Source organism: Hyalella azteca, unplaced genomic scaffold (assembly GCF_000764305.2).
Source record: "Hyalella azteca isolate HAZT.00-mixed unplaced genomic scaffold, Hazt_2.0.2 contig13798, whole genome shotgun sequence".
Taxonomy (NCBI): domain Eukaryota; kingdom Metazoa; phylum Arthropoda; class Malacostraca; order Amphipoda; family Hyalellidae; genus Hyalella; species Hyalella azteca.
The window spans coordinates 35,490-107,578 of NW_025943705.1; the positions used below are offsets into that span (position 1 = coordinate 35,490).

At 39.0% G+C, this 72,089-nt stretch overlaps 4 protein-coding genes across 4 annotated transcripts; all 4 read right to left on the reverse strand.

Moving 5' to 3' along the window:
- Positions 1-123: 123 nt before the first annotated feature.
- Positions 124-564, reverse strand: LOC108674107 (small proline-rich protein 3-like). The gene has a single exon (XM_018162011.1). The coding sequence runs from the start codon at positions 562-564 to the stop codon at positions 124-126; it is 441 nt and encodes a 146-aa protein (XP_018017500.1).
- Positions 565-8,190: 7,626 nt separating this feature from the next.
- On the reverse strand, positions 8,191-36,150 carry LOC108674117. Its single transcript, XM_018162022.2, has 14 exons — positions 36,036-36,150; positions 33,506-34,013; positions 32,287-32,479; positions 30,294-30,382; positions 29,651-29,733; positions 20,129-20,343; positions 19,202-19,822; positions 17,912-18,769; positions 16,639-17,708; positions 16,028-16,259; positions 14,538-15,142; positions 14,279-14,368; positions 13,628-13,864; positions 8,191-13,285 (listed from the first exon to the last, which is right to left on the reverse strand). The coding sequence occupies exons 2-14, from the start codon at positions 33,842-33,844 to the stop codon at positions 12,833-12,835; spliced, it is 5,085 nt and encodes a 1,694-aa protein (XP_018017511.1). The 5' UTR covers positions 33,845-34,013; positions 36,036-36,150; the 3' UTR covers positions 8,191-12,832.
- A 4,556-nt stretch (positions 36,151-40,706) lies between these two features.
- Positions 40,707-53,901, reverse strand: LOC108674121. The gene is made up of 11 exons (XM_018162028.2): positions 52,105-53,901; positions 51,240-51,388; positions 50,182-50,333; positions 49,363-49,464; positions 47,198-47,686; positions 46,062-46,213; positions 44,595-44,745; positions 43,775-43,898; positions 42,555-42,668; positions 41,325-41,439; positions 40,707-41,147 (listed from the first exon to the last, which is right to left on the reverse strand). Exons 1-11 carry the CDS (start codon positions 53,757-53,759, stop codon positions 40,907-40,909), a joined length of 3,444 nt encoding a protein of 1,147 aa, XP_018017517.1. The 5' UTR covers positions 53,760-53,901; the 3' UTR covers positions 40,707-40,906.
- Positions 53,902-55,943: 2,042 nt separating this feature from the next.
- On the reverse strand, positions 55,944-63,833 carry LOC108674120 (mitochondrial thiamine pyrophosphate carrier). The gene is made up of 6 exons (XM_018162027.2): positions 63,411-63,833; positions 62,885-63,037; positions 62,157-62,456; positions 61,438-61,606; positions 60,350-60,483; positions 55,944-58,773 (listed from the first exon to the last, which is right to left on the reverse strand). The coding sequence occupies exons 1-6, from the start codon at positions 63,543-63,545 to the stop codon at positions 58,549-58,551; spliced, it is 1,116 nt and encodes a 371-aa protein (XP_018017516.1). The 5' UTR covers positions 63,546-63,833; the 3' UTR covers positions 55,944-58,548.
- Positions 63,834-72,089: the final 8,256 nt, after the last annotated feature.

Genomic DNA, 72,089 nt, shown 5'->3' on the forward strand with positions numbered 1-72,089 from the left:
GCTATAAAAGGCAGCCGCAGAGACAACTGCACAAGACAGCTATATGAAAGGCATATTAGAACGACATGCTAATTCTTGCTTGCGCGAATAGCGTGAATTGATAGGCTCACGTGAAGGAAAGTGTCAGAATATTGCTTTAGTGAATACTACCACACGCGCCCTGAGAGCGTCGGGCACGCGCGCCCTGAGAGCGTCGGGCACACGCGCCCTGAGAGCGTCGGGCACACGCGCCCTGAGAGCGTCGGGCACACGAGCCCTGAGAGCGTCGGGCACACGCGCCCTGAGAGCGTCGGGCACACGCGCCCTGAGAGCGTCGAGCACGCGTGACCTGCGAGCGTCGGGCACGCGTGCCCTGAGAGCGTCGGGCACGCGCGCCCTGAGAGCGTCGGGCACGCGTGCCCTGAGAGCGTCGGGCACGCGCGCCCTGAGAGCGTCGGGCACGCGTGCCCTGAGAGCGTCGGGCACGCGCGCCCTGAGAGCGTCGGGCACGCGTGCCCTGAGAGCGTCGGGCACGCGTGCCCTGAGAGCGTCGGGCACACGTGCCCTAAGACCGTCGGGCAACATGCGATTAACGAGATTGGTGATTACAGTTTATTGGTAAATTGATTCGTAGCTTAATTTAACAATATATTTGCTTTTGCAATGTTGTGCGACTTAATATGAAAAATTATTGTTTACTACATACATTACACAATTACTCAATCTCAGCGTGATAATCGTCAATGTAATTAATCGATATAATCATTTATAATTAATCAAAATAATCATTTCGGCAAAAAAAGTCCCTAATCCCACATGCATCCCGCATGCAGTAGTACGAAAAGAACAGGCACCACGAGGCCGATATTGCAGCCAATCACAAATCATCTTAATAAGTGCAGCAGCCAATCACAAATCATTTTACTAAGTGCAGCAGCCAATCACAAATCATCTTAATAAGTGCAGCAGCCAATCACAAATCATCTTACTAATTAAGTGCAGCAGCCAATCACAAATCATCTTACTAATTAAGTGCAGCAGCCAATCACAAATCATCTTACTACGTGCAGCAGCCAATCACAAATCATTTTACTAAGTGCAGCAGTCAATCACAAATCGTTTTACTACGTGCAACAGCCAATCAGAAATCATTTTACTAAGTGCAGCAGCCAATATCAATGTCTGTCACAATAGCACAGCCGATTCTAATTCAGTAGGTCAAATGTAGTAGCTAATTTCCAATTCAGCCCGCTAATTGAAACAGCCAATCACAGTTCATGCCCGTAAATTACGCAGCCAGTCACAGTGAAGTCCGCTAAATGCAGCAGTGACTCAGAATTCGGTTCTATAAGAGCAGGCAATCACATATTAGTTCAATGAACATAGCAGATAATCACACTTAATGATGCTAAATTTATTAGCTTAATATAATTCAAGGAAAAAAATAGCCTGATCAAGCATAATGTTCAGTAACCATAATTCAAAACGCGCCTTTTGAAATGAGCAATTGTCAAATTCAACCTAATTATTTATCAAAATTCAATATCTTAATACCACTTTGTTTGATAAATGGCCCAGCACTACCATTACATTAGCGTTGTTATCGTGGAACAAAGGTAGCCTATGGAATAATTTTGCCTGCTTGATATTCATAACGTAAAGTTGGGGTGAAATTTCCCTAAATATTTCACTCATTGGAAAACTAGATTCATATATTTAGCCACCTCATCTGGATTTCAGAAACTAATATATTAGTTTAAAACAAAGTTTTAGACAAACTGCTGGGTTATTTGTCCATCTCATCTGGATTCCGGGACAAATTTAGACAAAATGGAGTCATATTTAGCCATCCTATTACTGGATTTCAGTACATGTTTAGATAAACTGGAGTTATATTTAGCCATATCATCCGGTTTTACAAACAAGTTTAGACAAACTGGAGCCGAAGTTGCATGAAACAAAGGATCCTGGATGCACAAACTGGATACACTAGAGGCTGGATTGAACCCAACCCCACCAACCGAACCAAAACGGAAAAATGAGTGGTGACCTACAACGCTGAACCGATGCTTGACGTCGTCCCAGAATTGGTTCGTCTATAATCTTTTGACTCGGCTACATGTCGTCAGTTGACTCATATCATGAGGTTAGGTTAGGTTAAGTAAGAAATAAACAAAATGTTTCGATTATATAATCGAAACCATGAGTTAACGCAAGTTTACCCGCAGTGATAAGGAATTCTTTTCTGGCTCTTCATCATCGTGCGAATTATCAATGCTGGCTTACAATTTTTTACGACATGAGCAAGTTCTGAGCAGAAGCGTTCAAGCAACTAAGTTTAACCGCACGATGACTACACATTTTCGATTCACCTTATCTATACGCTTACCGAAGCTTTCATATTACCAATAATAACGTAAAATATATTAAATTAAACAATTTTTAACCTTAAAACGTAATACAAGAAAGAAAAACACACGGAAATTCTTGCAAGTTGAACGCGTGGGCACAGCCTGGGGGCACGACTTGATCGGCTACACGAGAGCAACAACCACCAAGCAGCAGCACGTCTCTCTGTCACTGCACTTAGAATTCCACAACAATTTTCTGCCATTTCAACTTAAATACTTAAGCTTAATAACCTCATAACACAGTTACCAGCTTTTATTTTCTCAATTTTAGTATTAAACAACCGGAACTATCGAGACAAACACGGAGGTAAGTTCAGACTATCTTCACTAGCGGCGAGTGAGAGCAACTATATGGACGGCGGCCCGGACTGGCGGAGTCTGGAGTGTGCGTGCAATGGGGTGTGCGTGCAGTGGAGTGTGCGTGCAATGAAGTGTGCGTGCAGTGAAGTGTGCGTGCAGTGGAGTGTGCGTGCAGTGGAGTGTGCGTGCAGTGGACTGTGCGTGCAGTGAAGTGTGCGTGCAGTGGACTGTGCGTGCAGTGGACTGTGCGTGCAGTGGAGTGTGCGTGCAGTGAAGTGTGCGTGCAGTGGAGAGTGCGTGCAGTGGAGTGTGCGTGCAGTGAAGTGTGCGTGCAGTGGAGTGTGCGTACAGTGGACTGTGCGTGCAGTGAAGTGTGTCTGCAGTGAAGTGTGCGTGCAGTGGACTGTGCGTGCAGTGAAGTGTGCGTGCAGTGAAGTGTGCGTGCAGTGGAGTGTGCGTGCAGTGGAGTGTGCGTGCAGTGGTAAACTCTCTTCAAAAACCATCAGTATTTTAATCTAAAACAAGGGTTTGCTCGTCTTGTATATCAAAAGCATCCAATGACACGTAAATATTTTGTATAGTACTCATCCAACATTATGTGTACGCCTAAAATATTTGCCGCGTTCGATATAGATATAAAAATGTAATAATTTAACAATCAATGGTTGTATATTTCTTAATGTATACGCAAAAATAATGGAATATGATCAGAAAGACGGAAGCCATTTAGTGTTAATCATAACATCGGATAAGTCAAATAGATCTGCAGCAAAAGACGAATTAAATGTATCGTAGGACACTTGCTTGCTGCAATCTCCCTTACATTCCTAAGGCGTCATTAAAGTTTAACGATAATGAGAATTTATCGCTACGGGAGACTGAAGCAAAGGTATCTAAATTTAGCACATTTCTCATATCCATGAGAATGTCAAGATAAAATTTAGTGAATTTAAGAGTTCCACTACAAAGAACTCTTCCAGTACGTAGGTATTTGAATCCATCGATGCAGTGAATTGTATATATTATTCGTAATAAAGAAGATACTTTTTATTACAACACTTCTCTTTAACTTCACTTCTTGTCTGTTTCTCTGTTTGTCTGTCTGTCTGTCTGTCTGCTACAAATCTTGTAATCGAAATTTAATACACTTCTACTTATCCTATCGATCTGAAATTTTGCACACTTTTGTAAAGTTGGAGACAATGCATGATTCAAATGTCAAAATAAATTATTTTAAAAATTATTTTTTTTTTCAAAATTAAAAAAATTGAGAAAATAATTTTGTCAGCTCCAAATCTTATAACTGATATTTGACACACTTTTACCTGTCTAATTGATCTGAAATTTTGCACACTTGCGTGAAGTCAGAGGCAATGCATGAATCAATTAACAGAATAAATAATTTTGAAAAAATTATATATTAAAAAAATTATATATATTAAAAAAATTGAAAACTTAATTTTTTAAATTTTTGAAAATTAGATGAAAAATTCATTGCACATCTGTTGTACAATGAATTTTAGATGAGAAATTCATTGTACATGTGTAACATCCAAGACACTGGATTGTTCAGAAGTGTTGTCTTTAAAAAGTAATTTAACGCATATTATTTTAGACGTAGTCATTAGTTGCTTGCTGACATGTTCAACGTCTTCGACTCATCTAGTGGAGGATACTTCAACTCATCTAATTAAAATGACTCATTTGTGTCGATGTTACACAAACGACGTGTATTGAAGAAAATTAAAATTTAGAAATCATGTAAATTTGTCAAGCTTTTGGTATAGATATGCTTCTAAACTTAACAATGTAATGTAACGATAATATTTAAATTTCTGCGGCCAACCCTCCACATAAAACGTTTATTTGGAGACTTCAATGCGCAGAATAAAACGATCCATAGTTTCGTTTACTTGGCCCTTACACGTACTGGTCCAATTTCACGAAATAATTTTTATTCCCGACAAATATCACTTAACAATAATTTGTTAAGTGATATAGATGATCAATTAAATATCCATCTTCGAATGGCTTTTCATAAAAATTCGATAACAAATCTCATGAGTTAGTTTGCCTTCATGCCTTAGCTTCCAAGTATTTGTTGCCAACGACGTGTGCATGGCCACCTTATCGAAGTATACAAGTGTGCTCATGTTCTGTACAAGATTCCAGAAAGTTTATAAGTTATATGTTCAGTCTTGTAGTGCCTAGCCTATATAGCACCTTATATATACGGGCCAGGATTAAGTCCAGCGGCTATCTCAATCTATCGTCAGTTATGGAAAGATCGGGTTCCATAGGCCGGATCCCTTGTGAATCAAGTCACGAAAAGTTCAAAAATCGGCAACAGGCCATGGGCCTATTTCTTCCGTTCCGACACTTCTATTCTATTCTTATATGAAACGAGAAGCAACACCAGGGGCACCGACAACGTGAGGAGCAAACTCCCTGCTCCGGGTATAAATGCGATCAAGAACAGACTTGATGAAGCTATATGGAGATGTTTATGATTCGATTAAAAGCGCCTGACACCTTATATATTGGTGGATGTTCATTAGCTACTTAGCTTCAACGTCAGTTTTAGATAGATCTGCATGGTCACGAGTCTCCAGATCTGCATGGCCAGTTTCCAGATCTCCAGGAGACAAGTCAAGAGCATTATAAGGATCGGCGACCGGCTATGTCGCCCATATGTTACCATGTTTTGTTATTTTATGCAAGGGCCCTCAATCAATATGAATTCATTATTTCGGCCTAAACAAAACATCATTGATAATTTGCAGTAATTACTGAGGCATCGATGGCAAGTAACGTAGCACAAATACTGGTTAGATTTCTATATAAGGTATTTATTTTAGCTACCGATACTTAAATGAGGCAATAATTAAGTTTTGTATCTGTTTCAAATTCTGATTTATAACCTTGACGTTAAATTCCTCATTGTCTCTTGAACAACTAGGTTTATGAGGATAGGGTTTTATAGTAGCTATTTCTTTCAGGCTGAGAGGTGCTCAAGTAACAAAAAGACTTAATCAATCTCAATTAAAAAATATCTGTTTAGAACTTAACCTGTCTGACTGCATAGGAAAATCTGTACATGTGCGAGTTATAATTGTAAACTACTAAAATTATGCACCCTGGCGAAGATCGAGCTGGATTAGAACTCGCTCATTGGTCAATTGTCATTCGTTTACTTAAGTTTGGCGCTCATTCAGAGACTTTCTGACTGAAGCTTTTTTAAGTTAATTAATTTGCGACCTCACACGAAATCAAAACTGTCAATGATTTTAGTAAAACTTGAACAGATTAACTAAATTCGCTATTTCGAGCGCCCCTCGTACGTTTCGAGGAAGTTTTCTGCTGGAGCATCGTTCGTTTCTATTATTTTTTCATACCGCCTGATTAAAACTTAAGCAAATTTATATCTTTATTCTTAAAAACACCTTAGCATTACATGGTATTAATTTCGTCTTATCCGTTTGAGCAAGTTGCATGAAATCTTCTAAAGGAAAAACAACAGATCTCAACCACTTCGAAAGCTTGATAACCAATTTTCAGCCTCATCCGATTTAATATTCCTAGAAACCTAGCTGACGCTACTGGTGGTCTCTAGTTATTCAGTTGCAAGAATTTGCCCTACTTCATATTTCATGCGAGACGAGAAGGCCCTAAAAGCTCTACCCAAATTCATTTGGGAATCGAGAATATTCCTGCTTTCAGTGGAAATTCGGAGTGATACCGAGACCCGGATGTCCCGGAATGAACACGAGACTCCCTGAATTTACATCTTTTTACCGGAGCATAACGAGACATCGAAATTAATTCTCCGTACGATTACTCCATACACTAATTTTAAACATATTTGAAGAACCATTTTGCTAGCTTCCAACATTTCATGTATCTTAGTGTGTAAATTATATCGCTTATTTCCAATTTGAAAATGAAAGTAAATTTGAAGGGCCACAGATAGGCCGCCCTCGATCAGTGTTCTATGCGGCCAACTCAGTACGAGGTGCGTTTACACGGGTCCAGTTGTGGCAGCCACTTCTTACTGGCCGATACTGACCGCCACAAATTACCAGCATACAGTATAAGGATATAGTCAAAATTATTGAAATAGTTTTGCGTTAAATTAAAATAAATGTATCACGTCCACAATCTTGAACCCATTTAAGCAATCTGATGCATATAGCACAAATAATATGCGCAAAAATAATGCAGTCTTTACTGGGATGGCTGGTGGACAAAATAACGACGAAAGTGACGGAAATTCTCTCCAAGCCCATCGGTCTACGGTCTCTAAGGACGCTCACTGACAAACAAACTTAAAAAATTATGGAATCCATTAATGGCCTCGTGTATAGGCTTACTGGCCGATAAAACTTTTGACGGCCAATTGTGACCGAAAGTACTGGCTGCCACATGCAAGCACCTCAAGACGCAACGTCACCAACCCGCGTTGTCATTGCGAGATTTGAAACGCGTACAGGAGTCATACGGTCAGCATTAGGCGTAATTATTTGATGTGTAGCAAAGATAGTACGTTAGGAGAGAAAAGCTTGACAGTTTTCTTCAAGCCATATATAGCCAAGTCAGCATATTAACTGACAAATTGTGGTGGCCAGCCAAGTGAAAAAACTGAGGAATTAATAACGTTTTTTTTCGGGTTGGTCCAAAACTGTAATGACGAACTTCGTTCACTTGCCCAGTCTTACAAATAGACAATCAAGTCCCGTCGTTCAGTGCTCAGGCAGCAAAGATAATTTCAAGTTTTTCAATCTTCAAATTCATCAAACTTAAAGTCTTTTTTGAAATGTTTATAGCATCATTAAGTTATTAAACTGTCACCTGCTACCTTTTTATTTTTTTTTCTGAGAACTCTCATCACAGGTTTGAACCTTAGTCTGACTCTTTACGATTCTCCAAGTCTCCACCTAGGGAAGTGACCTGAGTTGAGTGGGGTACAGTGTGACACACCATTTATTTCATATACTAAAGTATCCAACATCTCCCCCTGCCACGTCAATCAGTGAACTGACTTGTTTCATGGCTAGTACTACTCCAAAATATTGCTAAATATTACCAATAATGTATAAAATAATCGACGTGTCACACACTTTCCATTATTCCTACCCATGGAGAAGTGTATTTTGATCTCATGTATATGGCAGACAAGTCACAGCTATGACTAACTCATTCTTTCCCCGTTTAGTTTCACCGGCTGCCCTAGAAGTTCTTCTCCCGCAAAATTAACTTCATAATTAATGCAGGGCTTTCATTTGATTAACTAGCTTTAGTTCATATTTCAGCTTGACATAGTTTTTTTCTAGATTATGCCAACAGTGTTTCCACTGGAGCATGGATATGGTTGCTACCAACACCACTTCCAGAAACTTTTACCACTTCCAGAAACTTCCACCACTTCCAGAAACTTCCACCACTTCCAGAAACGAAGTAATAAGACAGGACTTTGTTGAAGGTAATAAAAGAAACGCGTTAATTAACTTGACAATATTGTACTCATAAGTACTCGACTGAGAGACAAAAAAGCACCGCGGCCTCCTGAAAAATATTAATATGCAAACCACAGGAACGGAGTAGAGAATTGATTTTCTTGAATCCCGAGAAGAAATTCAGAAATATTACGCTCATGTTGCTAACGTATAAACGGTAACCTTTGTTAGTTTAAGCATAAATTTACAGAACGGCATTCAATACTCGTAACGCTATAATGAAAAAGAACTTGAAAAGGAGAGAGAAAAATACTGCCAACAAATATGATACAATAATCGTAACTCAATGACGATTGTTATTTCCGCGTATGTGATGCTCAATGCGTACGAGAAATGCGTGCACAAATGCTCACGTTTAAACAAATTTACGAGTATAAAAGGACTCATAAAACTCGTTATTTTTGAACTTACGAAAATAACAAACAAAAAGTTTAGTCCTCTATACTTATAGTTAAGTTATATCTCTAACTACAAAACGCAAATATAATAAAGGAAATCAATAAATTAATATAAACGCATCCTGACAGCTGATTGAATACTGACCAAATATATTAATAATAAAAATAACGCGACTGTTAACATAGCGACAAGTTTTAGCACCAAGCAATCATGTAAGAAAATGCAAAAAATTATTAAATCCACGAGGCTTGATGATTGCGATAGAACCTAGAAAATAATTTGAAAATATGCCAATCCTAAGAGTAAATCAATTTCATTATCAATGAAGGGAACTGTCGGACGATAGGATTTCACATTTGTTTTCAGAGAGATAGTATCTACTAGCGAAGCCTGTAATCAATCACGACATCGCTGCTCATCTACGAAAGAAACGGAACAGGTTCCACAGATTGACTACCTATTATACAAAAAAGGTTTCGTCAGTAGAGCTTTTACGTAGTATCAGCAAAAGTATGGGATAGTGTAGTGGACATCACAGTGAATACATTTAATCAATAATTGTTCTTCACCAATATGGGACGGAAGCCACCATTCATCTGACGCTGGAAAAACGTTGTTAAATCAAATCAACTCGTAATCAGGTCGTTTTAACGTCTTTTGTCTGGACGGATGTCACATATCAGCGCGCTGAAGGGAAGGTAATAAGGAAGGTGAAAGTAATCAGCAAAAAGACTGCACGCGTACTAAAGGCTATTTACATGAAACGTCGGCGTCAATCAGGGGGATAGGAAGAAACTGCAAGAAATTCTGCCTACATTGCGAAACAACTATAGAAATTCAGCCTGCATAGCGAATCACGGACTCATGTCACGGAAAAAACCTGCATGCATCCATTATCAAATGCTCCAGACAGCGGAGACCCACGGCGATCGGCTAGGCGGTTCGCCCTCGTGATAGCCAAATCCCATAAAGCCGCTGACCAACTCAGGACTTCGAGAAGTGATCAGTTCAATTTAACAAGAAGCGCCACCGTAAAGTCAAATGGTCGGCCATAACTTATTTTGCCGTTTACCAATTCTTCAATGTAAACGTATCGTCCATCATCATCTTTTTTGGGACATTCATATCCGCCATTTGCGTGCAATTTCAGTTTGTAACATATTTACATCATTAAAGTGCACAAATAATCTATTTCGTTCAAGCTCAACAAGAAAGCGAGATCTGAAGACATTAAGGCACTGGATCAGTAGAGGCAACTTGCTTTCATTCTTCAGCATCAGATACGTCACAATTTTTGAAACCATTACCTAATCTTTTATGTTGTCTTTACGTGCGTGTCTATTGAAAAACTCTGATTGCGGACGTATGTGTACGTCGTGCGTTCACGAGATAGTCAACTACTACACACATACGCTTAGGGAATACTTTTCCGATCTAACTGCCATTTTTCAAACAATTTCAATTAAAAAGTATGTTCCAAACTTAGAAAAATTCATTACATGGTAGCTCTCGCAAATGATTTCCAATTACACTATTAGAATATAATTAAACAAATATGATTTATTCAGAGACAACGTTTTACGTTAGTATTTTGATAATCATTGAAATAAGCTGCAGAAGCTTAATTTGATCACGTTTCTCTAAAGGAGCATGGCAGGCTTTTTATTGCTTAGCATTTCTCGGGAATGCATCCACTAACACAACTAATATTAGAAAATTAAGTTCCATTTCATCAAGTTCATTATCACACACTCATTACACTGCTGCCAACACTAAGGCACCCGCTCATCTAACGCGACTCTAAATGTCCAGACTTGCATCACATCAATGCGGACTTTCAGCAACGAAAGATCACAAACAAATGCAGGTATCTACAAAAATTAATATAATGAGTTCCATAAACAAGATATTTACAACTAATTGCAATCGAAAATTACATCACAGCAATTAAAAACCATGAAGTCTTTGGACAAAAATTCAAAACTTTAGCACCTTCGGCTCACATTGCGTTGACTTTGTAGAGGAAAATTACAGCGGCGCCATCACTTAGTCACCTTCTCTCAAGTACAACACCATTGCACTGTTAACAACAGCTTTCTTCCAATGAAGTAAAAGCAATTGAATTTCTAATAAATGAGACAACAAGTGAGCGACGCGTCGATTCTCAAAAAGGATATGCAATCAATAGTCATCCACAGATATTCACTGCGAAATTGCGTCTAAATCTTCAAGCGGGAAATACGAGTTGTAGAATAAATGCAAGTGGAGTGCTATGCATCTAGGATACAACCATTACTGAAGCGTGTAACCGCGACACAAATGTATACTTCTTGGCCTTTTTAGTTAAAAATTAAACCTCTGCAGGTCAAGAGATCGGACAATAGGCACAAGCTAACCTCAGAAGTAAATCTAAGATGATAAATTAATCTTACTGCAGTCATTGTCAATTGGTTTTATCAATGAAAAGTCTATTTAAATGGTCCTATAAGTGATGTAGCTGTAAAATCATATTCAATATTTCTCTAGATACGAATCAATCAAAACTAACGATGCGAATGCAAGTTCACTAACTGGGTTTTGTAGGCGGTATAAATTTTTTCTATGAAGGCGAGATGATTTGTTTACGACCTAAAGAGTTCGGAGCCCAATAAGCAAAATACCCAGCCGTAATGAAGAGCAACAAACCATCAATCACTGCATTTCCCGAAGAAAAAATAGCAACTTCTCTAATCGACAATGAAAAAATTAGGTTTGAACGTTGAAAATTTATCCATTACCTTAATTTTTTCCTAGTATAAAAAAAGCTTAAGTGATATTAAAGTTACAGAGTCTTTTCCGCAACAAAAGCGTAGTTTTGTTTGGGGTTTATTTGTACATACATGTATTCGGTTCAGCAACTCATATAATACAATCCGTGATTTATGATGTGAAATATATCACACAGCCTGATGGCTGAAATATCAGCGATAACTAAACTAATTCACAAATAAATCTGCAAATGAGAACACTGGAGCGAACCCTGCAGACTTTTTTGATTCGGCCATAACCTACTTATTTGACAGTAGGACTAAAGAAAAGCTGTGAATTTAGGTACATGAGGAGATGAATTCCGTAAACAAGAGTAGAAAAAATCGAAAATAAGTATCATAAGAAAACAAAAGGGAAGATAGCAATATGTACCGCTAAAAACTTACTCTTTCCAAAAAAAAGTACAAGTAGAATTTAAAGTGAGAATCCTCAATTACGCAAACAACGCATAGCAAATCAAATATAAAATTCATTTAAGTTGCTCAGAAAAACCACGGCTGCAGTAAAAAAATTTAACCCTCCATAAAGTGAAATGAATAACAAATTAATTACACATCTTTTGTCAAGATAGTAAATCAACCCTCGAAGCTTCATCGACCTCAACTCGATGAAGCAAGACAAACATATTGTACTTATTCTCATATTGAATATATTCTTCATTTTCATGTTTCCATAATGAATGACGATAAGATAATAAAATTATCGGTATTAGATCATACAGCAAATAATGACAATTTCCCATCTGAATGGTCATGCATAAAACGAATGTTCAACTGAATACATCTTCTTCCTAAAACCTACCCCAAATAGTGCACAATCCACCAGCATAACCGAACTACGGTTAATAAACTCGAAATGATTATTTAGATAATTACTATTTACATAAGACGACAGGGAAATTTGGAAGTGCGTTCAATTTTCCCACAATCAAATATGCTCAAAGCTCAGGCAAAACTACACCCTAAAACAAGTACTCAGGCACATCAAGGTATTGAATGTACAGAACATTTGAAGGTGGCCTCTACACATTTCAAACTACAATTACGAGCAAAGCGCGGTTCAAAAGTAATTCTGAGACAAACACAAAAGGCAATCGCGAAGCAAAAAGATTTCTAACTATTATTAACTAATGAACGTTTCCGTAGTATCTGTAGAACATAAAAAACTTTCTTATCTAACCACAAACTGAACACGTTCTTTATCTTCCTTTTAAATGTCAAATTTTTCAAAACACTAACGCATCAGTCTTAAAGCTTACAAAGAAATTGCTTGCTAGCATATTCATACTAGGAAGGAAAAAACTTAGGAGCTAACAATGAAGAAGAGATCCGATATTGACGATCAACAAAAAAGTGCGATGTTTTGAAGACAGCGTAAAAATTTGAAACAATTCCTACTCATTTACTACGAGCTGAAGGGGTTTCATAACTTCATTCTGATGCCATGAACCCTGACTCTATACACGCAAGTGTACTTCATGTTCCCGTGATTGCTGTCAATCTTAAGCTCAATGAACGGGAAGAAATCAACGGGGACTTCATCTACCGCAAAATACTGCAATGGCTCTCCATCGTCCCGGTACTGATATGCTCCGATAAGAACCCCTTCGTCGTTCTCAGTCATGAGTCCCCACATGGAGAAGTTCTTGGGGGCAGAGTCGATAACGCCGAAGGGTGCTATGGACTTGGGTATATGTTCCAGGGTGAAGCCTGTGGGTCTCACGGGTGCGACGAGCCTGATGACAACAAAGCCCTGGGAGCCTTTGAAGGCCCAGCACTGGCCTGGGTGCCGGTCCGGCTGGATGATGGACCGAGGGGTGTTGGTCGCGTACCGGTATAGAGGAATGCCAAGAATGCTCACCTCAGCTTGGATCGTCTGCAATACAACCGTAATTAGAAACAATTGATTGGATACAACCGTTCGTCTGCAACACAACCGTAATTAGAAACAATTGATTGGATACAACCGCTCGTCTGGAATACAACCGAACATGGAAACTTGGTTAACATAAATGTGGAAAATGGCTCAATACAAATGTATGACTAAGTCAACAGAAGAACAGCTTCCAAAAATGTAGAAGTTGCTTCAACGGAAGAAAATGGTCGATTTTAAAGCAAATCACGATTTTTTTAAAGAAATGGAGGTAAGATGATGTCTGGTATCAAAGGTAATTAAAATATTCGTAACAAGTATGAGAAAAATCTGCTAGTAGTAAACCTCATAAGCCTCTGTGCATCGCGTGGATACGATGGAGCCACCGCCGGACTCGAGGGCGTGGTCGACAAGTCCCGTGCGGTCAGCATCGTATTTCCTGAGAGCGTCCGTGACGAGCACCTCGACCTCGTGGCGGCTCAGCGCCAACTGATTAAAGGCATCGCCACCGACCCCACCCATGGCCACCCCAGCTGCCGTCCGCAGAGCTTCCGAGGTCTTTTCACTGCCACTCTCACTTTTCTGTAATAATTTTCATGCTAGTATTGGTTTGTACCAGCAAAATTATAAATAATAAAAAAAAGAGGGAAGCAGGTAGCTTCATCTATGAAAAGCTCATTTCAAAAAGACATTGATGACGTCAATTATGTTGATGGATTGAATAAAAAGGAAATCATTCAAAATAAATGAATATTTTGAAAAGTGATGATAAAACTTGAAGTGACAAGTTTGGTTTGGGGCTTATAATTGCAGCCGGGTATGAAAAAACAAAGTTAGGAATAGTTTTATTAACTATCATTAGGCGAGGTTCATTCGTAAGTCGTAGAAGAGACAACTCCAGTTTTAGAACCAATAAAATGAAAGGCGCTTGAAAAGAAAGTAATACAATTTGGCGTTATTTTTCATTAAATTATGTGGAAAGTATGCCAGTCTCACCATATGCAGCGCTATGGCGGCAGCAACAAGAGCGTTGACGGTGTCATTGAGTTCAACACTTCGCGCCGCTGTCTCAATTTCCACCGCCTCCTGAGAACGAAAAAAAGTTCAACATACCTCAAATATGCGCTGCATTGAATTATTTAATTGATAGAAATAAACACCTAATGGGCCTGATAAAATGAAACTCTGACTAACATTGCAAGGGCATCAGAACTTCAGAAGCTATTCTCGACATAACAAATGGCGTCAGACTCACGCGTGCATTTTCAGTTGTTATTTCTTGAGAGTTTTTGAGCCGCTCTTCAAGTATGGGCTGAAGCTCTAGCAGCAGGCGATCAATGACTTGCTCAGATTTGAGGTGAGTGACGATGTTGTCTTTTGCTTGGTCAGAATCAAGGTGACTAATCAGGAGGTTTTTGACTTGATCAGACTTGAGGTGGGTTTCGATATGGTCCTTGACTCGGTCAGAATCAAGGTGACTAACCAGAATATCCTTCACTTGGTCAGACTTGAGACGGCTTTCAAGGTGCTCCTTGATCTCGTCAGAATCGAGGTGACTAATCAGGAGATCTTTGACTTGATTAGACTTTAGGTGTGCTTCGATATGGTCCTTGACTTGGTCAGCTTTTAGGTGGGCTTCCAGGTGCTCCTTAACTTGGTCAGAATCGAGGTGACTAACCAGGAGGTCTTTGATCTGGTCAGACTCAAGGTGTGCAACAACGGTCTCACGAATGCCAGACGTGACGCGTTGGTCGTGTTCGTGCAGTCTTGTCTGCAGGGTCTCCATGACGCGCTCCATTACCAGCTGCTGTGTCTGCACCAGGGTCTCCTCTTGAAGACGGCTGGACTCGGGGGCAACGTCTGAAATTAAGTGCCTTTTAATAATAGAAGCAAGTTTGAAGGAAGAATTTTGTCCATAGTATTGCGTAACCAGTTTGAAAATTAAAAATTGCGACCTTCTTATAATACTCGAAGCAAGTTTGAAATTTGAATATGAACAATTTCTAACATTTCATTGCAAAACCAAAATGACATTCAATAACAAGATAAGATAAAAAATTTCTGCACTGAGGCGCACTCTTATTGCGTGATAAAAATGACATTTGATAATAAGATAAGATTAACAATCAACAACGAAATTAATGATTTCTAATATCTTATTGCGTAACTAAAATCCTTTAAGTTTATCAGTGAGTCAGTGACTTCATCTGTATCAGCGAGATAAATTTCAGAGTTCGTCTCGTATAATTGCATGGCTTTTAAATAAATAGAATTTGTATCAAGAAGGTTCGTTTGCTTGGTCTTTATACGAAATTAAACTGCTGAAGAAGGGCGGGCCTTGAAACATGATTTAGAAGATATTATTAGTCCTGCATTTAACGTCTGAGAAACACAGCTAAATATCTTTGCATTTATTAGTTATGGAAATATATGAGGAATTGTGGACAAGGGCAGCAGCCTGGACAACTGCACAGTGAATTTCATTCAGATTTCGCAAGGTTAACGAAAATAGTACCTTAAACATCATTAAAATGTTGACCTAGATGCTTCATAATCCATAAATCCTTCAGTTGCACAGGAACTAGAAATTACAATCACTAAGTATAATTTATCATTTTAGATAAAGCTCAGCAGCTTAAGTAAAAAGATGAAATAGAAAATCTTACAATAGAAAAGATACTGAATCAAACTAAGTCGGTATAGTTATTCTAAAAACGAGTTGAAAACAAACATAGTGATTAAGACCTGTACGAGATTTGATTTGGCTCATCAAATCGTTTATTCGTTCTTCCATTTGATCCTTAGCCACGAAGTAAGTAGCTATCCAAGCCTTGAGGTCTTCAGAAGAAAGGCTGCCGCTGCTTCCACCAATCAGGGACGAGATCAGGCCCACCACGTGACTCTCTACGTCAGCCAATGACAGCGCCGTCTTCTGGCAGCAAGACTTCAGCTCAGCTGAGAGCAAACTTTGGTCGTCCTGGTGAAAAACAAAAAAAAAAAAAAAGTTAGAAAATACATATATATATATATATATATATTATACGCATTACATATAAATAAACAATATATACATATTGATATAATTAGGAATATTTTGACAACTAATGAAACTTTTCTCAAACTTTAATGGAACTTCAATGCACGTATTTTTCAAGCAAAGTTTGATTAAAAAATGTTCGCACACAATTTTGATCTTATCTCGAAAGTAATTGTTGTGGTCCTCATTGACAGTTCAATTAAAAAACTACGTCAAATCTTACCATGAATCTAATTTATCTTGAAATTCATGGAATGAGAAATTTATTTAAAAAATTATTCCATTAATAATGATAGGCACTAAAGTATAATAAACTCACCTGCAGCTTGTTGATTTGATGATTAATGTCCTTGAAATTCTGCTGGAATTGTTTAATGTGTTCTTCCACCTGCTGAAGCTGTTCTTGAACAGCAGCCGATAGAACAGTCCTGCCTTCTCGGCCGTCAGCGGCAACAGCTGCAAGACTCTCCTGGAGCTGCAGCAGCTCCTGTTTCAGACTGTCATGATATCGCTGGAGCTGTAATAACAGGTCACGGTTTTCAGTTTGCACAGCGGAGCTGGACAGTTGCAGCTGCTCTAACTTAGCAGCTGTAGGTGCAGTCTGTTCCGCCACTTCAGATGAAACTTTTGAACCCAGTTGCAGCTGCAGTTGCTCGCTCTGCAGTACCCGGGCCACCAGGTCATCGATCATCGCGACGTTATTTTCGATAAGCGGTGGAACTTCAGATTTAATTAATGGAACTTCAGGTCTCGGCGCTGGAATTTTACTAGAAGGCGACGCCACAAACATGATTTTTGCCGACTGTGCCAGTCCAGTAACGGCATTGAAAACAATAGCCACCAAAGACAAGGCAGATCCTATAACAACTCCAATAACTCCCCAAACCCACAACAAAGCTGACCACAATCCCTCTGTCCCTGCTAACATAAACGAGGAAACGTTCGCTGCTGCCGTCGAACACGAAGACGTCACAACACTTTCGCTGTAGGATAAGAGCGATAACAGAAGACTCCAGATATATAAGAGGAGCTCAGAAACACCGCTGAACACCCAGAGGCAGAATGAAAGTACAGACGAGAAGGCTGATCGAACTACTGAAACTACACCAAAAGCGCCCGTGTCACCACTGCTGGTTCCAAGGTCGGAGGTGAGAGACCATTTTCCTGACGTCATTCTACCAAGGGCTTCAGCTCCAGAGCTGTAAATGTAGACGAAAGGATACGTTATGGCCCACAGGATCAACTTCCCAAAATCTATCAGCAAAAAGAAAACCGAAAAGATCCAATCCCAGACGACTGAAGTCACTGTGATGGTAGTGGAAGTAACATAGGCTGCTGATGAGGTCACTGCATCTTTTAAGTTTTCCGAGTGATACAAATACGACCAACCTGAAAAAGATAGAATAAGTAATATTATGTAATATTAAGTAATATTATTCTTCTCATCTACTTTCCTCGTGTCACTTAAACTAACAAATTATAAATCTAGACCTGTCAAAAGCCTTTACAATAGTAAACTAGTCAGTGTTTGGTTATTCCGCCAACTTAGCTGTTAATTAAACAATAAACAAGAGTTGTAGGTGTTAACTCACCACTAAGAGCGACAAAAGCAATTAGCAGCAATAGTGGTACCATCCAGAAGCACCACGATGCCGCACTGCTGCTCTCGTCATCCGCATAGACATCAGTCTCGTGGTTGTCGCCACCAAACACAGAGTTCGAGTTCCGGCCATCAGTAAAGATCTCGTCTCCGCTCTTGGAAAGACGAAGACGTTTTTCCTTCTCTCTCTCCTCGCGTCGGCTTGCAACACCAATGATTTTCCTAGCAGCTTCTTCAATCTCAAAACTAATATCGTAGATGGTTTCAAACACGGTGGTGATGACTGAGGTGAATGTGCTGGTGACGTAGGAAGTTTGCACATGTTCGTCGTCATCATCGTTTGCGTAGTCATGTTCAGCTATATCATCAACAGTGAGGTTTGAACTTCCAATTCTATTTCTGCGTGCCTTGCTTCTTGTGTCCATCCCATGTTCGTCCCATTGTCTCCGTCTTCTCATCCGCCTCCTTCGTTTACCGCCAAAAATTGGCACACAGCTGAATAACCAACTCAACCATCCGTCCTTAGAACTGTCCGCAGGATCATCCATGATTTCAGTATCCGCTTTCCTTGTACTCGGTTCATCCGAACTGCCAGCTGCTGTTGCGTGCTCCGATTCATCCACAAGATTACTCGCGTCTTTGGAACGAGTGAAATAAAAACAGTGCAAGAGTCCTTTAGCAGCAGATGAAGTGGCAGAATATGAGGTAGAAATGGCGCGCTTTGAAATGCGATGAACGGCGTCGGCAGATGCAGAAGTCGCCCAAACTATCACAGCTAATAAGGTGTATAAAAATGACGAATGGCTTTCAGGTGAGCTTGGACTTTGAACCATAGCACCATCAGTAGAATCTGCGGAACATTTTAAACATTACCATACTTGAAGAGCATTTTCAGGACTTATTACACGTAACATAGTCCTACACGATACTGTGACAAAACAAAAGTTCTTACTTCCGGCGCGAGGACTGACAATTTTCTAACTCTAGATAACTACTAAGACAATTTTCTAACTCTAGATAACTACTACCAACTGAAACTTTTAGATAGATAGAATGAAATATGAAAACAAAAAGAGACCGAATAATAGATGAACATATGTAAGCCAGAAGAAGAAATCTAATTCAAATGAGTTAGCAGCAACCCTTATATTTGATAGGTACTAAAAATAAAACCAATAATCCGAATCATGATCCTTAATCGCAACTTCATGAGGAAAATAGTTTAAACAAAAACTATGCACCTAAAAACAGAACATAAGTAAATAAATAATTATCAGTTTACCTAGACGTTGGTTTTGAGTGTTCTCGAAAAACTCGACTTGTTCCTCTTCATCAGTGCCAGCAGTTGCCCCAACCCTTCGCCTGCTTCTTAGCACCATTGAGCTTCTGTTGACGGAACCAGATCTAGATGTGTTGGTAGTAGTCGTGGTAGTCCGGTGGTTGTTCTCATGCAACCAACTGTCAGCGGTTGTACTAATCGTCTTGGTTTTTGTGTGCGAATCAACAAGGGTTGTATTATTTTTGTTGTAGTGGATGTCGTTAGCACCGACATCGTACCGGCTCGCTTGCGAATACGTGAAAGACATGACGGTGTTCTTTAAAACTGTGGGAGTGCGCACAAGCTGCTGCGCAGTGTACGAGAGAGCATCTACGATACCCTCGAACGTGGTCCTTCCCTTCGGAAATGGACTGCACTCGTTGTGGGAGAAGAGCGATCCACCGTTTGGGGTCGACAGTAAACTAGATGCGTGGTTGGCAGTCAAAGAGTTGGATGCTAGCAGGGGGGTGGCTCGATGGGACAAATGTTTGCGTTTGTTCGAGGATCGCGCCGGCGCCAAATCTTCGCCATCGCTCTCGTGGTCGAGGCCGAAGTTGACCGAGAGCGTTGCGGATTCCGACGAAGCTGGGGAACGGACACGTTGTTACGAAAAAATACAATATAAAGAGTAAATGCGAGAAATAAATGAACATATGGAAGAAAATAATTGATTGAATATTAGATTTCAGGTAGTGAACAATGGACAAATAGAAGGAATGGAATATTAGAAAAAAAGAGAAATAGGTGAATATAATACATAAATGTAAGTAAACAAACAAGGTTTGGTTTGGACGATCGCACTTATGAACTTAAACATTGTTATATAGAAATAATAACGTATTTAAACATATGATGACTGAATAATGCAATAACTTATAACTCTATACCCACCTTCAGTTCGTCTGATAGCCCGACCGTCGTAGAACTGTTGTAAAGAGATCCCCTCCCTCAGCACTTGGTGTTCTTCGTCTGAGGGCAGAGGGTGCGAGGGAAGCGTCGTGTGCAGAGGGCGTCGCGACATGTTGGGGGAGCCCACCCTCTTGCGGGGGCTATGCGTCCTGTAGCTCACAGACGCGCTGTACGTGTAGTCCGTGCGGGGACTAATGCTGCACAACAGGGAGGATGTTAAACGAGGGAAGTGATGTTACATAATGATATCGATGCTGCACAACATGGATGAAGGACATGAGGGTAGTGATGCTGTTACACGAGGTTTGTTGTTACACGAGAATAGTGATGCTGCCCAACAGGGAGGATGTTAACCGCAGAGAGTGATGATGTTACACTAGGGATTATGTTACCCAAGGTAAGTGATGTTACATAGAAAAAGCGATGTTGCACAACAGGGAGGATGTTACACGCGGGAAGTGATGACGTTACACTAGGGATTATAATACCAAGGGAAGTGATGTTACATAGGGAAAGCAATGCTGCACAACAGGGAGGATGTTACACGAGAGGAGTGATGACGTTGCACTAGGGATTATGTTCCCCAAGGGAAGTGATGTTACATAAGGATAGCGCGATGTTGCACATCATGGATGAAGGACATGAGGGTAGTGGTGCTGTTACACGAGAGTAGTGATGTTTCACAATAGGAATGTGGTTACACAATGGTAGTGATGCAATTACACGATAGATGCATAGATGTATACAAGTAGCTACACGATACACGATGCACGCTACAGGAGTAGCGATGTTGTTCCACAAGGGTTGAAAGGGATGTTACGTGAGAGTTGTAGTGATGTTAAAGTAAACGAAGGTGGTTGTGATGTTGTAGCGAGGGAATTAAGGCTGATACACAAGGGAAAGAATGGTGCAACACGCTGGTAGAACAGCTGCAGCACGAATTAAGTGATAATGCACAGCAGTAACGGTGTCAATTTGTTCAGTTGTGCTGCTGCCACGAGGAACGTCTTGCCGCATGCTTGCACAAGCCATTATTTTAAAAGAGCGCTCTTTTTCGCCGCATGCATCATATGACTGTGGCATGTCGCATATGGATTAAATGTTTAGAAGAGGGTATACGAGAACAGCGCAATAACAGCAGTAATACACTACGAGTCCTTTAGTGAGTGATATTGCTATAAAAGTGACTCACAGTGAGTTTGCTAGTGAATGAAATTGCATAAAATGTACTCAAAACTTCACTAAAATCAACACGTCTTCGAAACGTGTTTCGCATTAATTTGCCTTCGGGCTCGGGCAGTTTTACCGTCAGCATCACAGTTCCACTGCAATTTTCCGGCCTGCGCCCCATTTTCACCGCCACCATCGCAGTTCCAGCGCCTGCATTTGCCACCAGACCGGGATGGCGGCCTAGAAAGCCTGATATCACCGCTATAACAGGTCCCGCCTACGCCTATTGCAGTAAGCAAGGACCACTAAGTACGCGCGTGCTGGCTGCACTAGACTGGTTTACGGCTAACCGCCCCAGCAAGTCCAATGCACAGCAATTTTTGCGATTTTGCAACCGTTTCAGCCAATACCCATGCAGGTCCTGAACTGAACTTGATAATATATGCTAAGGTTGGGCAGGGCGTCCCAAGTCTGTCCATCGGCTTACGCTCTTCGAAATAATTCAGGAAGGCCAGCTGGCACCACCGTAAATAGTGCAAAAGCATGAGATAGTGAATCGGTAAAAAATTCAACATTATTCATTATAAGAACAACGATGTACTCATTCATCATTCGCATTGCGCCTTTCAAGAAGAAAACCTCAGTGAATATATTGTCTGCCTCTAATCTCGACGACTAAACGTAACATGGGCTATAATCCTCCCTGAATTATTCAAAAGTTGAATGGTGAAGATTAATGTATACGCCACCGCCAGAATATAATCGCACGGTGCTGATTACCGCAAGTATCGTTCCTATCGGATATATGCTAGGCTTCGAAAAAATTTTCACAACGTTTCACAGAGAGAAGAAACCATTCAAATAATTTAAAACAGACCTACCAAGAAGTGACTTTTGCAAAATACAACCAACAAAAATTAAAAAGAACACTTACAAGTTTATTTAGGACGATAACAGTAGCCATGAGTCATCGCCGCAGCACGGGATGTTGGTACGTAAACAAACACAGAACAAGCAAAGAAAGCCCAGTCCAATAATGACTAGGACATCATCACAAAGGTGTAAAAATAGATCACAAGCTTCACCAAGGGCCGGCGAGATGACTAACCTTATCTCAAAATCTTTCACTCTGGCTGTCACTCCTAACGGCTTTAACGGTTAGTGGAACACGAGCCTTGCATCACCATGGCCTTGACATCGCGAGCGAGCTCAGTCACACACCTACTCAGATCACGACTGCGGTCACACTGACTGCCGAGCACGAGTGCAGTCAGTGCACGAGTGCACGACTGCACGAGACTGGGAGACTTTCATCTCTGAAATTCTCATTCCTCTCTAGTCAGGCAACCAGACGAAAAATTTTTTAATAACTAGCCTACGACAAAAGCTAACGACAACGCAAAAATTATTAGTTTACGCTCTAGCTTGAGACGAATAACAACGAGCAAAGCTGGATGAAACATGATTATGTATTATTCTTTAAAAATGAAGGTCGTCGAGTTACTTTGCTAGCTTGTGCAACATACATTCACAATCAAGGCATAAAGATGTACAAGTTCTGAATTCGATATAAGAAGTTTCTGCCCTAACGTGACAGCTAGTTTTACTTAAGCCATAACCGAGGTGAATTTGACCAGCATTATGTTAACTTTGGCTAACGAAGAAATTGCACAGCATAGGGTTGACATTGATTACGAGACGACTTTAGCCAGCGAGTTAACTAAGGCTAACCGGGAGATTAGCGTAGCATTAGGGTAACAATTAGGTTAGCGGAGGGAATTGCACAGTAACTTTGGCATTTGGAGAAAGAGGTGTTCCACCATGCACAACAGGTTAGTGGTTACCAACAATATCATAGGTATTGGTCATTGTCATAAAGATGGTCATGTTGACCTCAGTTGACGGTCATGAATAATCATTTCACAATTACTACATTAGAGCATGGCAGTGCGTAAGCCTCTGCCTCACATTCACATGACATTATAACGGTCGGAAGCGCAGCTGTGGTAGTCAAAATATTTGTTCTACCGCTCGATAGGAGTTGAACATGTATATACATAATGCACAGCTTGTTAAACTATTATTTTGATTCCAACCGGATACGACTTGAAATAATACATCGACATCATCATATTTTCTAGCAGCACGAAAAGCTAACGATATGAACGTCTTGAAATTTCAAGCAATTTCTATACCAAAGCAGAAAGAAAAAAAGGAAGGACCACGACTCGCGAACGTTTTTCATGCAAGCACGCAACTGAAACGCAAATATTTAAATTTCTCCCAATAAGTTAGAATTACACTAAATTCACCACCTTAACATACATAAAAAATCATAACCGACATTTGATGTAACATAAATCCATTCTATTTTCTCATTGACACAAAATTCACGTAAACGTTCGATAGAGGAACCGGCGATGCGGGTATTCTGCTTCACACACAGGAAAGAGGCGGAACGAGTGAGGGATAAGTAGTGAGGGGGAGGGTGACTTTGGGGGGAGGAGGTTTACAATTAGAGATGAACTGCCCCCACTCGCCTCTCGCATTGCGTACGCCCAGTAAGCAACTGACTGAGAGTACCTGTGGTGCTATTTGCGCGTCACCAAACGAGGCAGCATTACAGGTTAGATGCAGTCCCAATAAGTGCACTCAAACTGCACACACATTGGTATTTTACCCTGAATAAGTAAAAGGGAGCTCATCGGTTAGAATTACGCTTTAATATAAAAATCTTACATAATTTGGTCAGGGTAAAAGCGAGCTATTTTGTAAATATTATTTAAACAAAAAATATTACCTATTTAATAATCTGTTGTAGTATAAAATCATAATACTTACAGTATATATAATAGTTGAATACTTTAAAAATTAATATCTATGTCTCACATCAATAATTGAAGCATTATCCTTAGCCAGTTACCAGCTAATCTTTCACTACACTGTCTACTAATATTATCCACCTTATGATAAATCAATGCAGTCCAGCAGCTATCTCAATCAATCGTCAGCTATGGAAAGATCGGGTTCCAAAGGCCGGATCCCTTGTGAATCAAGTCACGAAAAGTTCAAGAATCGGCAACAGGCCATGGGCCTATTTCTTCAACGCCGACACTTCTATTCTATTCTAATGCTAATCCACTTCCCTCAGAATACCCTCCCTCACCAGAACTCAAGGAATGACTCACTTCTCTAAGTTATTGGTGACGTTGATAGCTGCAGTTTCAGCATCAATTACTTCAATGAAGTCTCCTGTATGAGCAGGCACTTTGAATTTCAGTTTCTGTCTATTATGATGAACATGTTTCTTGGAGATAGTGACACCATATCCACTAGTTACACCTGTACTTGCTACTGAACTAGTGCCACTAGTCTCCCTTGAGGTATTATTAAGTGGCATAGTAATACTTGTTCAAGTTGGAGAAGGAATTGAGTTCATTGGTCAAAATATTCAGTTTGCATTCATAACACAGATTCATCTACAAGTGGAACAAAATTTTTGAAATGAATGTTTTACACAATCTTCCATTCAATTTATATTACATCAATAATGTGATGCAAGTGCATAGTAATTATATGAAGGATTTAATCAATCATTTGTTACTCTACAGCTTTTATCATATCTAATGTAGTTTCAAATTGATAAATGTTTCAAAAAGGTACAGGGAATACCTGAGAAAAAGCCTACAATTCACAAAGATTCTTAGTGAATCAAATTTCATGTCTTATATGACCCATATATTTTGATAGGAGGGAGGTAAGACATTATGTGTGATAGATGGTAGTAGTGGTGTAGTGTCAGACCATTTGACAGCATGATATTCAAGAGATGGTAGGAGTGGTATAGTGCCAGATCATTTATGGCAGCATGGTATTTGAGAGGTGGTAGTAGTGGTATAGTGCCATATCATTTATGGCAGCATAGTATTTGAGAGATGCTAGTAGTGGTATAGTGCCAGACCATTTAAGACAGCATGATATTTGAGAGAAGGTAGTTGTGGTGTAGCGCCAAACCATTTAAGACAGCATGATATTTGACAGATGGTAGTAGTGGTGTAATGCCAGACAATTTATGGCTGTATGGTATTTGAGAGATGGTAGTAGTGGTATAGTGCCAAACCATTTATGATAGATTGATATTTGAGAGAAGGTAGTAGTGGTATAGTGTCAGACCATTTAAGACAGCATGATATTTGAGAGAAGGTAGTTGTGGTGTAGCGCCAAACCATTTATGACAGCATGGTATTTGACAGATGGTAGTAGTGGTGTAATGCCAGACAATTTATGGCTGTATGGTATTTGAGAGATGGTAGTAGTGGTGGAGTGCCAGACCAATTATGGCAGCATGGCATTTGAGAGATGGCAGTGGTACCAAAACCAGACTGTTAGAGACCCCAGGAATGTTCAATGAACTTAGCTCCTTGAGAATAGAAATAGCTGATACAGCACGTTTCAGTGGCCACTAAAGAGAAGAAACAAATGGGGAAAATTGGTTGAAGGAACCATTCTATTGTATTTAATTTTTTAATATACTGATTAACAGATGAGTAATGGGAATGTTGAAAAAATATAACTCAGTACTTGCTGCAGCGAGTGACAGAGAGCGCAGACGGACGGACATGACGAGCACAATAGGGCATTTTTCCATAAATGAGAAAATTTGCTAAAAAGAGAAAATGCCAACCAAATCAAAATAACTATTATTAATAAATATCAGTCTTTAGGTTAAGCCATTGCTTTTTAGCGCACTTTCTCATTTATGGAAAAAAGGCATTATTAAGCTTGTCTTGTCTGTCTGTCCGTGACCACATTTTCGTCAATGAGAAAATGAGCTCTCTGTCACTCACTGCAGTGAGTACTGAGTTATATTTTTCTTGCCTTAAGCAACCACATGGATGAACACCCAAACCTCTGAAGCACTTCCTGGGCCATCAATCTACAAGGATCAAGTGGGCAACCCCTCAAGATGGGCACACCCAAAACATAAACAAACCATCAGTGCATCTCACAAACATCAGGAACTTTGGCTTAAGCAACTGCACAAACTTTAGATTTTTGTTAAACAAACTGATATTTGAATCACTTCTGTTGATAAATTTCAGAAACCTTGATTAAAATTGGAAAAATCTCTTGTCTTGTTTCACTTGTGGAAGTTTATTAGTATCTATTCTATAATGGAATTAAACAAAATTAGGCAAAATTTTAAAAAAGATAAACATTTTAATGATTTAAAACTTCACACCATTTTTTAAATTAATAAATCAAATAAAGTTTACAATTCACAAATATGTATATAATTTATTGGTGTTAATGGTAAAGATACTTATGCAGAGTAAACTAGCATGTAGGTTTTATGTCGTGGTGGTTATTTATACGGTATATCTGATAAAGTATTTACCAACAAGACAGGAAGGAATTTATATATGTACCTGGAGCGGCCAAAGTAGAGAACATGTCTACATGTTCTAAGAAAGAAATCTTCAGTTCAAAGTATTATATCAGATAGGTCATCAAATCTCTAAAAAAGTTGAAAAGGTATAATATTAACAGGGCGTATGAGATTATACAAGAAATGAGCCAATTACCTCCATTCTTTTTCTTTGAATTCTCATAGGCCCAAGTCCGCCCTACCATTGCCACTAAAAAAATATATAATTATGACAAATGATGCAATTGCAATCACAGCCTCTATCTTTCATGAAACTTCTGACAATGCAGAATATTCAAAATAATTCAGGTGAACATACTTATGATAGATATGGAAACTTGGACAGATGTCACCAGTAGAGTATAAAAAAAAATCAAAACTGGAAAATTAGGCAGAAGCTAGTTGTCCTACTTGGAATAGAGGGCAGAATTTTCCCAAATTGAAGGTATGAACAATTATTTTACAGATGATTTAAAAAAGCAGTTAAAGTTTGGCAGTTTTTCTTATTTTTTACTGAAGAAATTGGAAAAAGGCCATAGGAAGGGGTAAAATTTGCCAAATTCCTGGGTGTTTTTGTGAGATTCACGGGTGTCGGGTGGCTCCTCCCAGATTCTCCACTTTGGCTACATATGAATGAGATATACCTAAATGCCCGTGCTCCATGCTCAGTGCTCATAAGACAATTTCACCGGTTTGTTTGGCACTTACTATTCCTCTGAAGGCTCTGATTTTAATGGCTGACTGAATATGGTGCATTTATAATTTGATTGTTCAAAAATCACTCCTAAAAGGCTAGTTTTCACCATTGCTTTTTTTCTAATTCTGCTTGATGTTCTAGATTGGTTCTATACCTAATCAATATTAGGTAGCCTACAATGAAATTGAACTAATTTATAGCCTATTGCTCCTTGTCCTTGAAGTACCTAGTGAATCTATCAAGGACAAGGAGTTCACTGATACATATCAATTGATGAATTTTCTCCTCAATTTTTGGAAAAATCTGTCACGTTTCACTGATCCAGTCTGTGAGTCTGGTTAAAATCACAACATTAAAAAATGTAATACATCACCTTAGTCACCATGATGTGATCACCTTAGACTCATAGTGCCAAATTTGAATATCTAGGCTAATCTAGCTGTTTGAAACTGATCAAATTACTATCTGACTGGAACAAATACGAATATATGAACCCCCATTTCAATAATTCACTTAGGTGCTAGTCCTAGTACTAGCCTACTAGGCTACCATTACCGAACAAGCCACACACACACTTCAGATTCAGAAGTTCAGAATACCGAATTATTGACGAATAGCCTACTACTGCACCGATAGTTCAGTACCGACGAATACCTAAATACTACAAGTCTACAACTAAAACAGTATTGGATGTTCAGATTTTAAAGAAAATCTGCTTATTTGCAAATATTTTTACTGTAAAAAAATAAGAACTTTATACTATACAAATCCAAGAGCGAAATTCTTCGTTATTGTTACAGAGAACAGAGTTGCTGTGAAATATGACCAGTATGAATGTTCGCGCCGGCAGTTGGCAGGAGCCAAAAAACTTGACCACCACCACACACAACTACACGATTGCAACTGCTGCTGCCAAGCAGGGTCGCCAAGAATTTATCACGTCACGCGATTTTGTCCCACTCGGACCAGCCAAGTGCGTCAGCTCTCTCCACAACCATGTGCCAGACGCACAATCAACACCTAACGGTCATTTGTACCTCTGAGCTGAATCCCATGGTAAAGGTAGAAAACCTTGAAATGAAGACCAACTACAAGTTAGAGTTGTCTGAAATTTGAAGCAAACAAGGCAACCAAACGAATTTCACTCCACTCACAAAACTGTTTAGCAACGGAAATGCAACCAATTCATCGGTTTGGTAGTTGTCGTGCAACTCGTTTTTATCTGCGGTAGAAATTATATCGATCAGATAACAAACATTTGCCGCTTCCGAGGGTCATTTCATCACATCAGTACTTTAAAATAACTCAATATTTTCGTCATAATACTTAGCGAAATTAATGTAAACTTTAGAATACTTTTTCAGTCGTTTCCACATTCCGCTAGAATATGGATGTACAAAATAGTTTCTACCTAGAAAAACAGGCTAAAATGTCATAACGCGATTTAAACCTATTTCATTTCAAACAATTAGCGAATCAAACTTTTGCGACAGAAAATCAGATGCTCAAATGATTTTGGTGAAATGTTCATCAGTTACATATGAAAAAAAAAAAAAGGAATTCGCATCATTGACGACTGAGTTGTTCGTTGTCATGCAAGATAATTTGCTAATAATTACAGTGATTAAGTCAAAATAATACAAAAACCCTGTCTGCATTAATAAAAAAAATAATTTACCTGTATCCTTCAACAAACACAAGATGATTTATAGCCGCCAGTACTGGGGCTATAATACATTAATGACAGTAACACATTATTGGTAACATATATTGTTGTTTCAAGTCCACATTATTCTATATGAGACAACTGACGTCATTAGGCAGGAACCTACCGAGAGTTACTGCTAGTAACTTGAACATGCAAACACCTAAAGGCGAGTAAATCTCCGCTCTTGTTTCCTGCTTTTACTTTCATATACTCCAAGCCACTTAACCGGATGTTCATGTTGGCTTTAAAAAATAACAATTATCTCATAATTGCTATTTTTCCAGCTGTTTTCTAATGCAGCTTGCGTGAACGAGCCTACACCAGCAGGCAATGTCTTTAACAATAGCTGGCAACGTTCCTCAAAGCTACTTAGAAAATAAATTTACACCATAAATCCCTGTTGAAGCTGATATAGATGGGGGACGTGATTTACAAGGTGCACTGCATGGATCAGTGAATCGAGGGCATACTGAATAGAATTAATAAAAGACTGAGACTAACCTCCACTCTTGTAGTTCTTGGTCGGAGGTGTAGGCGATGTAATGGTTCTGGGGCTGATGGTGGCTGAGACGCCGAGTCGACTCCTGGAAAAAATGTGAAACTACGGTTATGTTATTTTAAGACGATGATTTCATACAGATACTCTCTTTCGTAAACAACCATAAGGACTATTTCGTAAACAACCAGTACTAGTACATTTACTTTTTTTGCAGTACGACTAACTACTATATACGTTGCGTACGTACTCTGACAAAATTTTCCATCGTATGAGCATCGTAAATGAACATGAAAATCATTCGTGTGGCATTGGTTCATAACACAAACTATCCTGGTACTTCTTTGTCATTCTCTGCTTTCACTGGAACTCTAGTTGACATGCTATTCATAACCTGAATTTTGAAAGTAATTAGTGAAATTTTAACCTTTTATTTTTTCATTATTTTGAGTCTCTCACAGGAGAATCATATAATGCATTTAAGCAAAATTTTGTAAAATTCTTAGTGGAATAACAATCAATGACAAAGAATGTATACTTTGTTAAGACTCGAGAATTAAAAACATTTAACGAAGACTAAATAGTGTAAAAATAGAAAATACTAATACTAAAATAATAGAATAAAATGAATTACAGTAGGTAGCTCACCGATATTTTGCGGGGGGTATTCCAGTTAGGGTCATCTTCGTGGAATGAGAAAAATTCCCCGGACACAAACTGGCACGGCGTGTTGGTAGCTGTGGGTACAGAGATGGGCATGAATTGAAGATACAGAGGTGGGTGTAAAGATACAGAGGTGACAGGTGAGTACAAAGATGTAGAGGTCTGTACAAAGATACAGAAATGGGTACAAAGATGTAGAGGTCTGTAAAAAGATACAGAGGTGGGTACAAAGATATGGAGGTCTGTAATATAATATACAGAGATGGATACAAAGATGTAGATGTCTGTACAAAGATACAGAGATGGCTACAAAGATGTAGAGGGAGGTCAGTACAAAGATACAGAGATGGGTACAAAGATGTAGAGGTCAGTACAAAGATACAGAGATGGGTACAAAGATGTAGAGGGAGGTCAGTACAAAGATACAGAGATGGCTACAAAGATGTAGAGGGAGGTCAGTACAAAGATACAGAGCTCAATACAAAGATACAGAGATGGGTACAAAGATGTAGAGGTCTGTACAAAGATACAGCGGTGGGTACAAATACATAATGAAATAATATAAAATGGTGAATAATGACGCCATTATTGTGCTATTTCACTTTATCTATTTGCACACAATACCAGTCAATACAGACGAAAAATATACGCATTCATCCATTTTCTAATTCGCCTCTGTGTTGCACACATTGAATTACGAAGTGAAATTGCGGTGCATAAAAACAACAGAGAATTGGAATAACAGAAGCGTGGGATGAAACATAACACAAAGAATCCTGCCAAATTGAGTCGCTAATTGATCAATAACAAAATTCAGAGACAGGAAGACAAAAAATTAGAAGAAAAAACAGATATACGATAATGGTACATACAACTTTTACGAATAACTGAAAAATTCTGACCAAGCGAATCTTAAAAAATATAACTCAGTGTGGGGCGCATGCCGGAGACCAGCTTTGCCAAATTTCACATTTAGTTCATATTACTTTCTGTATGTAAGAACGCTGAAGTGAATAACGGTCTATAAAGTCAAGTGCTCAAAGCCGTAGCGCCGGATGTCCACAGCTGCAAAATAAGCTTGCCAAAGGTAAACATGGCCATATATACTGCATTTGGCTAAACCTCTTCCAGCCTAACGTCTTCACGCCTAACCTACACAAGTTGCAACATTTCTCCACCCAAAACAAACCTGAACGGACCTAACCTAACCTCATTGGCTGCAAGAAGTTAGAAAGGCGGTCCAAGTGTGCTGGTAGAGCCAGTTATTGGCTGCAAGAAGGTTGTGAGCCGGGACAGCGTGAAGGTTAGGCCAGAAGAGATTAGGCCTGAGTAGGTCCAGCCGAATGGGGAACTCCCTGCTTATGAGCGAGCATGCTTAATCCTTGGCTGAAGACCTACGGCACCTTTATCTTTAGGCAGTGACTTGCTTGTCTGGATTTTGGAGTTCAAGCATAGACTGCGACTTCGCGCTCTAAGGCTGAGTAAAGTTACTGCATGCTGAAGCTAGGCGTTGGCTCCAGGGCTTATTTAGGAGTAAAATTTGTGGCCTACGGCTGCGCCCCCACTCAGTACTCACTGCAGTGAGTGACACAGAGCGCATTTTCTCGCCGACGAAAACGTGAAGTCACGGACGGACAGACAGACAGACAAACGGACGGACATGACGGATGGCATTCTTTCAATAAATGAGAAAATGCGCCAAAAATGGCATCAAAAGATCAACACAAAGCTACACTCAGAGAAATAAGGGAGACTTTGTCTAAATATAGATGCACTTTTCGCATTTGTGAAGTCATCCTGACCCAGTTTGGCCAGACAAAACGACGTACCAGTGCTACGTACAGTATGTCCGCTTGTGCAACGTGTAAAGTTTGCCAGTATTCGGATCATATGACCGATTAATTTTTCTCAGTGAAGCATTAAGAAGTGAACCAACGCGTAAAATGAGAAGCTGAACAAATGATAAACAAATACTGACCCCATGAGGAAGCTTCGTCCCCTAGTCCACTCTCAGGAGACACAGCCCCCCCTCTCTCCTTCGTCACCCTTGCGGGGGTGAGGGGGGCGGCAGGGGGAGAGTTGGAGGAACTCAGCCCCCCGGTGGGGTTGTCGGAGAACAACTGTCGCCGCACCGACAGAACACTCACTTCTGAGCTGAACGAGCTGTTCATCTGTGAACATAGAACGATATTAATCATTGTGCAGATTGAACGTTTAAAGCTACGAAAACAGAAAAATTTCAATTGTTTCAAAACAGAAATATTTCAATAGGTATCGTTACAAGAATACCTAGTGTTCCAACAATACCTAGTGTTCCAACAATACTTATTGTTCCAACAATACCTAGTGTTCCAACAATACCTAGTGTTCTAACAATACCTAGTGTTCCAACAATCCCTAGTGTTCCAACAATACCTAGTGTTCCAACAATACCTAGTGTTCCAACAATACCTACCTAGTGTTCCAACAATACCTAGTGTTCCAACAATAACTACTTAGTGTTCCAACAATACCTAGTGTTCCAAAAATAACTACAGATTCATCAGTGAACTGCGTTACCAGTAGAACTTTTCCACTCTTCTAATATGAAAACGTATAGGGTCCAGCTATACTGCTGGACCCTAAACTGTGAGACACTAAACTGCGATGGTTCAGTAAAATAAACAACTGTATAATAATTAATACACAATAATTAATACAATAATACAATTAAATTAAAATTAATTTTAATCTACCGTCATCTGAAGAAAAGTTCCACTCCCTGATAATATAAATCAACGAATTCTCTGGTCATCAATCGCACGTGTATAAACAAGTAGTAAATTCTACTATCTAATATTAATAATTAAAACATGACTGAACTGAGTTTGGAAGCGCTTCAAGATGCAGTTTATGCTGCATCACGTAGAGTGGACTGCACGCGCGGTGCTTATAGAAACACTTGTGTACAGCAACATGCTGGTGAGTAAGATACTTGACTAATACTTGGTATATGGATACTTGATACATGTATACTTGATACATGTATACTTGATATAAGCCCCGATGGTAAGAAAACTACGCGGTCCTTTATAAGTACTGTATCGGTGTACTATCTTGATTATCTCAAGTTTTATTAAGGCAATTCTTCTATCACTACAATTATTTTATTTGAGCAGAATTGAAAACCTACGATTAACTATAGATCATTATCTCACCACGTCATGGTCGCTATCCTGAGATTCCCGTGATTGGAGATCCATTTTATCGTGATATTTTGGTTTACTGTCTTTGGTAACGTTGTGATGCCTTGTAGACCGTCTTTTTGTAGTCATAACATCGTCTGTTTGTAAGTTATTTCCTGAATTTTCCCTAAAACTGTATTTGGTTCCGTTACTTGAAGAGGCATTAGATTTGCTTTGCATTTCATCGAATAGGTTCGACTGTTTGCTTAGTGAGTCCTTGGACCTTTGTTCAAAAATCCAGTCTTTAATCAATCGCAGATATTCTAACGGGCTTCTGGTTTTTGGATTGCTAGTCGGCGATCTACCATTCATTAACGATGAATGACCTATGTTTCTATTCAGTCTAAGGTCATCTGAACTATCGTATAAACTGTGATCTTGTAATTGCTGACGATCATTAAGACGGTCGTGACTGGGCGAGTCCACGTCAGTTTCTGGGACGTTCTTCCTGATGATACGTCTTCTTCGACGTCTTTTGCGCCTGAAATACAATAAGCATAATAGAATAAATAATACTTGTCACTTGTCAGTGTCTATAAACATCGTAAGTTTTACTACGTATTGAAACAAATAAATAGTGCGAAAGTGATCTACTTTACGATTAAAATGCATGATTCCTACGAAAGTATTTATTATTTCCTGATTTATGTATTTTCAATTGATGCAATTTTATTATTCTTTGCGTACAGAAAACACGAAACAAATAAGCACACAGAACATAGAGATTTGCATTCTGCATTCATTCTTAACAATAAAGAATCAGCACGGAGTATTTAATTAATAATTGCATAATTTGAGAATGAGAACAATACTCCTTTTTCAAATTTCAGTCGATATTCGAGTCATAAATAAATACATGAATAAAAATAAATGGGTGTTATGCGAAGAATGTCGTCTGCCCTAATGCATGAGGTGACAAGCAATGTGTGTTATCAGAACCCATGTTGTGTCGTCACGTATCATCACGACGATAACCGTGATGATACGTGTAGGTACTGAAGATCTGATTGAAGCTGGTCATAAAAATAGACATGTAAACATCGCTCTCGCTTCAGAGCAACGCTCAGCTGATTAGCGAAAAAATCACAGAGTTACCATTGGATTAACAACATTTTTTTGCGAGAGATCTAAAAAAGATATTATTCTTATTCATACAGTCATATATTAATGAGCACACAAGATATTAATTCAAAAATCATGTAACAACACAAAATTGCACGAAGAAGGAAAAATTTCACACACTCCACACGAACATCGTCGCCCTGGCAACTGAATGGCGTCACTCCCAGGACCACCGTAGCCATCGGACGCCGGGCAGATGCCAGCTAGTGATAAATACTCCAATTATTTCATTCACTTCCTTCCTTACATCACAACAAGCAAAGCGAGTTTAAAAATAACAGGACCGGAGTTCATAAAATGAAAAAATGCCGGAGTTATTTCACTTCATTATTATTGGCTATAAACTTAACACAAATAGCCACTGAATAAGTTGAAATTTTATTTAAAATTTCTTCAAATGAAAAATCCCGATCAAATCATACCAAAATTTAACGAAGCATTGTGAAAGTTTGACGTGAATATTATATTAAAATTATTGAAATATCGAGTCATAGTGGATAAGGCGATGATCTCCGTGACCCTTTCTCAAGAATTTGAAAACTGCAGCCCTCAGAAGATAAGCGAGCAATGATTACGAACAGCAGGGTTCCTACAAGAACAAATGATCCTAGAATGCGCAAGTACTGTACATCATGGGCAACTTGGCCAACTATTTGTCGCCTATGATTATCAGTAGTTCTTATCTCTTTCTTCTCTACCAGCATGCCGACTTCGCCGCGGACATAGGAAAAAATTGCGTGTCGCACCCATGATACTTGCACCACTCGACTTGCTCAGTCTTTGTTGGGAGAAATGACTCGGCAGAAGAAGGAGTGTGCGCTTCGCGAGCTTAGCGCTCATGAGTTATGCATGAATGTATTTATACACCGACCACATCCGTTGAAAACATGACAGTATTCGGAAATTCTAGTTAAAGAGGCTACCTGAAAGTTAAATTTAATATGATAATGTAAACTTTTGAATTAAAGATAGAAGTTTAAAATCGTAAATTTAACATGAAAGGTATATTTATCGTTGTTTTAATGATATCAATTGAAAATGTCTTAGCAAAGCATTTAGTAGGTCACTTGAACGAGCTCATTTTCATTTCATTGAAAAGTTTGATGTAAGCGTTAACAGAAACATAAAATAATTACTTCTGACCATCACTGCTGGTTAATTTTAAAAATTGATTAAACATTTCGATTTAGAATCAACAAGCCTCGGGAAAATATTCGGTGTTCAGCCAGAAGCTGTTTGAGATGCGACTGCAGAAATCAATCTACTGAATCTAGTGTAAAAAAGAAAGAAATGAATTCCAATCGAGTAGAGCTAAACATTTTCAGAATTGGCAGTTGAAATAAAACAGTATTGATTGACAAAGAAAGTAATAAATACTTACAAATTTTTCGGAGAAGGTGATATCCGTGATGTGAAGCAGATGCCTCGACCATGGGTGCAATGTTTGCCCAGAGAGCACTGTGACCTCAGCAGCCGTTTTGGGAAGACGTCAGACGATGCTCCTTCGGGGTAAGAATTATTGGCCTCTCTACATCGACCTTCATCACTATCATTACTACCAGAAAATCTACTGTAATCATGGTAGATAGTATGGTTGAGCGAGCTCTCATCATCCCATGCTGTGTCGTCACTTGTTCGATCTTGCATGTTGACTGTTGTGCTATACTAAGTTAACCTTGAAATCAATTAACGAAATGTCTGAAAATATCTGAGCAAAAAGCACTTAGAGAAAGCACGAAACTTTAGGAATATAAGAGCTAAAAACAATTGTTGTTTTAGTTATTAACTCGTATAAAGTTCGTAGAATGAAGCCGAATTGTCAGTACCTGCGTTCCTCACTAATTAGGTGACATATTCAAACTACGCTCGATACCCGAAAGCAATTAACTCTTCCGGGCTACGACTAACCCAACTACGACCAATCGATAGTAAGTTTCGATTTTTCTCGTTCAGCCAACCCGAGACCAACTAACCCGGAACTCGGAAGTAATGAGCTCAAGCTTTAGAATTAAATAGCTATAATTGACCTCATGTTTATTTGTTAGAGATTCTTATTTCTTAGTAAGTTATTGATTAATCACAGCCCGTCAGTCAAATCAAACTCACTGTCAAGTTACGCTTAGCTTTGGAATCTTCAACACATTAAAACAAAAATACCAATAAAAAAACTATATTTTCATACCGAAATTCTTCTAGATAATTTAATGAAATACAACCTAATTAGGTTTAAAAACATCTAAAATTAGTGAATAGTTTATGTATACGTATATAATATACCGTACTGTATAGAAAGTAAGGTTATCTGTAAAATTAGGTACGTAGGTAGTTATATCGTAGTGAGGAGAAGTAAATACCTTTATTTGAATTAGCAAGCAAGAGTTGACATTGCGAAATTAATTATAATATGGAGGGGCGATAAGGTTAGGCACTGGGAAGTGCAGTCACCGTTGAGGGTGGGCAGTAGCAGGGCTGCCATGCATCGGTGAGTCATCAGCGCTCAACGGTCATCGGCTAGCGACCAACTTCAAGTAACCTCCCCTAGCTCCGACCCCCGATAAAAACAACGGTCAAGACTGTTTTTAAGAAAAATTTCACTCGGTGGACAATTTGTTTATTATTATGTAGGCAAATAATAGATTTAAATTTCGATTTAGAAGCAAGCAAATTCGATCCACTCGCATGAAACATATTTAGTAATTGAAAAAGTACAAAGTTTACTGAGACACTAGTGAATGAATACTAGTTGGTCACGAGTGTCTCATTTGACTCCGTTAAACTAGTATACCACCTTTAATCCTACATATTGTGCGAGACTTGACAGTTGAGACTGAGTAAGTTATAGGGTCAGGGCCCCGCGATCCAATTACAAGCGTACCTACTCGGCTACTGACTACAATTTTGAATCGTCAGGGAATGGAAGAAAAGGATGTCGTGTCTTGTGAAATAACTTAGCGGTTTGCACTTCGCAAACGCTCGATACGTACTTAGAACATCAATGTGAACTAACGAACAGTGACGCAAATAAACGTAAAATATAATATCTAATCGCATTTGCCGAAGTTTGTTTCTGGATATGAAGGGTGTGCCGCCAGTGCCGGTGTTGCCACTAGCAAAGCGAGGGAAAAAAAGAGAGTTGGCACATTACAGAGTGGTCAGAAATAGGATGAAGTAACAGATAAGATGTGTATGATGAAGGAAACCTAGGTCCGCAATAAACGAGTATAGGGGATTAGGGGCTGTTGGGGCGCGTATCCAGAATACATATCTTGTCGCGATAATACCTGGACCTGAAACTTTATTTATAGTTGGCGGATGTCATTTATAGTAGTATATATAGGTTACCTACTATTTATTTATAGTGTAGTAGGGCATTGCAAAACTAGCCTAACTAGGAGAGGAGAGTTCTAATGAATATTGAAGTTTGAACATTAATTATAGATAAATCGAACTTAATTGAGAAACTTTTTCTGCGCATACTTCAAAACAATTGGAAGTAAATGCGACGGGAGTCCTGTGTAAATTGCGGGCCTTGAACGGGTATTTCATCAATTATCATACCAATTAGTTTGACTTGAATAATATTAGCCGGATCGCCCGGATGGATTTAGGATTTAATAGGCTAGCTAGGAAAACTGTATACCTACTAAAATTGCAGGGATTTTCGACCCCTAGCAAGTTGCAACGACTGCTATAGTAGGAATATGTGTCAACTCCTTTCCGAAATGTTAATAACAACTATCAACTTCTAGTCTACAATCCCAAAAGTTAAATTAGTAAACTGGCTAACTTCAGCATGCTTACTTAGTCAACCGAACAAGCAGATATTGACTAACGAGATAATTATCAATCGCAACTATTCTTTTCGATCTAAATCACCATTTTCAACAAACAGTCAAAGTCATAACTCTTACACACAGATGAATTTCAAATTTGAACAATTTTGCACTGATGCACGTAATTTGTAGACACGAGTTTCTAAACCTGACGTTGGTGAACTCAAGCGCGTATCGCGGCGGACGAGTCACACAACCTCTCAGAACAAAGGGAAACCAGCAACTGGGGACTGAGTGGGGAGTGGGGAATCTCGATTCTCGAATCTCGACTTCACAGTTCTCGAGTCTTGACTCTGAGTCTCTCTCTCTCTCTCACTCTCTGTGTGAGTGTGACTGTGGAACGTTTGGTAACTTCGTTCACTTTACAAGCCCATGGAACAGGAAGGACAAGCAGGAGTCTGTAGCAGATACGCCCATTCCTGGCAAATACTTGTTGTTAAGGACTTCATATCAGACGAGGGAAAACGTTACATATCATGCAGGAAGAATTAGTATTCAATAGCATGAAAATTTCATCATAAACATCGTTTACATTTCTCTGCACGCCTTCGAAAAATTGTTCAATTCATATTCAATTTGATGCACATTTGAATTGCTGCTGTACCATTATTAATAAATGCAAAAAGTGTATTTTTTGTTCAATGATATTGTTCTATGTAATACCAAAACAGTCGGTTGTTCCGCAGCACTTAATTTAACGAATCGCAAATTGATTGAGACTTAATGTCTCACGTACCATTATGAGAGTTGTGGCCACTGAAGGTCTATTGTAGACTCGTCTACGGATCATTCAATGCACTCGGTTTATAAATAATAGCTGAACGATAAGCTACTGTCTTTAATATTGAATTTATTAATCTGGGGTGGTACATTAAAAACTTGCTAAAGTACACGTACCGGCCAAAGTACAAGAAGGGCACGAAAAGTTATCAGGGAATTGCAGAAGAAGTTTAACTACTTTCGATGGTACGGCGCCTGGAACGTATTACGGGTTCCTACGCCAACGGACTGAACGGACTCTATGACCCACGGACAGTTGAGGCACTCATATAAGGCTGGCATTTGGGTGGAGTACAGGTAGAAGCACATATGGTCTGGCATACGCGTTGGAATGGAATGGCTATAATTCAAGTGCTTTTCCGATATGCGAACAAATCATACTCAGTGTGATGAGTCTTAATATTAATTTAGATCAAATGTATTAAACTCTTAATCCATTTCCTGCATACGAGACAAGTATTTATAGTACCAGTTATTCGATAACTAACTAAACTAAATATTCGCTAGCATTTACGGGTACATAAAAAAAATTTGCGTGTGTCACCGATGACCAGAATATTTCTGTGATTTGATAAACATCTGCGTTCGTTGAAATATACGACGGACCAAAGTAAACTTGCCCATTGCAGAAATACGCTTTTGATAACCATTTCCGTCAAATTTCTAGACAGTTGAGGTGAAAAATAACAAATAGAGTTAAAAAATATATTTATTACACAGCTTAGTGTACATAATATTTCAATAGAATTTTATACATCCACTGCATTCCCAGAGGATTCTTGTGAATCGACCAAAACCTGAGGTTGACGCGTCTTCAGTGACTGACGCTACTCTTCAAGATTGGCATACACTTTACATTAACTTCCATAGAGGGAATAAAAAGAGTTCTAATCCTCAGTACGAATGAGAAAAAAGATCACTAATTTGATCGATTTTTCATACGATATCCAGGGCCGATACGATGTTTTTCATACGATACCCAGAAGATATTTAAAGCCCGGTCCACACGCTCAGTTTTCACAACGATTAGTCTGCGCAGTTTTAAGTCGGAATGAAATCGTTGCACTTTTTAGAGCGTCCACACGGTACCGACTTATCTGAGTAGTTTGCTCAGTTTTGCGCGATCTCGCCATGGAGACGTCTCGGACAAATTTTACGGACGGTCTCCCCAAATTCGGCGAGCATGGAATATCTCCCGAAGTAATGAACGTAGCTCGATAAAACTTGATACACAGGTCCGCCATGGTCGCCAGAATCATTGAAACTGAGCACAAATCGAATCGGAAAACTGTGCTACCGTCCACACGTTCCGACTTGTCTGCGCAGTTCATCGAAATCTATGCTCGGTAGCTCAGATTTCGATGGAACTGCGCAGTTTTCCCGCCGGCTCCAAAACTGCGCAGTTTTTCCGTCCACACGCAACGTTTTGTCTGCAACGATTAGAACTGCGCAGACAAATCGTTGTGTAAAACTGAGCGTGTAAACCGGGCTTTAGACGGCACTTCAGCGTGACCTGGGACTGCTACGTCGGACATAACTACCTAGTATCAGTTAATCCATGATCAGATTGAATTACTCTATACAAGAATCAAGAACGTCTATGGCGTTCATAAAAATGGCGTCCCTTAATCAGTTCCCCTTATCTCCTGCCCGAATATATTTTGTCGTTGAGGTAAGCCTGTTTGCTATTGTTGGTGCTTAGCGCCATTGCCTGCCATTCATGACGCGACACATTGATGACGTCATAGCCAAGAACCTCGAGGTGTCGTTGCTTCATCTGTTGCTCGCCGTTCAGTTGCCCAGCGATCGTCATTGTGCCTGCATCGTCGGTGCTCTGGCGCTGAACGAAGTGGGACTTGTTGTGCAAGAGAATGCAATGTCTGAGCATGGAGGGATGACTTTAATTAGAATTAAATCCATTAGTGTACAAATTAATAGCATTGCTCTTTCAAATATTATGTCGAATCATAAAAAACTAGTTCAAATAAATCGAATTAATGGTGAAGTAACACTAAAATAAAAGAAAATTATTTTAAAATGAAAAAATGGAGAGCGACCTGGAGTATCCTGGAGGCAGTGGGGTTAGCACAGCCGGGGTGCGGGGGTGCAGCGGGGAAGGCTGCTCTGCCGGTGGCACCGCGTTGCCTTTGTCATCCAACACAAAACTGAAATCTGCAATTGACGTGAAATAATTTCAGCACAAGAGATGAAAGTTGATAATACAATAGAGTACCAAAACCAACAATTCCATGACTGACAACTGACGAGCACTATGGGTAAATTGGGTGTAAAGGTTCAAGAACCACACATTTTACAAAATATTTCTCGATAAAATATCAAGAGAGTGATAAAAATATTGTTAGAGTATGAATATTCCAGGTATTCCAAAAGAAATTTCATGAGAAGTCGTGCAATAAGAGTATAAAAAAAAGAAAATGTGACGAGAAGTCGTGTAAGAAAAGTATAAGCGACAGTAGTAAAGTAAAGGAAAATAAAAGTACACTACCTAATATGAAGTAAATTAAGCAGGAACTACTTTAACCCAGAGTGTGCTTGTACACGGGGACAATAGTGGCGGCCAGTGCAACTTTCAAATACTATCCGCCACTATTTACCGTGCTATTGGCCTCGTGTATAGGCGCTACTGGCCACGGGAGGTCCTAGTTAACCCTTCACACGCAGCCATTAGCGTGATACTTAGTTGCGGCATTTGAAAGGTATACTGACCGCCAGTACTGGCCCATTAACAGTGATTGGCTAACTCAATTCAGTTGGACAATTTTCGGCCTTTACCGTCCTAATTACGATGCTGCTCTTCTATGCTGTTCGCTGATTATCTTTGATCATAACATGCCTTTTAAAGCCCACTTATTGACTGGAAACGACCAAAATAAATTGTTGCTCAAAACACGTATGCGCCTTTAACGAACTAAGGAACCCAGTTACTATGAATCTAAACCTCTATAATATTTATCCGAGACCAAAACCTCTGTTCAGGCGTATCTTAACAGATGAGTCAACGAAATTTATCGTTTATTTGGTTGGAAAAGACATTTAACAACATTTTACTATCTTTGGAAATTAGGTAGAGTGTCAACCATTTTTGACTCAGGCTTTCAGTAACTTTTACTTTATCCTATACATTATACTTTGGGTTTAAAAAAACTTCAACTTATTGGCCACATAAAAAAAGTGATGTCTGACCCATGTGGTAGTAGTAAGGGGAGTAGAGGTTATAATTAAATAACTACAACTTATTGGCCACATAAAAAAAGGTGATGTCTGACCCATGTGGTAGTAGTAAGGGGAGTAGAGGTTGGGGCTGAAGCAGCTCTTGCCTCCCAGCACCCTTGAGAGCACGTCACGCACCTCCCCACTGAACCCGTCATGTCGGTGACATGCTGTACAATTAGAACAATAATGAACAATAATTGCAACAACAGTCATTACAAGAAAAAAATCGCCAAATTAGGAAAAATTATAACACAGTACTCACTGCAGTGAGAGACAGAGAGCGCATTTTCTCGTCGACGAAAACGTGAAGTCACGGACGGACAGACGGACATGGCGAGCACAATAGTGCATTTTTTCCATAAATGAGAAAATGCGCTAAAAATTAAGCCTAATTAGAAAAATGAATAATCCTTACATTCAATCCTAATTGCAAAAAGAAACAATCCCAATTATAGGAACAATCAACCTTGATTAGAACAAATTAATCTGTAAAATTTAGACAGCAAATAATTTTTAGCGATCGGTACTATTTAAATAGGCAACCCTTATCGCCTCGACTGTTAGCGGAATGATGTTTACTTGAAACTTTAACGAACAAACGAACCTATTTAGTCTTTATCAGTACAGTCAAAAAATTACTCGTTCGGATCGGGACGGTCGATATTTGTTAAAGATCCTAATCAAGAGGAAAGTTGACTTTAATTAGTCAATAGGGAACTGACTTAGATAGTTAATAGCTGAATAAATCATATAATTAACATGATTCGTCTTAATAACAACTAAATATTATACCGATCAAGATAAATTGTGTATGCTACATGAGGCACGCGTATCTCGGGGTGGTCAATGTTTTCTAGATAAATAATATCAACCAATAAGAAACAAGACCATTAAACAGACCGGTCTGCATGTAGTCGCTGCAGTATTGGTCACGGAACCACGGCACGCGAGTCTCGGGGTGGTCAATATTTGCTAGATCAACCAATAGGAAACTAGACCATCAATAATATCAACCAATAGGAAGGAAACTAGACCATCAATAATATCAACCAATAGGAAAAAACTAGACCATCAATAACATCAACCAATAGGAAACTAGACCATCAATAAAATCAAGCAATAGAAAACTAGACCATCAATAACATCAACCAATAGGAAACTAGACCATCAATAATATCAACCAATAGGAAACTAGACCATCAATAATATCAACCAATAGGAAACTAGACCATCAATAATATCAACCAATAGGAAACTAGACCATTAAACTGACCGGTCTGCATGTGGTCGCTGCAGTACTGGTCATGGAACCACGGCACGCGAGTCTCAGGGTGGTCAATACACACGCTGCGGTTCACCTCCATCAGCAGCCTGCGCACTTGCCGGGGGTAGAACGTCTGCAAGATGACGAGTTGGCGGACAAAAAACGAAGCATAAATTAATAGAAAGAGAACACAAATAGAATTTTTTAATAATAACCCTTTATCAAGACATAAAATGACATCCAATACTGATCAATTGAGCTGAAAGGAGTATTTTAGACGTACAGGCCGTTCTTTTGACCCACTTTAAACATACAGGCCGATCTTTTGACCCACTTTAGATATACAGGCTGTCCTTTTGACCCACTTTAGACATTCAGGCCGCCCTTTTGACCCACTTTAGACATACAACCCGCCCTTTTTGTCCCACTTTAGACATACAACCCACCCTTTTGTCCCACTTTAGACATACAGGCCGCCCTTTTGTCCCACTTTAGACATACAGGCCGCCCTTTTGACCCACTTTAGACATACAGGCCGCCCTTTAGACCCACTTTAGACATACAGGCCGCCTTTTGACCCACTTTAGACATACAGGCCGCCTTTTGACCCACTTTAGACATACAGGCCGCCCTTTTGACCCACTTTAGACATACAACCCGCCCTTTTGTCCCACTTTAGACATACAGGCCGCCCTTTTGACCCATTTTAGACATACAACCCGCCCTTTTGTCCCACTTTAGATATACAGGCCGTCCTTTTGACCCACTTTAGACATACAACCCGCCCTTTTGACCCACTTTAGACATACAGGCCGCCCTTTTGACCCACTTTAGACATGCAGGTCTGCATCTCCCTGTCGAGCAGGTCCATGAAGGCCACGTTGAACACCTTCCTGATGAGGGGCGCCGTCAGCGACTGGTAGAACGACAGCGCCACGACAGCGTTCAGCAGCTGCAGGCCGTGCATCGAACTCAGGTCCCTGTAACAATTTATTAATTCAAGTCATGCATACAAGATACAATTCATAAATTCACCATCCATTCACTATTAATTCATAAATTCACGGCATGCATTCAAAATTAATTCATTACTAAAGAATCAAGCCAAAACATCGCCAAACTCAGACCCTAACAATTAGAAGAAAAAAATTTTGTCCAAAAGCCTCCAAGCACACACCATCCAGCCCATGGTAAACCCATCAAGCCCCAAAACCCACTCCTCAAAGCCCCAAAACCGACGCCTCACAGCCCCAAAGCCCCAAAGCACACGCCTGACAGCCCCAAACCAACGCCTCAAAGCCCCAAAACCCACGCCTCACAGCCCCAAAGCCCACACCTCACAGCCCCAAAGCCCCAAGCCGCAAAGCCCAAAACCCACGCCTCAAAGCCCCAAAACCCCTAAGCGCACGCCTCAAAGCCCCAAAACCGACGCTTCACAGCCCCAAAACCGACGCTTCACAGCCCCAAAACCCACGCCTCACAGCCCCAAAACCAACGCATCCCAGCCCCAAAACCAACGTATCATAGCCTCAAAACCCACGCCTCAAAGCCCCAAAACCCACGCCTCACAGCCACAAAACTCACGCCTCAAAGCCCCAAAACAGACGCCTCACAGCTCCAAAACCCACGCCTCACAGCCCCTAAGCCCACGCCTCAAAGCCCCAAAACCGACGCCTCCCAGCCCCAAAACCCACGCCTCACAGCCCCAACCCCCACGCCTCACAGCCCCTAAGCCCACACCTCACAGCCCCTAAGCCCACGCCACACAGCTCCAAAAGCCCACGCCTCTCAGCCCCAAAGCCCACGTCTCAAAGCCCCAAAGCCCACGTCTCAAAGCCCTAAAACCCAAGCCTCAAAGCCCCAAAACCCACGGGTCAAAGCCCCAAAACCGACGCCTCAAAGCTCCAAAGCCCACGCCTCAAAGCCCCAAAGACCACGCCTCGAAGCCCCAAAACCCACGTCTCAAAGCCCCTAAGCCCACGCCTCACAGCTCTAAAACCCACGCCTCAAAGCCCTAAAACCCACGCCTCACAGCCCCAAAACCCACAGCCCCAAAACCCATACCTCACAGCCCCTAAGCCCACACCTCACAGCCCCTAAGTCCACACCTCACAGCCCCTAAGCCACCGCCACACATCACCTAAGCCCACGCCTCAAAGCCCCAAAACCCACGCCTCAAAGCTCCTAAACCCACGCCTCACAGCCTCAGCCTCAAAGCCCCAAAACCCCACGCCTCACAGCCCCAAAACCCACGCCACAAAGCCCCAAAGCCCACATCCCAAAGCCCCTGGCGCACCCGGCGACGACGGAGGAGAGGGCCCTCATGGCCTGGAGGGGCAAGGGGGGCGCGTGGCCCAGCATGAAGGTGGAGTGCAGCGCTTGGCCCACCGTCAGGCCCTGGACCCGGGCCCTGTCCTGGTACAAGAGCAGCAGCACCGCGTCTAGCACCTGTTGTTATTATAATCATTATTATTACCCTTATTATTGTGATTTAATTGGTATTATTACCCATTACATTACTGTAGTAACAATATTATTATTACCTATTCTCATTAATATTGCTATTTTGTTGTTATTATTATCATTATTAATACTCTTACTATTGTGATTTAATTGGTATTATTACCCATTATATTACTGTAGTAACAATATTATTAATACCTATTCTCATTAATATTGCTATTTTGTTGTTATTATTATCATTATTAATACTCTTACTATTGTGATTTAATTGGTATTATTACCCATTACATTACTGTAGTAACAATATTATTATTACCTATTCTCATTTATATTGCTATTTTGTTGTTATTATTATCATTATTAATACTCATACTATTGTGTTTTAAGTGGTATTATTACCATTACATTACGGTATTAATAATATTATTATTTTCTATTGTCATTTATATTGCTATTTTGTTATTATAATCACCCTTTCCATGGTGATTAAATTATTATTTTCACCTTCACCATTATTGTGGTATAATTTCATTCTAATTATTATCGTTCCATTACTTCATTCAGATCATTTTAATTACGATTTCCGTTATTTTTCATAAACATTATTGCCATTGTTATCATCAATAATAATTTTTTTATTATAATTATTTCATTCTTATTATTATTTTTGAACATCGGCTTTTTAGATGTGTTTAATACAAATAAATTTAATAAGATTGCTTATGAGCAAAAACAAGATTGGTGCAAGATTGTCCAGGTTACCTGCCTGGGGCCATACTTTCAAAACTCGCTAAGTGAACGTAAGTTCTTACGCTCTATTTTCTTATCTATGATTGGTGGATTTTGCTCGAAAGGCCGTCAATGATTGGCTGATGAGCTTACGATCTCTTAAATTTTTTGAAAGTATAGACCTGGACACTTTGAAAATGTTTATAATGAGAAAAAAATAAGATTTCAGATGGTAAATACCTGGACATTATAGAATTTAGATCGTGCGTAAGTTTGTGCGGTGATGAAGGCATCTTTGGTCGTCAGCTCATAAAGGTGTTGGGCGACGATGGGAGTTACTTTAGAAAGCGTTACAGACTCTGCAGTAACGTAACTATTTAAATTTGAACCTTCACTGAAAACTGGGGGTTGAGGGGAGGAATAAATTGTATCATTTGGGTGGGGGGTTAAATGGGGTTGCGTGCTAACGCCACTGAATTGGGAGGAAGACGAGGGTTTAACAGAGGGATTTGTAGAGTTAAGAGTGTAAGGGGACGTAAGGGATTTTGCAGGGTGATCTATCGGGTTAAAAGTATAAGGGGAAAGAGGAGTAGGAATAATGCCTTTGGTCCAAGACAAGGAGTTTGTCAAGGGATTCGTCAAGACGTGGTCGCTGTATTTGCTGAACAGTTCGTCAACGATGGCGCTTGCCCTTGTCACACGAATGAGGTCTTGCAAACTGCTGCTCTTCTGGAAATATAATATGTGTTATTAGCTGCAATGTTTATGTGAAATATAATTGAAGTATTACATCTGCAATCAGCTGCAGTGTTTACGTGAATTATTAAGGAATTATTACATCAGTAATCAGCTGTAATTTTTATGTTAATCATTAATGAAATGTAATCAGCTGCAATGTTAATGTGAAATATTATTGAAATATTTAACCTGTAATCAGCTGTAATGTCTACGTGAATTATTAATTATATATTACATATGTAATTAGCTGCAATGTTTACGTGAATATTGATGAAATATCACATCTGTAGTCAGCTGCAAATTTTACGTATTACATCAGCACTCAGGTGCAATGTTTGCATTATTCATTACACTTGCGTTCAGCTGCAAGGTTTAAATGTAGTACAGTGAACTGAAGGAACGTGACTCTGGAACTTAACGGATAAGAATTTTAGAAGTTAAATTCATGACGCTCATATACAAATTGAGGCACATATACAAATTTATATAAGGCTTACAAAATCGGACTCATCCATACATTTTGCAAAGGTGGTTTCAATGTATAAATCCGAATGTTTAAGTATAAAAAGAAACTCTGAGATTATTTGTATGAGCTTATTGTCATAAATCGCCAGGAGAACGCAAGTGAAAAGATAGTGTAAGTCTAAAATGAAACTACAACTTCAATCAATCCATCACTTCCTTTTTTAAACGTAAATTAAAGAAATATTTCAAACAAAATATGAATAAGGAAAGGCCGAGGCTAAAGATTTTTTTAAACATGAACTAAAGAAACATGGCAAAGAAAATGAAGAAAGGCAGAAGCTAAAAAAATTTTTTTTAAACATGAACTAAAGAAATACGGCAAAGAAAAAGGGAAATAAGGGGCCGAGGCTATTAAAGATTTTTTTAAACATGAACTAAAGAAACATGGCAAAGAAAATGAGAACGAGGGAAGGCCGAGGCTTAATTTTTTTTTTAAACATGAACTAAAGAAATGCAGCAAAGAAAATGAGAACGAGGACAGACCGAGGCTAAAGATTTTTTTAAACAGGAACTAAAGAAATATGGCAAAGAAAATGAGAATGAGGAAAAGCCGAGGCTAAAGATTTTTTCAATGGTGAACTAAAGAAATTCGGCAAAGAAAGGGAAATGAGGGAAGACCGAGGCTAAAGATAATTTTTTTAAAACACGAACTAAAGAAATACGACAAAGAAAGTGAGAACGAGAGAAGGCCGGGGCTAAAGATTTTTTTTAAACATGAACTAAAGAAGAATAGAATAGAAGAATAGAATAGAAGAATCGAAGTGTCGGCATTGAAGAAACAGGCCCATGGCCTGTAGAAACTAGATATTTCAAGAATGCCGATTCTTGAACTTTTTCCAAAGAAACATGGCGAAGAAAGGTAAAACTATGGAAGGACCAAGGCTAAAGATTTTTTAAACATGAGCTAAAGAAACATGGCAAAGAAAAGGAGAATGAGGGAAGGCCGAGGGTAAAGATTTTTTTAAACAAGAATTAAAGAAACATGGCAAAGAAATGAAAAATGAGAATGAGGAAAGGCCGAGGGTAAAGATTTTTTTAAACATGGACTAAAGAAATACGACAAAGAAAATGAAAATGAGGGAGAATTAAAGAAACATGGCAAAGAAAGGGAAACGAGGGAAGGCCGAGGGTAAACAACTGACGAGGGCGAGACGATGGCAGCAGGCGGCGAGGGCGTGTGCGAGGGAGGTCATCTTGCTGACGTAGCCCACGTTATAGCAGCCTCTGTTGAACGCCTGTGATACCTGTGATATAAGAGACGTGTATAGCATCGTCAGTGACGTACAGCATCGTCAGTGACGTGTGACGCATCGTCAGTGACGTGTACAGCATCGTCAGTGACGTGTACAGCATCGTCAGTGACGTGTGACGCATCGTCAGTGACGTTACGCGTCGTCAGTGACGTTACGCGTCGTCAGTGACGTAGTGACGTGTGACGCATCGTCAGTGACGTGTGACGCATCGTCAGTGACGTGTGACGCATCGTCAGTGACGTGTGACGCATCGTCAGTGACGTGTGATGCACTGCATTGCCGGTGACGTACCATAGTGCATCGTCATAACATGCAGCAGAATTAACGTATTTTAAAAATAATGCAAAGATATCTATACGTTACCATTTCGTATATAGATTTACAAATGGAATCAATTTCCATCACAATTTAGTAGACTTTTATTACTCATCTTTACTCCTCAATTATTAAGAATTAACAGAAATAAAGTAATAATAATTAGAATAATCAATAATCAATACTAACATAATTAATAAGGCGGCGAAATACAGACGCTGGTCCAGCGTGGCCTGCGACTGCTACGTACGAAACACATACTAAGGATATATATTCAAACTAGGAGCTGCAGGTTACCTGCAGACCGCGGGTCAGGAGCTGCAGGTTACCTGCAGACCGCGGCTCAGGAGCTACAGGTTACCTGCAGACCGCGGGTCAGGAGCAGCAGGTTACCTGCAGACCGCGGGTTAGGAGCTGCAGGTCCTTGACGTTGAGACGGGGGGCGACAGAGAGGAGGGAGGCCACTAGGGGGGCGGGGAGGGCGCCGGCGTCACTGTACGCAAGCACGAAGCTCCCCATACGCACCATACGCCCCACTATCGACCCTGGGGGGAGGTGGATGCGGTATAAACATCACGCAGAGAAATGAGTGATACTGTCCAAATATTGACGCACCATACACCCCACCATCGAACCTGGGTATAAACATCACGCAGAGAAATGAGAGTGATTCTGTCCAAATATCGACGCACCATACACCCCACCACCGACCCTGGGGAGAGGGGGATGCGGTATAAACATCACGCAGAGAAATGACAGTGATTCTGTCCAAATATTGACGCACCATGGGCCCCACCATCGACCCTGTGGGTGGGTATGCGGTATAAAATCATCACTCAGACAAATGAGAGTGATTCTGTCTAAATATCGACGCAATTTTTGCCCTTTGTGCAAGTCATCCTGAAGCAGTTTGGAACAGCAAAGGGGTGTGGTGAAAATTGTGTTGTTACTTTTTGGACAATATAACAATATGAATATATACATTTTGACAATATGAATATATACATTTTGACAATATGACTAGATTCATAATTGGACAATATGAAAATATTCATTCAAGTAAATATCTTCAGGTGTTCGTGGTCAAAATTTCATGATCAATTGTTCTGCTTAAGGTGCCGTGTTATTGTTTTGGTTCTGAACACAATATTGAATAATAAATTCTTCTTTAGTTGACGACTTAGTAATAATAAAGTCCATATAGTTGATGTTGATGACTTCTAGAAAGCTTTGGTTCCGATCACACGACTAATTATTAATGAAGTATCCATAGAACTGATGGTATTAATTAGCAGTTTTTAATGAAGTATCCATAGAACTAATGGTATTAATTAACAGTTTTTAATGAAGTATTCATATAACTGATGGTATTAATTACCAGCTACGGAATAAGTGATGGTATTAATTACCAGTTTTTAACCAAGTATCCATGGATTTATGACTTTAATTACCAGCTACGGAGTGCATCTGCCCGTTGATGAGCTCAATGATACGCTGCTCGAAGGCCTTATGGCGATACTGCCCCCCCAGGTTTTGGTTGAAGTACAAATACCGCTGCTGCACTTGCGCGATCGCCGCGTCGCGACCCAGCGCGTCATCTCTGAAACGTACAAACGTAACGTGAAACGTACAAACGTAACGTGAAACGTACAAACGTAACGTGAAACGTACAAACGTAACGTGAAACGTAACGTGAAACGTACAAAAACTTGTAGAATTTACGACCTTTTTTGTTATGGTACATTTCAACATTATTGAATTTTCGACCTTTTTTATTATGATATATTTCAACATTGTGGAATTTACGACCTTTTTATTATGATACATTTCAACATTTTTGAACTTACGACCTTATTTATTATGATACATTTCAACTTTGTAGAATTTACGACCTTTTTTATTACGATACATTTCAACAGTGTTGAATTTACGACCTTTTTTATTATGATACATTTCAACATTGTTGAATTTACGACTTTATCTTACATTATAGTCATGCCTCATTTGTATGTCTACAATGTGCGGGATATCATACGACATAGGAACTCTTATGTCCTCTCCGATCCGCCCAGCAATATACAAATGACAACCTTTCTTATTTTGACGCATTTGGACTTTCATTTTCCATGATAATCAAGCTTGAATTGTAAGCCAACAATGTGCGATATATTCCAAAGCAAACGTACTCTTAACTTAAGTGATATTATAAATTAACCATGTACCGCCAACAGATGTAAAAAAACATTCGGAATCATATTGCAATGCTCTAAAATTGGAGAAAAAAAATTCAACACCTACGAGTTAATCCAAGCTTACTTGAAGATTTCATCACGTGCCAAAATTTCTTCAAGTCCTGAGAGGACTTTGTCCCAGAAGCGGTTGATGATATCGAAGTCATCGATGATACGCGAGCGCAGTATGAGGTACACGACACGCATATGCGCATTTGAGAGCGGAGCGTCCAAAAGTTTCTTCACAACCTCGACGATGTCTGACTTCAAAGTCTGCGCGCACTCCGGTGACAGACAAAGAAATAAGTTGCCTTGTATCAATGGGTCACTTTCGGTGGACATCGCAAGAGCTGCTTGCCGGTAAAGATTCACCATCAAGTGCCGGTCTAGTTTATTGAGCTGGCAGTAGGCACATAGCTCGATTATCTCATTCGTTTCCAAATGTGTGGTTCTGGATGCAAGTAAGGAGGTTACTCGGCCCAGCAAATCGTGGTAGGCGAAAGGACATCCGGTGAATATGATCAATTGAACTAGACCTATTAGAATTCCGTGATCTTCGGCCCTAATGACCCCCAAATCGAGAAGCTCCATGACTTTTTTCGAGTGCAGACTTGCGAACGAGAGCGGTAAAAGTTTACGCGAGTTTGTAATGCAATAGTTGATCAAGAGGTAATCTTCCTTGCTCTTGCATATGTTCAACAATTGCATGAGCCTTGGCATAAATTTCCCTTTCACGAAGTAATTCAACTCCGGACTCCGCAAAGGGACGAGAATCCTAGTGAGCGACTCCAAGTCAAGTTGGTCCGCGTGTGCCACAAGACGCTGTAACATTTTGTGAACCAACATAGAGTTATTCGGCAATGATAAACATGAAACATGGACTAAAAGACGAGCAATGCTAGCGTCATCTAAGCAATGTAAGTTATTCTCCAGCACTTGCGTCAGCTTCTCCATGACACGGTGGTTTGGAACGTCAACAGGACCTATCGTCGAACGAGTGATGGAGCTTGAGTCGATAAGCCCGTATCCCACCAGGCTGTAAAGTTTTGTGATCGCCGAACAAGCGGTGTGGATAGTGAGCCGGTCAATATTGCATTCGAGAACTTCATATACAGAATTAATATCCGTGCAGTTAGAAAGCTCCACTTCAACGCCGTCAGCCGACGAAGATGAACGAGTGCTTGTAGTGTTTGTTAAAAATCTCTGTAGGAAAGGATCCAGCATAGGACGGAATTCCGACTCTGATAGATTTTCTTCAGAGAACGGAAGCGGCAGTTTTTTATGTGATGTCAGGGAAGAAGTGTGGAAAGAAGCAAGAGATGGCATATCACCTCGCTCATGCAGACGTGGATGTTCAACATTGAAATCGATCTCGCTTCGACTGCGCGGAGATGATACCGATTCGTCATTATTAGTTTTCTTGAAAATCATTTTTGCATCACTTGAATTTCTGGACGAAGGCGACGAGCAGAACGTGCGCACTGACAAATTAACTGGCGAAAATCTCAGAGCTGGTATTGGATTGTCAAATTCTTTTTGATTGAAATTGGAAAGATTGATTCCTTTTATTACTAATAATCGTTCAGCTTGCAAATTCTCACACGTTTTTTCCAGTCTTACGAGACGTGATCGTCGATGCCACAGTTGCGTGCCAAGGCGTTTCCTAAAGGTGTAGTCGAGAGCTCGAGTTTTTTCGAACAATGTTCTGTACGTTGAGAAATTTGCACTGCTACCAGACATTCTCGAAACAAGACAAAAAACCAAACTCAGTTGAAAATGATAGATCCTGTAAATAACTGTAGATATAACGGTAATGAAGCTACACAGCTATGAATATGTCGCTCGATGAAAATAATCACTGGAATTTTGGAGAAATTCCTGACTATTCGTTAGAAAAAATAAGATTTTATTAGCTGAATACAAGCAAGGGATGTAGAAATGAAAGCCAGCCACCTAACACAGTTTCTGGATCTAAGATTGATAGTGTTGGAAGTTCTAGTTGGCGGAACCTGTCTTCTTACCCTGCAACCTACCTCGACAAACACCAACATACTACCTTCCCAACTAACAACCTACCTTAACAACTAACAACCTACCTTAACAACTAACAAACTACCTTAACAACTAACAACCTACCTTAACAACTAACAACCTACCTTAACAACTAACAACCTACCTTAACAACTAACAACCTACCTCAACATCCAACAAACTCCCTCAACACCCACCAAACTATCTATCCAAGCACGAACCTATACTATATCCACCCACCAACCTATACCTATCTTAACTGCTCAGCTTCCATCGCCTCGTCTAACCCCCAACATGTCTGTTGAGGAGCGTTCCAAACAACGCCCCAAATGCTTATTTTTCATCAATGGTTTTTCAAAAGGCAATTTCACTATGATAGCTAGCTAATTAGGTGAGACGTGCTATTGGCTATTATTTCATAATGACATACAAAAGCTGTCGTCTTTTTTCTGCTGATCAGACTGATTGATAATCTATGCAGCTAGAGAAATTTAGTTGTAGGTATAGAGCAGTTGTACGGAGAATTTATAAAGAACAGTCGTATGGTCCAGACTAACCGTCAAGTTATACATGGCATTTGTACTATTTTCGAAGAGCAGTCGTCGACAACAATTACGACCAGAATTTCAGCCAATGACCATACGGAGCCGAGGGGACGGTGCAGGGTTGCCAACTTGGTAGATAATTTAGTTGAATCTCGAATCTGTTACAACTTTACCGCCAGTAATAATATTTAGTAGTGATTTCTGCTAATGTTTGAGCATCTATCAACAAATTAGAATGTATCTAACTAAAAATTCAAGTTACTGCCTGCATAAATTTGAAAAATTCGAGTAAAAAAATTAAATAATTTTCCAAGTTGGCAACCGCTTTCCCCTTAGTGACGTCAATCACTTCCGTGCGGCAAACAAGATGCTCAGGAAGAACTTGATATAAAAATCTCAAAACTTTATTAATGAATGAAAAAAGGCATATATCATGAAAACTTCGAAAATAAATCTTAAATATATCTTCTTATTTAAAGAGTGGCATAGAAACAAAATCTAGAAAGTGTTTTCTCTTTTAAGAGAGAAACGTAGTAAGCGTGAAAGTAAAGCCAATTTTTATGCAAGAATATTTTCATATGCTGGCAGAAAAGCAAAAAAAGTAGTCACGAAAGAAGAATATTGGAGTCAACACTACGATAAATATGGAAACTTTGTCCTAATAGCGATGCCCTCTTTGGCTTTATGCGAGTCATCTTACACGGTTTGACCCGGCAAAAGGGTCTATCAGTGCTTATTTCCAGAGTGTATTCTAATTTAATTGTTACCAGTGTATAGCATGGCAAGTCACAGAATTGAATAAATGAGGACTTTTATGGAAGACAATTCATCTGATAATAAATGCGGCCATTAAAACTAAAATAATTATAATAATAATTGCACATTTAACGTAACGATGTTACGAGGTGGAACCATCGCATGTGCTGAGATCTTCGACAAACAGAACACATAGGAACGACTCACTTCGACGCTGTTTCAACATATCAAGTAGATCAGATTCCTTGCAATGCTTCTGTGTTGTGCTAAATTAAAAACTAAAACGAAAGTTCAAAAAGAAGCCAAAATTATTCCGCAGCATAAAGCATTAACGAGAATACAGAATGAAAATATGCAAAAATCAGTGAACGGAGGATTTCTTAACACTAGGCACTTATGGCTGATTATACATATGACTATAATCGGCATCACCAGGCTTTACTAGCTCGAAGGCCACAACATAGTTGTGGTCCTCTCGCTTGAAGGCCACAACAGAGATGTGGTCCTCTCGCTTGAAGGCCACAACAGAGATGTGGTCCTCTCGCTTGAAGGCCACAACAGAGATGTGGTCCTCTCGCTAGACCACAACAGAGATATGGTCCTCTCGCTTTAAGACCAGAACAGAGAAGTGGTCCTCTCGCTTGAAGGCCACAACAGAGATGTGGTCCTCTCGCTTTAAGACCACAACAGAGATGTGGTCCTCTCGCTCGAAGGCAACAACAGAGATGTGGTCCTCTCGCTTGAAGGCCACAACAGAGATGTGATCCTCCCGCTCACTTTAAGACCTCCCCCCCCCCTATACCTTCATCAAGTAGCATGTACTTCCTCCACATCTTTTACAGCCCACGAGAGCATCTCCACCACAGGGAGGGGAGGAGTGCTGAGGGATGGGTTATTAGTTGAATACATTACTGCTCAGAGGTCAGGTACATAGTTAACCTGTTCCAGCGAGCGTATTCTATATGCTATGTCACTGCTTGGCGTTTTCGTCACTTTTTCTTTGCGAGGTCCCTCCTCGGCCGTAGCATGTCCGCTTTGGTGGCGCTGGCCGTGTAGCTGCGACTTGGGTTTTGATTTGTGAGGTCTGGAGCAAATGAGAGGTGTTGCTTTACATCCGTTTCAATGCTGCATTGCTTCAAGGAGGTTGTATGACATTTTTGGCACAAATTTAGGTGTAGTATTTCGGCAAATAAGCTTCCTCCATGAAGGTTCACCATTCGAAATAGTTGATTTGTCAGTATTCTGTGGCTAGGTAATCCAAGGGCTGCTGTATTGGCTTCGGCTTCTTACCATTCACCTAGCTTCTCAATAGCTCATGCAATCTTTGTCTATCATTTTTTCTTCCATTTTGTAGAAACATAGGTTGGAGCTGGCACACCTTGCAACAGACACACTTGACTGGGTGAAGGCAGGGTAGTTAGGCGGCAGGACCAAGGCTGAAGCCCTAGCACTTGTAAGTGGCGCGGGACATAAAGGCATCGGGACAAAGTAGCACTTGGCAGCGCATACAGCTAATAGGGTAACATATCGTACAGAGTCTTATTGCGATTTTTGTGCTGCAGCTCAAACTGGCACATCGGCTAAAGTCTTTATCATTATGGTGGTGATGGCTTAGCGGCTGTTCAAAGTTTGCAACCTCAACAAGGAGCGCTCCATAGCTAGTCTCAGTGCTTATAGATAGTTCGCCCTTCTATGTTTTTCTACTTCTCAATTGGCCATTATTAAAATAACACCGTGATGTGGCCCTATTCAACGTCCTGTGGAGGCCGTCGTTGGATGACATCATAAAGAACTTCCTGTTTTGCTTGGGTTGTAGTTCGTTCAAATTTTTATCTAAGAGACTTAGTCTTCAGGGTGGGTGAATATCCATTCAGCTTGCTCTTTTTAAATTTTTTGTATACACCTCAATATCCTAGGTTTCTGCTCGGTTCATAGGTTCTTTCGCCATCATGATGTCCATCGGTGCAGTGACTCTTCTGACTCACGGAAGTCGAGAATAGAAGTTCTTTCGTGATGTCGTAGTTGGTTCAATTTTGGAGGTCTATGTTGACGCCAGATTATCAGAGACAAGAAGCACGAGAAGAGTTCATTTCAGTGTCCACGTTTTTTCTTTCGTTTGGTATGCAGAGCAGGCACCCAAGTTAATAGCATCCAACAAGGGGTCACGAGAAGAGAGTTTTGCCATCTCAGTTAGTCTGGACTCTCCACCCGAGCCACTCGGCCATGATTGTATCTGAGACCGCACAGCCTCGGGTCTCATTGAGACACGCAAGCCCCCCTCCCGCGACAAGGGCGAGATGGCACAGGGGGTAAACGATGTAAATCCAAGATCTTGCACACTCAATGAATTTCTTATAGAATTGTCTGTAAATCAAAGATCTTGCACACTCAACGAATTTCTCCTAGAATGGTCATGCTGGAAATTCAAGATCTTGCACACTCATTGGATTTCATATAGAATTTTAACGCTGGAAATTCAGGATCTTGCAGACTTTATGAATTTATTTTTTAATTATAACGCAATGAATCCCAGGCCTTGCAGCTTAATGAAATCCTTCAAGGATTATTTACAACTAGATTCTATGGGCTTAAAAGGTCTTGCACACTCAACTTCTCGTAACGTGATATAGCAGATCCCAGATTATGCACCAAAGATAGAGAATCGATTAGATAATTCCACAAATCCAAGATTTACTTTTAATGTGAGTGCTGACTCATCCAGCAGTGGGAGATTTGTCAACAGTGAGTCAGAGGCAACAGTGTGCAAGTCAATGATTCAAGAGGCAACAGTGTGCAAGTCAATGATTCAAGAGGCAACAGTATTATATCTGACCGTTCTATGACTGTATCTGTTGCAGAAAGTCACAGAATCGCTGTCAGACCCTGTCATTCTGAGTTTAAGTCAACAGTGCATGACAAGGAACTTATTTCCTGATGTCCTGAAAGTACTTTACTTCCTCTATATTCTATTACTTGGTATGTCCTAACACAGCTTATGTATAGTATTTCTTGGTATCACATGACATACACAACGTATCTTGTACATGGTACGATGTATCTTGTTTCACACGGTTCACGTGCCGTATAACTTTGATATTTTTTAACACGCTTCAAGACGGAGTCCAGGGTCTGCGAGGGTCAAAGGTGATTGGCTGAGATTCCATACATCCGAAGATTCTGAGGCTGTTCGAGTCCTCCTATTCCTTGTTATCTTTTATTATTTTATCATAGTTATCTCTTATTTTCCAGTGAGAATGTGTGAAGAGGAGAGCACGGCAGCACATCTCAAAGGCTGTAAAGGACACGGCCGACACGACGGCGCTTTTCACCAGCGCAGGCCACAGTCCTTTGTACCAGCCACGCAGTCCCTCCTCCCGCCATATGCTCCGGCAGATATCCAGCGTGTTGCGGTACGATATCACCTGCAAATTATGTACCAATTAATAAAATATCGATAAATATGATATATCAATAATTATCAACAACCAGGCAGTCCGGGGACTATACTTTAAAAAAAAAGTTAAGAGATCATAAGTTCATCAGCAAATCATTGACGGCCTTTCAAGCCAAATCCACCAATCATAGACAGGAAAATAGAGCATAAGTACTTACGATCACTTAGCCAGTTATGAAAGTATGGCCCCCGTTCCCTAACCAGAGGCTTAGCATCTTACGGTGAGATTTTACAAGCAAATAATGTTCCAACTAAGCTAAAGAAAGTTATGCCAATAATTATCAGCAACCATGCAGCCCCCTCATCCTGTCCCTACCACTACCAGATGTCTAGCTTATTACGGTATTTATAAATATAATTTGAATGGCAGAATCAGTAAGAAAATATTGAAGACAACTGTGGTTGAGCAAGCCTTTCATTCCTCCACAATGCAAAGAGTTTTGACAACTTAATTATGATTCATTTGTGCAGTAATGTTAGACAATTAGAATTCGGAAGGAACAATTCTGTCACAATTAGCCTGAGAAAAAGCAAGTAAGCAAATAAGCTATGATTTTAGTGCAAATAAATAGAAAAACAAAATGAAGAAAACACCATCAAATTTAATGCACTTCATATATATGTGTTGACGTTTGCTAACCATTGGTGAAGTAGAATTCAAAGATGAATGGCTGATAACCAAAAAATCTCAATAATACCGGGTCATTATAACGTGACTTGTCTACAACCACAACACGTTTTCAACACAGGGTTATAACAATGTAATTGTTATTGATCGGTTTGCCAGATGTCAAGTCCGGGAGTGGAGGGCTGACTTGGATGCGTAGAGGTGCTCAACATCCACATTATGTTATAATTTTATAATATATAATAATGTTTGAATTATTATTATTATTAATAATGTTATTATCATGAACTTTACTATTATTATTTGGTTTGGGGGCCTATTAAGCACGAATGGCTGACTTTGCCGTGTGAATGCATGATGTGCTCAGCGCCACATATCATCACAGTTATTAAAGCGTTATAATTATTATCATGAATATAATTATTATCAATAACTTTATTATTTATAATTGGTTTGCTAAATGTTACGAGCAAGTGGCTGGTTTTGCAGTGTGAATGCCTGATGTGCTCAGCGCTGCAGATCATCACATGGTTATTAAAGCATTACAATTATTATCAGAAACGTTATCATTATCAAGAACTTTATTATTACTAATTAGTTTGCTAAATGTTACGAGCAAGTGGCTGACTTTGCCATAAGTGTGCCTGAGGTGCTCAGCGCCACATATCCGTCATCACACAGTTTTTAAAGCGTTATAATTATTATCAAGAACTTTATTATTACTAATTGATTCACTCAATGTTACAAGCAAGTAGCTGACTTTGCCATATGAATGCCTAATGTGAATGAGCTTAAGCGTTATATTATATAATCACACAGTTTTTAAAGCGTTATAATTATTATCAGGAACGTTATTATTATCAAAAACTTTATTATTAGTAATTAGTTCACTGAATTTTATGCGCAAATGGCTGACTTTGCCATAGGTGTGCCTGAGGTTCTCAGCACCACGCATCTGCGAGCGTTTCTTCAGCAGGTCCAGGGGATACACGAGCAGCTTAGCCGCCAGTCCCGCAACACTGCCGCACAGGCTGCTGCGCCACGCTACATCTGGGGGAAAAATATACTAGTAATGGTGCTATTCTTACGAGCAAAGATTATAATATGAGCAATTTTTTTCAAAATTACCAAGAATGTTAGTAAATGTGGTAGTTAAGACAACTCCCGGAACGCTAACACACAGGCTGCTGCGCCACGCTACGTCTGGGGGCAAAATATACTAGTAATGGTGCTATTGTTGCGAGCAAAGATTGTAATGGGAGCAATGTTAGTAAATGTGGTAGCTAAGCCAAATCCTGGAACGCTGCCGCGCTACCTTACATTTGAGGGCACACTTGATGCTATTGTTCGAAGGAATAGTGATTGCTTTGGCAGAATTAACGATTGCTTTAGCAGTAAAAAGGATCGCATCAGCAACAGTGATGATTGCATCGGCAAAAATAATGATTGCATGAGCAACAATATTGATTGGACATGGCGAAATATTTACTAGATAGGCAGCAATAATGACAGTTAATTAATTAGCAGAGTTTATAAAGGACTCACTCAGAGCTGAGTCATGCCCCTGGCAGAGCTTATAAAGAACTCACTCAGAGCTGAGTCATGCCCCTGGCAGAGCTTATAAAGAACTCACTCAGAGCTGAGTCTGTCTCTTATACACATCTAGATGTGTATAAGAGACAGATAAAGAACTCATTCAGAGCTGAGTCATGCCCCTGGCAGAGCTTATAAAGGACTCACTCAGAGCTGAGTCATGCCCCTGGCAGAGCTTATAAAGAACTCACTCAGAGCTGAGTCATGCCCCTGGCAGAGCTTATAAAGAACTCACTCAGAGCTGAGTCATGCCACTAGCAGAGCTCATAAAGAACTCACTCAGAGCTGAGTCATGCCCCTGGCAGAGCTTATAAAGAACTCACTCAGAGCTGAGTCATGCCCCTGGCAGAGCTTATAAAGGACTCACTCAGAGCTGAGTCATGCCACTAGCAGAGCTCATAAAGAACTCACTCAGAGCTGAGTCATGCCCCTGGGTGTATCGCATGAGGGAGGTATAGATGGGGAACTGTATAGCAGAGCTGGGGACGCTCGAGGCGAGGGTGGGGAGCAGTCCCCGCCAAAGACTCCTGAGCCCCTCCTGCCGAGGCATCTGCCACAGCACATCCAGCAGGCCGGAGTACTGAAAAATAGGCTTATTTAACCTGTCATATAATGATAGGTAGATGGTAAAAATGAATAGATAAAGATAATAAAAATATAACTCAGTACTAACTGCAGTGAGTGACAGAGAGCGCATTTTCTCATCGACGAAAACTTGAGGTCACGGACGGACAGACAGACGGACATGGCAAGCACAATAGTGCATTTTTTTCATAAATGAGAAAATGCGCTAAAAATTAGAGTCAAACTTTACAGAATTTGGTACCTTAAAACATATTAACATTAATTAAGGAAGAATAAAGAGAATTGTATTATTATGAAATAATGATTTTATTCATTAAAGTCTGATGATTGATTAAAGATGACAACATTCAAGATCATGCTCAGTGAACTGAATAATAATAAACTGATTGGGAGAAATGAGAGTCCAGCTACTAAACACATTTTAAGCATTCAAATAAACTGAATGACCATTAAGGTAAATAATAAAAATGAACTCAATAAATATGGAAACTACATAATGCAACATTCTCATAGCTTAGTATATCTATGTAAATTGAAATAATTACTTTCTTGGTGCTTTGTGCCACAATTCTGGTACGTGCCACATCACATGGCATTGAGAGCAAAGTTCCACACAAGGCAGACATGCTGCCACACAAAGATAATGTCCGATTGCTCAGTTCTTCTCCAGATGAAGATCTTCTAGTGGCATTACTCAAGTTCTTGTCTGAGCCATCACTGATATCATGTGTGACCTCAACTTCACATGTGTTTGATCTTGAAGTAGAGGGTATAATTGGGAGTTGTTTTGTTCCAGTTGTCGATAAAACTGTAATGTATTTGGTGAGTGAATAGTAGCTCCAAAACTGGAAGAAGAATTGAAGAATGAGTTATACGTAACAGGATGAAACAAGCAGGTATATATAAATATAATCAATGAGAGTTTTGGCTGAAATAGACAATCACATACTGTCATACATATTATTTACATTAGGATAGAAAATGCATTATCTAATCTTTGATTGAAATTGCCTTAGAAATTTGCACAAATATACTGAAACATATATTGACAATTTCTTGGCAATTTTTTTTTTTTCAATAGCTCAAACAACATTTTTCAATGGCACTGGTAGATCAATAATCAGAGCACCAATTGAAATTTTTATTACTTTAACATTTCGAATGTACCTATCAATCATAAATTGTCAAGTTACAAGATGCATTGAGTGATAGAATTTGGTTCAACACATATATATATATACACAAATGTTCATTTGCCATAATAAATACAGACCTGGCCAGCCCCATACAACACTGTAAGGACCTGAGCAGCAACATGCCCTTTCCAGAGCGCCCTGGCTCCCTCCTCTCTCACAATCCTAGCACCGGCCTGCAGTAGCCCAGTGTAGTGACCTCCCCCACCCCTGGTGGTAGGCTCCACCTGAAGCTGTCATCACACGAAATAAGAATTTTTTCATATTTATTCAAGGTCTGAAAGATAATAAAAGAAGCACCAACAATTTTGTTTGTTCATATAATTCATATTTATAATAATATAATTTTCAGGCCATTAAACAATTCATTTAAAAAATCAAAATTTCTGGTCCCTTGATGTACTCCAGTCAACTATCATTGATACAATCATCCAAATTTTAAATGATGGCACATCAGAGTTCAAACAGCATCCACAACCCTATAGCTATAGCTATTAACTACATCTATAATTTTTAACATCTTCATCTCATCCTTGGAACTTACTTGGCTATGAACTACATATAGGTATAATTTTCAACATGTTAATGCTCATCCTTGGAACTTACTTGAAATCTAATCTTGAGCACATCGAGTGGTTGAGCCAACATGCGTGTAACAAAACCACTAACAGCACCAGCTGCTGCAATTTCAGATGCAGATAAATTTGCAGAGCTTGAATTGTAGCCCACATTGGAAGACATTCCTAATTCTATCTTCAAACAGAAAGCAAGTGCTTTTAGAAATTTATAAATCAATCATCTACACCTCACGTTTTCGATAGATAATACGAAAGTTGCCATATTTGATTTCTAATTCACTTTTTCTCTAGAAAAAATAATATAAAAATATTGACATAAAATATACTTGCTCAGAAAGACTTTTGGTTGACAATTCATCAATACAACAAATTTAACAGTCTTCGCCCTTTCGACAGTCAAAATCACAATGGGTTTGCATCTCTAAGTCAGAAAATCAAATTAAATATATATGACTTTTTAGGTCAAGATATTGGCAATTTTTTAAGCTGTCAAACTTATCTTGACTTTAAATTGGTGTTCATGTCTGATCAAAAGTTATTGATTGATGGATTAACACGTTGGCCGCGATGTGCGCCATATATGTACACGCTGTACTTCTCAGAATCGCGATGTGTACACATGTGGTACATTCATATGAAAAATACATATTTTTATAAAATCTTATTACTCTTTCAAATTTAAAATTTCAATGATGCAATTAAATAGGCATGTCAGGGAATGCTTTGAAGTCAACTACTGCTTTGAGAAATAGTTTTATTTTCAAATGCAAGTAATACAAAAATTACGAAATTTGTGGCCATTGATGAAAGCAATATATATATCTATCTTTGTATGAAAAGAAAATAAAATATTTTCTCAGTGATCTGAAACTACAAAATTGGGTGTTGCCAACATCATTATATTTCATACCTGATTGAAAAACAATTATCGCACATGTATGACTTTCCTTCAGTCACCAATGTATTTTTTTATCCTCTGAGTTTCACCTTTGCTACGGCACTTCCCTCATTTGCTGAGAGTATGTTGTAGCATTCATGGCAGCGCATCCTGGCTTTAGTTCTAGTTGGTTCAATGAAAGTTGGCTGTCCTCTGTCCCACTCGATAATTTGAGATATACATCCTGATTTTACTCTTTCTCTGAGATGCTGCTTGTAACAGAAGCTCAAGACAATATATACGATGAATGATCTCTATAAGGTAAATATAACTGAACTAACAATGTAAATACCATCAATTTTATTCAGGATTATGAAAACCTGGACACCAATCTCTTTCCATAGTAATTTCCATGCGTAATATACATCGTTCACAAAAAAGCTAAGAGATACCGGTAGTCATAATGTGTGCAATTATGACTCAAAACTAATGTAGATTTCTTGCGCGCATCACTCACAGTGATAAAAGTGATAATTTTAGGCGTTTTTCCGCAATATGAGCCATAGATGCAAGTCTTTGCTTGGTACACATCGCCCGCAGTATTAGAAGTGATTACGATAGGCGGCGTGAGCCAATATGAGCCACAACAGGCATGGCTTCATTTGGTACACATCGCCAGGAATAATGACGAATTTCAACCCTGAGCGATGTGCACTAAATCTAAATGCGGCCACGAATTTTACGTGACACAATGACAGAACATACCCTTGCAGAGCTGCACACAACTTTTCTCCTTGCTATCTGCCGGGTAACTGAAGATATACAAGTTTGAAGTTTGAACCTATCGCCCGTACGGCATTCGGGCCAAATCAGCAATCGCGGCCAACGTGTTAATACCCCTTGATTTGTATCTGCCACCTCTTTTGACTGGCATCCATTATCTGCAGAGATTGTATATGTTTGTGGCCATATTTATTCAAATCCCTATTAATAAAGAAGCATTATTTGCAAATGCTGTTGGCCTTTATAACATTTTGGCCTCATGGAATCAATAAATTCAGTGTCCACAATCTCTGTTTACCATAAATACTTTACAATCAGGTCCCTAAGATAGCAATAATGACATTGCCAAAATCCTAAGTTAGACTGCAATGGTTTGATTTAATTTACTTGTATACTTACAAACAAAGATGATTCAAAATGTGACAGGCATAGAAGCATTTAAAGGAATTTATTTGCCTCAATTTGAAAAAATGCTAGTCTCTAAACAATTAAAGCTGATTTTTTCAATGGAAATACAATTATAGATGACAATAATCAAGACAAGATATTGTTGTACAAGCATGGCCCTGAACCACGAAAGTTCAAAATATCATGGAATAATATATTTGCAAGCCATAATATTTCTGATCAAACTGAAATACATGACTTAGGAGGTTTGGGGCTATGATTATAAAAGAACCTACTAAATTTTGAGGAGGCTCCAAAGCCCAAAATGACATATTAATCATACCTCTTGACAGGGTTGGCAATGATTAAATCAAAATGATTAAATCATCTGATTAAATCACTTGGTTTTTTTATAAAAAAAATCATGATTTTTTATTTTTCTGATTTTTTTTTATTTTTTCATAAATTTAAATATATTGAGCGGCAGTCTTTAATTTATATTGAGGTATTGTTATTCATGGTTCAGTATAAATGTACTATGAATGACAAATTGGTATATAAACTTGTTGCCTTTAGTGTGTATTAGGTTCCAATAAATTGAATGTTTTTGGTACAGAGGCATCAAGTGTGCAATACATTGTACGTAGCTAGCAGCTTAGCTAATTCTTATAAGGCTATAAGTAGTTAACTATTTGTTATATATTGATTACAATATACAATTTAAATGTGTTAGCTAGCTTATACAGGGTGGGGCAGAACTGATTGAACAGTTTTGAGGTGAAATAAAAGAGTAATGGAGGTACATGAAGAAGAAAGTTTAATTTCCTCAAGGTTAGCATAACATACCATTTAAAATACCTTTCATCCGAAGCTTTCATTTTAAATTTAATTATTGAGCATTTTAACCCAAATAGAGAATATAATATTTTTGTGTACACAGTGTACTTATGTTTTGAAAACAATATTAGGAAGATGGTGTCCATTGGCTGCATCACACTGTTGGAGTTGTTCTCGGAAGTTTCCTACAGCAAGTTCACACATTTGGCGAGGTATGGCCATAACCTATGCTGCAATAATCTGTTCCCTTAGCTGTGGTGGTTGTGAGGGCAACTTCTGAACACCCTCTCTTTTAGATGTCCTCAGAGAAAGAAATTGCAAATGCTCAAATCAGGTGACCTCGCAGGCCACTGTAAATCACCCCTCAGAGACACCAGACCTCCGGGAAACATGCATTTCAAAACGTTGAGTGACATTCGAGCTGTGTGAGCTGTAGCCCCATCCTGCTGGAACCACACATCTCCCAATGCTTCATTTTCAACAATGTTTTCCATCATGGGCTGCAAGAAATTTTGCAACATTGCAGCATAGCAATCAGAATTCACCGTTACGGTTACTCCCTCCTCTGAGAACGACTCCAAATGTGTGTTGCAGCTAACAGCCCCCATCTTCCAGATATTGTTTTCAAAACATAAGTATTCTAAATGGTATGTTATGCTAACCTCTAGAAAAATAAACTTTCTTCTTTATGTACCTCCTTAGGCTCCTTTACTCTTTTATTTCACCTCAAAACTGCTCAATCGGTTCTAACCCACCCTGTATATTGAGAGTTAAGTCTTGTTTCAAGTTGTACCTATGAGGTTTGTTTGGTTATCGTTCAGTTTATGTTAAGTATTGATTTATTGGTCTGCATTAAATGGGAACAGTGCAGTCAGTCACTACTAGTTGGTGTGTATAGAGGGTAGAGTCTGGTAGATTTATAGGACATAAAACTTGTAGATCTATTGATAGTGCCGTGCACTTTGCTATCAGCTACCTATCTGTTATGTAACTCTTCAATGTTAAGATCTGCATTCCTGAGGGTTTTTGTATATTGAAGCCAGTTAAATGGTTAATATTTAGCTCATTACCTTGCTCCATACAAACTTTACAAAGCTAATGAATAGACTTATCAATAATTGTTTACCCAGAAATCCCTAAGTGGTAAACACCACCTTGGCCTGTTGGCCATTAATAAGGCAATAAGTGCCCTTATTGGCTATCCACTATGATCCACATACTGTTATTGTTAGTAGGCTAATTGCAACATAAAAAATAACACTTCAAAAAGGCAAAAAAGCTGAAAAAATAAAAAAATCAAATAAATAAAAAAAAAAATCAAAAAAAAAAAAAAAAAAAAAAAAAAAAAAAAAAAAAAAAAAAAAAAAAAAAAAAAAAAATCATGAAAAATCAAAAAAATTGCCAACCCTCCCTTTTGAATCTTGCAACTTAATGATTGTGCATGTTTGTTAACATTTAGATAGGAGATAATTGATCTAGCTTGAAATTTCTTTTCATTACAGAATATATATTGTATAAACTCAAGGCTTCAAAAATCCAGTTGCAGCTTGGAGATTAGATTTTTTTTTAGATTTTCATGCATTTGTACTAGCCCTTATGGACTAAGACCACCTAATCTCTTATATTTATGATAAATTACATTCAACCCTAACTGGAAACTCAGACAGACACTGCCCATGAATAAGACAAAAATGCCTAAACTGGATAATTTGGCAGAAGCGGCATATGTAAGACAAAAACACCTAACCTCACAGATAATTTCACACATTTCTATAGGTGCTTGTACACAAGGATAGTGCAGATGGCTGGCAGATCTGACAGTTGCCAAATGTCTGGCGCTTGGTGTCAATCTAGCAAGTAAGCTTAGACACAAGGCAAGTTTAAGGTGCCGCTGTGCCGGTATCTAGTTGTTACTGGCATGGCGGCACCTTAAACTTGCCTCGTGTCTAAGCTTCCTTGCGGGATAGACACCAAGCAGCAGATATTTGGCAACCGTCAGATCTACTAGCCATCTGCACTATCCCTGTGTACAACTGTACAAGCATCTTTAGGCCCTTGCTTAATTTTTAGGTTTTAATAAATAAAAAATGACACATTTTTAATAGCAGCTTTGAAAATTATCTGTAGAATTATTTTTACTTGTATTTTGAGAGAATTTGGCCTAATATTCTTGATTATAAAAATACTTGGGCCTATAGAAAATTTCAGCAGTTCTAACAATTCTTGTCATAATTTATACTGTAAAAACTAAAAAAGACAATACATTTTTGCACATAATTCTAAAAATTCATCATTTAAATGACTACTTTTAACTTTAATTAAAAAATAAAATTTACCCAATATTATATACCTATTGAAATTTGAGGCTAAAAGTAAAAGTAATTTGTTCACATCATTCTGTTCTAACTAGAAATATCCACAAAAATTTGTACAAAAATTGTATAGATAAATTACTGCTTAATGAGCAATTTTTGAAAAGAGCAGTAGAAATATGCAATTTTCCTTACTATATATTTTAAAAATTAGGAGAGGGCTATTAAAAATAGGGAAATTAATAGCCACTTTTGCAAGCATAAGAATGGTTTTGCTTAATTTTTCAGAATGGATTTTGTTCAGAAATATATTTTTCACATTGTTGTATACTAGGCCTATATAGTTGTAACCCAGGGTGCAGAGGGTGGATGCAGCCTCACCAATATATGGGTTTTTAAGCCCAAAGCGTCGCCAACCATTTTCAAGATGTGTTGCTAGGTAGTTTTCAATGAAAAGCCATTTATGCTGAGTAATGAAAAACTATTTACAAGCCACTAACTTATTTACAAGGTTGCATGCACATGTTACCCCAAATAACTAATTTTACCCCAAAAACAGTCCGATTGTACAGCAAGTGTCAACTGAACAAGTGATAATGCAGTCTGACCACTCTAATGTGACCGCAACTACATAATCGTAAACTTGATGTTTACATTTTTTTGGTGGGATTACGTGGGAACTCACTGCAACCGATTTCTGGACAAGCTTCACTGCATACTGATCAATCCAACATACCAGAAACCTTACTTTTTTTAAATAGTTGGCCAAAGACTGAGAAATATATTAAATGAAAGAATTTCAATCTAAATGTGTTGGCAAGATCTTCTGAAGGCATAAATTTTGCTACTGGAGCAATTCAGTGTGGGATTCTGTATAGGTAATATATTCTCATGTCAATATAAGAAAACGTATCGAAATACCAACCCTACCACCGCGTTACACCACCTTCCACTGCAATGAAAATTCATAAACTGAGCTCATTGGAAACTATGTAGGTACCGTGCTTCTGAAATCGCGCGTGGTTTGAAATCCAATCCCGTGTTGTTAACGACTAATCAAGTTAACTAGTCGTTTAGCTGTAGGCTAGCGGACACATTTTTGCAATGAATGCGTTCTAAAATAAAAAAAAAACACATCCAGAATCATAAAAAATTCTCACGATTGGACAATACCAACAAAGTTTTCGATATCACACAAAAGTATGAGATAAACTTCGACTTTTCCAAGGCGTACATTCACATCGTGTTTCCACGATCATATCTGACATGGCAGCGTCACAGGCATAGCTTTTGGTCATGTCAAGTTTGATTTCACAATAATTAGACTTGATCCACATTCCATTCTGAGATTTAAGTGATTGAAAGTTATTTTTTAATTATAAAAACCTATTTATACGTTCCAGATTTGAATTTTTTCCATTTTTTGCCCTATTATGTTGAATTTATCTTAATTAATTCACTTCAAATTCTGAATGATTTCATCTGCCATCCTGCATTTTTGAACGTTTTGTGTCTTTTAGAAAATTTTTGTTGTTTAACATGGGAAACTATTTCATTATATAAAACATAGAGCACGTACCATATAGTGCATTAATAATACAATTTAATTCAATAAAAATTTATTTTTAATTTAAAAAATATCATCAGATTTTTAATTCAACATTTTTCTAATAGAATTTAATTCTACAGCATGTACCATCTAGTGTATTAAATGATAAATTTTGATTTGGTAAAATGTAATTTTATTTAATTTTTTAATTTAATTTAATTCTACAGCTTCAACTGGTAAAAATAAGAACAGAAATGACGCTTCTATTTTAGAATGATAATGGAAATGTTCCTACTATTTCAGAAACTTTTCTTGAATACACTTCCAAAAACTAAAGTTCTGTAATCAATGGAGTCTTTGAAATGACAAAATTGTTCAATTTAAAATTTTTAGCTATAAGAGTAAGATCGTCATTTGTCAATATGAGGAGCATTCATTCGTCATTCCTGAGGAGCTGTAAGAAAGGAGCTTTATGTAAAAGAATGTTTTTCAATTAAAAGGAATGCAATAGTTGATTTTTGGAAATACAATGTTAAAATTAACGATCCGTATTAGAATTCAATAGACGTTACAATTTCAGAATTATCTTCAAAAAGTTTGTTGTCATTCATTTGATCAGAAGTTTTCGTTTGTTTGATCAGAAGTTTTCATTCGTTTGATCAGTAGTTTTTGTTTGTTTGATCAGAAACAGGAAAAGTTTTTGTTCATTTGATCAGAAACAGCATTATTATTCATTCTCTTGCATTAAGTATACAAACGATTAGTTAATTCGTAATTCATATACAACCGTATACGAATTAAGTATACGATTGATCATCCCGCTAGATCACCGGTAGCAGGAAAGAAGCTAGGTACCTATTCAATTCAGTAGCACGTTAGCTCACGTGTTATGAAGTGCGGCTCATCTGAAGTCTGAATTGCATGTTTAGTGTGCATGATGCTAATGGGAAACTCTGCCTAATGATTACTTAATGAAGTTTAGTTCATTGCGGTCAACTTAAGAGACAAATTTTCAACTAATACCTTTTATAAGTCTAATTTTAATTGTTGAGTGAAAGGTGCAGGCATACAACTTCCAAGTGATTACGTACTTTATAGAAACTGAGCAAGTTAGCATACATATTTTAAGCCTTTAAAAAGTTCATTTTTTGCCTCAAATAAAGTACGACGGCCAACTCAAGATCGCCAACATTTGACATGGACCTCCAGACTTGTGACAGCATACCTGCACATTCAAAAGTACATAAATTTAAACTGCACGACACGGTGCTACTTTACAATGCACAACAAACCACGAACCTATTATACATAACACATAGAAAAAAGTAAATGGGTCAAAGCACTCAAAGGCATCGAACTGAAAACATTGAACAAGATTTACATTTAACTCAATATTGTCATTTACTTTTATTAAATGCTAGTATTATTAAACAATTATAATAGAAGAATTATAGTCCAGAAGGTTCAATGATGGAGCCCAACTATTCATTGTTCTTAATACTAAGTACTAGAATAGAAGTCGCTATTCACTAATTGACTAGCAGACTTTGGACTGTAGCTGTAGGACTAGGCTCTCAGCTTAATGATTGCACGGTTCTACCTAATCTTTATTATTATTATTTTTATTATTAGTCAATACACAAAATTGTTTGCAATGTTAAAAAATTATACTGTCATTGGTATCAAAGTTACAATTCATCATACAAATTAAACCATTTGTAATGCATTATAAGGAGGCTACAAGCAGCCTTTCATTCACTGGCCTTTTATATAGCTTAGGAGAAAAATTCATTTAATTAATGGATAGGAATAAGAAGTATTGCCAAATTGATTGTCAATTGGTCTGGAATAAGGATATTGTTGGTGTTTACCTTTGAAGCAAGTAGCAATTACTGACAACCAGCAGGTGGCAAGATGCCAGCAGGAGTGCCGAGTGCGGGACTGCAGGCAACTGCCAGTCTG

What these genes read in the sequence shown, in the direction of transcription:
- LOC108674107 (XM_018162011.1), bottom strand. Translation starts at nt 564, where the DNA reads ATGTTGCCCGACGGTCTTAGGGCACGTGTGCCCGACGCTCTCAGGGCA.
- LOC108674117 (XM_018162022.2), bottom strand. Translation starts at nt 33,844, where the DNA reads ATGAATGGTAGATCGCCGACTAGCAATCCAAAAACCAGAAGCCCGTTA. An exon ending in GGACGAAGCTTCCTCATGGG is followed by an intron (nt 30,383 to 32,286) that starts GTCAGTATTTGT and finishes CTGTACCCACAG; the next exon opens with CTACCAACACGCCGTGCCAG. An exon ending in ATCAAATCAACAAGCTGCAG is followed by an intron (nt 16,260 to 16,638) that starts GTGAGTTTATTA and finishes GTTTTTCACCAG; the next exon opens with GACGACCAAAGTTTGCTCTC.
- LOC108674121 (XM_018162028.2), bottom strand. Translation starts at nt 53,759, where the DNA reads ATGTCTGGTAGCAGTGCAAATTTCTCAACGTACAGAACATTGTTCGAA. An exon ending in GCAGATGCACTCCGTAGCTG is followed by an intron (nt 50,334 to 51,239) that starts GTAATTAAAGTC and finishes ACCTCCCCCCAG; the next exon opens with GGTCGATAGTGGGGCGTATG. An exon ending in CAGCGACCACATGCAGACCG is followed by an intron (nt 42,669 to 43,774) that starts GTCAGTTTAATG and finishes CTAATTGTACAG; the next exon opens with CATGTCACCGACATGACGGG.
- LOC108674120 (XM_018162027.2), bottom strand. Translation starts at nt 63,545, where the DNA reads ATGTCTTCCAATGTGGGCTACAATTCAAGCTCTGCAAATTTATCTGCA. An exon ending in TGCTCAAGATTAGATTTCAA is followed by an intron (nt 63,038 to 63,410) that starts GTAAGTTCCAAG and finishes GTGTGATGACAG; the next exon opens with CTTCAGGTGGAGCCTACCAC. An exon ending in TGTTGTATGGGGCTGGCCAG is followed by an intron (nt 62,457 to 62,884) that starts GTCTGTATTTAT and finishes TTCTTCTTCCAG; the next exon opens with TTTTGGAGCTACTATTCACT.